General features: G+C 39.2%; 6 protein-coding genes, 1 long non-coding RNA gene and 2 pseudogenes across 8 annotated transcripts in view; 4 read left to right on the top strand and 5 right to left on the bottom strand.

Moving 5' to 3' along the window:
- The window catches only part of LOC140947514 (WD repeat-containing protein 19-like), a 52,738-nt gene extending 51,600 nt beyond the window's left edge, over positions 1–1,138 (bottom strand). The window contains exon 1 of the mRNA XM_073396634.1: positions 1,037–1,138. Within this exon, the coding sequence (XP_073252735.1) occupies positions 1,037–1,042 (6 nt within the window). The 5' untranslated portion in view covers positions 1,043–1,138. The remainder of the gene's footprint in view (positions 1–1,036) is intronic.
- Positions 1,139–12,091: 10,953 nt separating this feature from the next.
- LOC140947760 (small COPII coat GTPase SAR1B-like) lies at positions 12,092–23,033 on the bottom strand. Of its 2 annotated transcripts, XM_073396941.1 has the most exons (8): positions 22,913–23,033; positions 22,297–22,352; positions 21,045–21,164; positions 20,472–20,537; positions 19,438–19,541; positions 17,215–17,346; positions 16,870–16,954; positions 12,092–14,872 (listed from the first exon to the last, which is right to left on the bottom strand). In XM_073396941.1, the coding sequence occupies exons 2-8, from the start codon at positions 22,337–22,339 to the stop codon at positions 14,844–14,846; spliced, it is 579 nt and encodes a 192-aa protein (XP_073253042.1). In that variant the 5' UTR covers positions 22,340–22,352; positions 22,913–23,033; the 3' UTR covers positions 12,092–14,843. The 2 variants fall into 2 exon arrangements, with proteins under 2 accessions (XP_073253042.1, XP_073253043.1); XM_073396942.1 differs by lacking the exon at positions 22,297–22,352 and having other exon boundaries at positions 22,913–23,027.
- A 3,597-nt stretch (positions 23,034–26,630) lies between these two features.
- Positions 26,631–28,952, top strand: LOC140948432 (uncharacterized). The gene is made up of 2 exons (XR_012167042.1): positions 26,631–27,029; positions 28,501–28,952. It is a non-coding gene; the product is annotated as an uncharacterized lncRNA (long non-coding RNA).
- Positions 28,953–30,170: 1,218 nt separating this feature from the next.
- LOC140948414 (QRFP-like peptide receptor) lies at positions 30,171–32,046 on the top strand. The gene has a single exon (XM_073397649.1). The coding sequence runs from the start codon at positions 30,450–30,452 to the stop codon at positions 31,632–31,634; it is 1,185 nt and encodes a 394-aa protein (XP_073253750.1). The 5' UTR covers positions 30,171–30,449; the 3' UTR covers positions 31,635–32,046.
- Positions 32,047–34,534: 2,488 nt separating this feature from the next.
- On the bottom strand, positions 34,535–36,203 carry LOC140947576 (neuropeptide FF receptor 2-like). The gene has a single exon (XM_073396717.1). It carries the CDS (start codon positions 36,145–36,147, stop codon positions 35,059–35,061), a length of 1,089 nt encoding a protein of 362 aa, XP_073252818.1. The 5' UTR covers positions 36,148–36,203; the 3' UTR covers positions 34,535–35,058.
- A 5,669-nt stretch (positions 36,204–41,872) lies between these two features.
- LOC140949030 (pyroglutamylated RF-amide peptide receptor-like) lies at positions 41,873–43,045 on the bottom strand. Its single transcript, XM_073398283.1, has one exon. It carries the CDS (start codon positions 43,043–43,045, stop codon positions 41,873–41,875), a length of 1,173 nt encoding a protein of 390 aa, XP_073254384.1.
- A 485-nt stretch (positions 43,046–43,530) lies between these two features.
- LOC140949029 (octopamine receptor beta-2R-like) lies at positions 43,531–46,706 on the bottom strand (annotated as a pseudogene).
- A 1,854-nt stretch (positions 46,707–48,560) lies between these two features.
- LOC140949028 (uncharacterized) lies at positions 48,561–49,652 on the top strand (annotated as a pseudogene).
- Positions 49,653–60,509: 10,857 nt separating this feature from the next.
- LOC140948793 (octopamine receptor beta-2R-like) lies at positions 60,510–61,478 on the top strand. The gene has a single exon (XM_073398059.1). It carries the CDS (start codon positions 60,552–60,554, stop codon positions 61,422–61,424), a length of 873 nt encoding a protein of 290 aa, XP_073254160.1. The 5' UTR covers positions 60,510–60,551; the 3' UTR covers positions 61,425–61,478.
- Positions 61,479–71,664: the final 10,186 nt, after the last annotated feature.

The raw sequence follows: 71,664 nt of genomic DNA, 5'->3' as shown, positions 1-71,664 counted from the left end.
TGAGAATCTAATATCGAATAATTTCCGTAGAATGGCTGTTCTGAAAAAAATATGATTTGTAAACTTAAGCTTCACTAAGGATTCTCCTGAAAAAATTTGAGGGCGTTACATGCACTAGAAGACCTAGAACCACTTTTTAAAATTTTCTTTACATTTGTCTGTAAGAAAGTCTCGGGAAAATTAAAGACAAACATACGGAAAATCTAAAGCAAGCCTCTGGAGAAATTTAAGCACAGGTATGCCCCCCAAATTTTTTAGGACAATCCTTTGCTTTGTAGCTTTAGTTTACAACTGATGTTTTTTTTCAGAACAGCCGTTTTACGGAAATTATTCGACATTAGATTCTCATACAAACACTGCAATTTTTCACGCATTTGCCTACTCATCAAGATGGCATCGAAAACTGTGACAAGGTCTATACTGCAATTATCTGCTGACCACAATGCAAGGTGACCGCTCTTATATCTGCCTCGCATGGCTCACTCTCTCACTGGATTGCACATTGTGCATTCCCACATGTAAACATGCACACTGTAGAGAAAGATCATAATCATTATTGCTCTCCAACAGCTATATCATTATTAATATTGTTGCAAGAACGTAAATTTAAAAGGGTAAAATTTTTTATCTTTTAAGTCAGTTATTTACACAAATCCGATCTCAGCTGCAATGTTCTTTGTAAGTTACAAATCGGAGTCTGACAGGTATTAGTTGCAGCTCCGTAGAAATGTTAATAGGAATTTTTTGGCTTAAGTTCGTGTATTAACTATTAATTTTTGAGCGACAGTGTGTTTTACACTTTATTACCGCAAACAGCATTTTATTTTTTAGATCAAATTTACTCCTAAGAGCCTAAACTGAAACAACAACCGCTCGCTGGTTAATTCGGTTAAATAACCTCACTCGTGCATGTGTTTATTTACCATGGATACGGCTATCAAACTGGTGCTTTTCTCAGATAAACGACACTCATAAAAGCTGTGCTGATTAAATTTAACTGAATCAGAAACACAAAATAGAATTAAGTGCAAATTACCTTCATTTTTCCCCTCCTGGACACAAAAGACAGTGTGTGTTTGCTTCTTCACGAATGAAAACGATAAAGATACCCCGCCATTTTGAATAGCAACTGTTTGACAGCGGAAGTCATTTTAAAGAAATATTACGTCACGTAAAGCACATGAAATATCACTTAAAATCAGCCTGGTCCCCACGGCCTAGGACAAGTGCCTCTTTATGTACGAAAGCGAGGCTAATGCGGGTCACTTCTCAATAAGAAGACAAACTTAACACACATGAGAAAACTGCTGCTGAGTTGCCGAAAAAAAGCAGATTTGAGGCGTTGATAGGTTTTGGAGGTCTCAAACTCCTTACTTACACGATTGAGAAATCATCGGTTTCACACAGCAAAAGGAAAATCAGCTCGTCATCACTAAGGAAAACAACGAGCTTAACCAGAAATTGACCGAAATAGTGGTCGGTATTAAAGTGAATCAATGAAAATGCGAAGATGGTTTCAAAATCCTTAAACAAGGTGCATAATACCCCGAAGCTAGCCTGGGACTCCGCAGTGGGGAAAGGGCGAAAAGCTGGGAACGGGAAAAAAAGTCACCGCTGGGCTCGCTTCGCTCGCCAATATCTTTCCTATTTGTCCCCGTTATTTTCTTTTTTCCCCACTGAGGAGCCTGGTCCCAGGCTACCCTGAAGCCATTTGAATGTTATTTTTAGTGATGGTTAAAACTTCTTTAAGCCATACCTTAATTGGAGTGTACGTACTTGTCGAAAGACTGCAAGTTAAACTGAGACCTTCTTTTTAGTTGACATTTTCTCTAACGGGGCGAATTAAAATGCAAAATCTTGTGTTTCTGAAAAAAATAAATAAATAAATAAACCGACGGGGCAGACGTTTTGCATAAATTCCTCGCACTGTAAGGAAGTTAAATCGGTTTAAACGAAGATGATTAAAACGGTATAAGTTTATTTATACATAAGCTTTCATCTAGCTTACATTACGGCTCTTGATTATTTAAACTTATCAAAATATTCAGTCACTTAAAGAAAGACGTACGTACATTTCACTAGACAAGAACTCGTTTCATACCGACGATATACTGAGCAGTTTAACTCCATTTTACAGATACTTATTAGAGTAAAAACAAAATACTAAAAAGAAAGATAATTAAAGGAAATAAAATATTTTTATTTTAACAAATTTTACCCTTTTCAAATTTAAAAAGTTGACTTCTTCTTTTGGCTTCGTCCCTTTTTTCGTTTGATAAAAAGTTTCTTGGCGAGGCCGAGTGGTTAGAGCGCTGGACTTGCAATTCGGTGGCCCTGAGGTCAAGTCCAACCCTTAATTAACGCTAGCTGGATTTGTTCACGGTAATCCCGAGTTCAAATCCCCGGGATTCTTAACCCTGTTAAGTTCAATTTGAATTATTTGTTTCAGGCATTTGCTCGGCCCCACTAGCATTAGTGCTATAAATACTACCGAGGGTAAATAACGGAATTATTATTATTATTATTATTATTATTATTATTATTATTATTATTATTATTATTATTATTATTATTATTATTATTATTATATTAGTAGTAGTAGTAGCAGTAGTAGTAGTAGTAGTAGTAGTAGTAGTAGTAGTAGTAGTAGTAGTAGTAGTAGTAGTATCATCAGCTTTTCTTACAATTTTGTTGTTTGCAACAGATATCCCATTGACTTACTGGTAAAGTTTAAGCTTTGAAATCTAACTTATTTTAAGATTTCTAATCGTTTTCTAGCGACTCAGCAGAAAATTTCCTATGTTACCAGTTGTTTTTGTTTTTGCAAAGAAGTTGACCCGTACCAGCCCCGCGATCATGCTCGTCCCAGGGCCGTTGGGGAATACGTGACTTGCCTATTCTCGAACTATAAATTCCGTCGTCCGAATCTTCTTCCTGTTCTTTACCCTTAGCCGAAATTTAGACTTCTAAAAAAGGCGTGTGTTGCATTAAACAGAAGGAAATATAGAAATGAAAGGCAATCGCAATACGGCGCTGGTTTTGTCGAAACACGCAACACCTTCTGGGTTTAACTGGGTGAACAAACAATGCCCGGATATTGACGCCACGACCGAACAGAAGAGGATTTATAACTGGGCGTGCCTTAAATGCTACTGGAGGTAGATGAAGGTTGGATGAAGGTGAATGAAGGCTATTTGGGGTAGTTGACGGTGAATGAAGGTAAATGAAGGTTAATGGGGGTAGATGCAATATGAAGCGAACGCAAGTAAATGAAGACTAATGGAGAAGATGAAGGGGAACGAAGGTGAATGAAGGCTATTGGACATGTATTGGAGGTAGATAAAGGTTAAGTAAGGTAAATGAAGGCTAGTAGAGATAGATGAAGGTGGAAGAAGGTGAATGAGGGCTAATGGGGGTAGATGCATGAAGTGCGATGGCTGTTGGCTTTACTTGTGGTAGAGGATGTTTGTGGAAAAACGGTTCCTGAGGGTGTAGCTCTGGTCAGCGGTTTCCTTTAAAAACCCAGCTCGGAGCCATTCCTGTAATTAACAGCTAGACTGGCTGCATCTAGCCTCCCCCGCAGACTTTCTTAGGGAAACCTTTAAGAACGTCTGCGTTGGAGGCAAGGCTGCTCCCGATGTTCTCTTCTCATGGTATGTGGCCGCGACGGCCCTGGTGTTAAGTGCAAGGTCTGTGCTCACGTGAATAGCGCATGAATACATAATTGCACCATAAGCGTTTTCCAAGGTGCTGATACTGCATTCTCGCTGCCTGCTGACAAAGGATAAATCAACAAAGAGGAGGAATTTTCCAAATGACATGCATCAAGGTGTTTTCTTGTTTTGAAAACACGTACACGTACTGTATCAAATGAGAAACTTTTCGATCCGCCCTGCTGCCGGAAATCTATTTACCAAGTGACATGAAAGCAAAGCCTGATCTCAGTTTAGAGTGGGACGAGCCTTGGTAAAATACAGGTGATTGCACAGTTTATAAATCTTTGTATGTTAAGTTAATACAAGTTACACTACAGTTTTTTTTTATATTTTACTTTGTCATGATAACTTTATTATTTATTTATTATTTATTTTATTTATATATCACTGTTGCATCTCAAGGCTCTTTGGTAGGCAGTACACAGACGTAGTTATATTTTTCTTTTCGTTCCTTTCGAAAACATCGGCGTGCGCGCGAGCGAAGCGATACCCCCGCGGTTTTATTTTTTATCACGCGCGCTTGGCGGACTTTGAAGAGAAAATAGAGGGTCTGTGAACAGGCTAGACCTTCGGGTACCGGATATCGATTTCGATTGATAAATAATAAGAGTTCCTACTGTTATGACTGTTCATTTCACGTTGAGTGTTGTCTCGCATTATCTTTGCCTTCGAATACAGCCGCTCCTCATCGTTCGCCAGAAAGCCTGTATACAGGCCTGTGTACAGGATTTCCACTGAAGGCAAAATGTTTCGAAATACTGCAACATATCAAAAAAAAATCAAGGAGAGGGGGGGGGGGCTGTCCATCAACCTCCCCTCTTGTACCCCGGTAGGGGTATGACTTTGCGTGTACGTCCGAGGGTTAACTGTTGCCTGAAGATATACCCCACTTGTATTCAGGTCTACGTCCAGTAGCTCTTTTCGAACAGTTTCGTTCCTTTACTTCCCCTTTCTTTTCGGCATGCGGGCGATCAACTTAACCAAGGCGTGCTGAAAGGAGAAAGAACAAAAATGTTTTATTCAGAGATTCTAATACCATTTACACTGTTTTATAATTGTTGGTCTCAGCCTGCCATCTACTTTGATTTCTTATGATATATCCTAAAGGATGTTTCACATCTATAATGCAGTCACTTAAATATCTCTGGAATAACACTTATGTATGCCATGCAGAGAAAACCCTCAGGCAACTTTCGATTTTGTTACTTCCGCATCACGCAAAACCACAAGCGATCAATATAATGCGATGAGTTCGCACATTTAAATGTGCTGCACAGTTCATATTTGTTGTGGGCAAATATACCCTTCCTTTACCCTTTGCTTTCCTTTGCTTCTTCAGTCTTTGGTCTTCTTACATTTGATCTGGTGTCCGATATAACCAACTGAATCTAAATGGGCAGTGGAGGAGCCTTCAAGACAGAGAGGTTAGAGGTCTGGTAAATATAAAAAAATATACCCTATCTGATTACACTACTTAGCTTCTTAGGAGATTAGAGTGAGTTTCAAAGAATGGAATTGAGATGTAGTGGAATTAGAATTCAAGCGTTAAAACGAAACTGTCGGTAAAACGAAAGATGTTCTTCACTCCACTTAGAGTAATATGAAGCACCTCCATTGTATCGAAAACATTTTCACAGCTCTTTTCCTGACTTTTATTGATGTTTCCGGGCTGTTCCACCCGAGGTTAGTGGAGCATGGTGTGATCTAAAACGAGCATGTTCTGATCTAAAACGATTCCTATTTTCGGAAATCAGTATCCCTCGTTATTCAGTGCTTTCTCTTAATTACTCTCCGAATTCTGAAAAATTCTCCGAAGATGCTTTATGACTACGACGACTCCTTCCAATACACAATACATTACAAAACTTTCTTTCACAGTGTCGCTTCGTTGTTGTATTTGTGGTGACAGCTTGGTATAACATTATGACTTTCCAAGAATGTTTATCCCAGGGTTGACTTTAATGCTGGTTTTTTGACATGACATTCAGTTATAAACTGCATATACAACGTATAAAGTGTTACAAAACATTTTACGAGCTAGAAAAGTCTATCGGGGCATCTAGTGTGCACAAACACTTTGACCTCACCGATGTTTCAAAGCCCCCCGAACACACACAAGCACACACAAAATTTCAGCACCCCCTCAACATCTTCATACCCCCTTCTCTATATTAACTGACCTTTCCAAGCCTAATAACGTTTAAAATAAGTACAAGTTTGTTTTCGACTATTGATAAGATCTTTCACAACCACCACTTCATTTCAACAGACTGGAACTACTATCCCTTCGTAACCAAATTAGCACTCCCACAACTACCTCACTGCAACACCTAAAATCACTTTTACTTACAAAAAAAAAAAATTTTGTTACTTCATATTAAATTCTACGAGAAACCAGTTTCAGTGATTAACAAACTACAGCCTTTATCCTACCAATTTATGTCCAATATAGCTCCACGCCTTCCACTTTACGCATCTCAACCAAACCCTAAAATATACAACGCTACTGCACTACTCAAACATCCCTAATACACATAAAAAAAACTTCACACACGCATAGTATATCGACGCCAAAAAATATACGCTCCCACAGCGTCTTGTTTTAGATAATAAGAACCTATTTCAAATTTTAGGCTAGAGAGAGAGACTAACTGGCAAATTTTATCCAAACAGGTCTTAAAAAACAGGTCCTTTATCGTGGGGCTTTACTGTATATGTTATGGTTTTACTATCTCTGACAATAGGCCACTTCCGAGTTCCGAAAACCATTACTTTCAAAATGAGGCGAAGTGCACAACCTTTCTTGTGAAAATGAGTTCTATTTTCACGAGAATGAAAAATTATTTTCATATTAAAGGCTGAGCCGGTCGAGCAGTTAATCTCGTTTTGCAACAGAGGCCCGGGGAACTCAAAAATGGCCTATTAAAGAGTGTCGTTAGAGCCAATATGGGGTCATTACATCTCAAGTGCTAGCTAACAATCATTATTTGTTTTAAAATTCGGTTACTATGCACATTCCTTTCTTATTCATTCTACTAAAATAAATTAGTAAAATCCAACTAGTGGTCTATTATCAATGCTGCGTTCTGATTGGTTGAGCTACTAGTAGGCTATATGTTATAGCCCACTAGTAACGAAAAGTGCCGGCTGTGAAAAACAATACAATGGCGGCTAAATCGCGAGTTGCTAGCTAAAGTTGTTTTGTCTCGATATTTTTTACCAACTAGATGGATTTTACTAAAACAATTATTCCTCTTGTCCTAAGAGTGGCCTCCGAGTTAATAGCCCATTCGGCCTTCGGCCTCATGGGCTATTGACTCACAGCCCATTCGGGCTCGAGGAATAATTGTTAAGTACCTTTTGTTCGTATTGGTGTATTGTATCCGATTGTGTCAAAGGAATGAAATGGGGCTGGCTTGCTAGGCCATGAGACAATGAAAGACACCTTTAGCTTGTATATGTATCCGGGTTTTTTTTTTTCGATGTAAGACCCTGTTTACATGCATGGAGTGGGGGACCCCGGTCTAGTGGGCTAGGTTTCTTTTGTTTTGTTTCCCCCAGAGCGCGAAAACAAAAGAAACCAACCCCACTAGACCGGGGTCCCCCACTCCATGTAAACAGGCCCTAAGTCACGAGATATGCCGGCGGAAAATTGGCCTTTTTTGATTAACAGCACGTATTTATTATGCGCGTTATAAATGGGCTGTGTCACGAAAGTTATCAAAATTCAACCGTCGGAACTAACACCAAGACGTAAAAAAGGTGAAACGTAAAAAAAAATTTCAAAACATTGCTCTATAACAGGAAATAAAAAGGGGGGAAGGATGGGCAAACATGAAGAAGATTGAAACAGAAACATTGTTAGCCTTACAATGAGTTTTTCAAAGTTTATTCTCGTTGTTTGTAACGTTAGATGTAATAACTGGGAGACATAGTTGTTTGGTAGGAAGCTGTACTTTTGTCACTCACGAGTAATTTCTGCAGTTCTGTAGCGAATAACGACCGCTAATTCGCATTATAAACAAAGTGAAATAGTTAGCCGTGGCACAGCCTCTTTAATAAGCGGAATTTGAACGAAACACACAAATTAAATAGGTCTATTCTTAATTATAATAATTATATTATTTTAAGCAGGTGAACGGAGCAACAGAGTCCTGAGAAGATTTATAATGAACTGCAAAGAAGGGCTTCAGAGCTCCCAAATTTGCATTACTGCCATTCAGTCAGGTGACTATCTTCAAGCCAAAGAGTATTATGAACGCTCCTTAGAAATGAACCTCAAAAAGTTCGACCCTGAGCACATTGACGTAGCACACGCGTCCTATGGCTTAGGCCTTGTACAAAGTGCCTTGGGTGATTATCAACTGGCCAGGAAGAACCTCGAACATGCGTTATTTCTCTACCTTAAAAAGTTTGGAACTAAGCACGTCACCGTCGCACGTACTAATCACTATTTAGGCCTTTTACAAAGCGCCCTGGGTGACCATCGACAGGCTAGGGAGTATCTTGAGCTTGCCCTAACCGCTCGTTTAGAAGTGCATGGGCCAGAACACTTCGACGTAGCGAGTACTTACCACTTCTTAGGCGTTGTAAACAGGGACATGGGTGATCTTCGGAAGGCTAAGCAGAATTTTGAACGTGCTTTGACAATTTTGGAGCAAAAGCTGGATTCATACCATGCTCAAGTAGGTCGTACTTTCTACTGCTTGGGTGTGGTGGAAAGCCAGATGGGTGAACACAAACAAGCCAAAGAGCACCTCGAAAGCGCCTTGTCTATTCGACTGAAAATACTTGGACCTCAGCACCTAGATGTCGCGTGTACTAAGTGCAGGTTAGGTGTTGTTCAGTATTATTTAGGTGACACGCTGCAAGCAAAAGATAATTTAGAGCGTGCTTTGGCAATTCAGTTGAAAAGTGGGCCTGACCATCTACATGTTGCAAGCACTCGCTCCTGTTTGGGTGTCCTACACAGTAACTTGGGGGACCACCAGCAAGCCAGTGAGCACCTTCAACGGTCTCTTTCCATTTATCTTAAAAGGAATGGGCCAGAGCACATTTCAGTCGCCCGAATAAATTTATTATTGGGTCTTGCAAAGTACCGATCAAGTGACCTTCAGAAGGCCAAGGAGCATCTCCAGCATTCCTTATCCATTAGCCTTAAGAAACTTGGACCAAATCATGTTGACATCGGTCGTACCTATCATCTATTGGGTCTTGTTTATAGAGCGTTAGGTTGCCATCAGCATGCCAAGCAGCAATACGAAAATGCTTTTCCCATTTTTTTGAAACATTTGTTTCGCCCCCCTGATTATATTCATGACGCGCGCAAGCACCATGGCTTGGGTATTATTAACGTTGCTTTTGGTGACCACTGGCAGGGCAAGCAACATCTTGAACAAGCTCTACGTATATATCTGAAAAAGCTTGGTCCGGAGTATGTCGAAGTTGCTCGCACTTATCACTGCTTGGGGCTTGTAGATAACGCCTTGGGTCAACATTGCCAGGCTAAGAGTCACCTAGAGCTTGCCCTATCAACTCGTCTGAAAAGACTTGGACCTGAACACATTGACGTCGCGAGTACTTATCATTTTCTGGGTGTGGTACACAGGAACCTGGGTGCAGAAAATCAAGCCAAACAGCATTTAGAAAGAGGACTTTCCATTTATCTGAAACAGTTGGGTCCTGACCACGTTCACGTTGCTCGTAGTTACCATTGCCTAGGCATATTAGAAACCCACCTAGGTGACGGGCAAAATGCCAAAGATCATTTTGAGCGTGCCTTATTAATTAGAAAGAAAATGTTGGGTCCTGACAACCTTGATGTTGCATGCACTTACTGTGGATTAGGACTTGCACAAATTTCGTTGTATAATTTTCAGCAAGCAAAGGAAAGTCTTGGACAAGCGTTATCAATTAGGCGGCGAAAGCTTGGTCCAAATGACCTTGATGTTGCACGGACTTATTCTGCAGTGGGTCTTGCGTTAAGTGCAACAGCTAAAGATCAACTAGCCAAGGAATACCTTCGACGCTCCTTATCCATTCGACTAAAAAATCTTGGACCTCAGCACTTAGATGTTGCCTCTAGCTATTGCGACTTAGGTCTTGCTGAAATTGCCGCGGGTGACCATATGCAAGCTACGGAGCACTACCAGCAAGCCTTATCTATTCAACTGAAAATACTTGGACCTGACCACCAAGATGCGGCGCGTACTAACTATGGCATGGGCCTTGCTCAGAGTGCTTTGGGGGCTCTTCAGCAGGCCAAAGACTACCTTGAAAGTGCTTTGTCTGTTCAACTGAAAAAATGCGGATCTTATCACTTGGATGTTGCCGCTACTTGCTCTGCCTTGGGGCTTTTACACTATCGCCTGGATGACCATCAGCAAGCAAAAACACATTTTGAACGTGTCTTGTCAATTCAAATAAAACAATTCGGCACTGATCACCTAGCAGTTTCAGGAACGTACGGCTTCTTAGGTCTTTTAGAGAGCCTCTTAGGCGAACACCAGCAGGCAAAGGAACATCTTCATAGTGCACTAGCTATTGCAAAGAAAAATGTTGGCTCGTATAGTCTTTTACTAGCACGGAACTACTACTTCTCTGGCCTTGTACTGCATCGTCTGGGTGATCTCCAGAAAGCCTCCGATTATCTCAAAATTGCCTTAGCCATTCGCCTCAAAAGGCTTGGAAGAGATCATGCGGAGGTAGCACGCACCTACAGTACTCTCGGTCTTGTGGAGCGAGCCTTGGGTAATCAGCAACAATCTAAGATGCATTATGAATATGCCCAATCTATTGAAAAGAGAAAGCGAGGGGCAAATCATATCAATATGGCAAGTGATGTCGCTCTCGTAAAAGCACGTCGCTGCGATGATCACCGCTGATAGTGTTAGTCATGCCCGTTGGTAAATCGTCTTTGATATCAACAGGGTTCCGTTGTTTGTTATTCTGCGAGAGCTTTGTGGTTTTCTTCGACCCACCCATTCCCCAAACCTTTCCGGCTATTCTTCCATTATTGCTTCATCTTCGAATTTTCCTTTCTTAGTCTGTTCTCTCCGTCTTTTCTCCTCTCATGAGTTTCCAAGTGATATCACGGAAGCGGAGTTCTTTAACAACTGATGGTTTCCAAATGATCTGGAACACGATTGTTGACTAGTCTGCAACACGTCGCAGGTTGAATGATTTCGGGATTTTCAGAAATTTGAAAGAATTTTTAGAGATTTTATGAATATTCAGTTTCATGGCTTTTTGTTTCTCTCGCACACCAAAACCGTTAAACTTGAAACTTCATCACAAGTGATTCTGAAGCCTTTGTTTTCAAAGTCTTGGGCATCAATCAGCGGTTTTTTCCTCAAGCTCGAGCATTGACTTTTCACCACAGACCACTTAGTCTATTTCAATATTACAGTAGTTTAAGACATTTTTAGGAGTTTGTTGGATTTTTAGAGGTGAAAGAGGAGATTTTGAAAGAATTTTTGGAAAAATCCCGGAGACTTTGAGGCCATTTTTCACGATGCTTCCAGCTAAGCCTATCGCAGAGATATGCTTAGTGCCATTTTCGCAAGTCAAAAGTCGCACGTTTGCGAACGCTTACAAAAATAGAGGCATTTGACTCAAGGCCCATGCAAACGGACGCAACATTGTTAGCCAACAACTCCCAACATTGTTGGATGTTACACGTTACGTCCGTTTGCACCGCACGCAACAACTCCTAAAATTGTTGGCCCCGAAATGCTGGGAGTTGTTGCTTCTGTTGCACGTAGCGTAAAGTATCTTGGGTCGTCTAAATACGTCCGCAGGACGGAAACAGTTGGGGGGGGGGGGAGGTAATTAAGTTTCACGTAGCATAAATTACTCTATTTTATTTTCCGAAAAAGAACATGGTCCACTGCCGTTGTTGTTCGGTGCTGCAAATGGAGTAACTATCCAGCACTGGAAAAGATTTATTGCATGTTGATCTTTCGGATTCGCGCTTTTTGGCCGCCTGAATTATAGGGACTTAAAACAATTATCTCACAAGGAACCGGGCCCAGTTCTTATAATATAGCCACACTCTTGAGGGGAGAAAAACGGGACCGTATTGTTTCATCAGCCGTAGGATTACCACAAGGATTAACAACCTTTTTCCCAAAACAAACTGTTGCGAAGGTTACGTAACAGCCGACCGACGGTCACAATTCGAGCATGGCCTACTTACTGACCGAGTTGAGCATGTCAATCTCTTCTCAAAACTATTATCATTATTTACAAATTACCTCTCTTTTGTCGAACTTCCTCAGTGATGTTTTGCTTTGCAAGACTGTGAATTGCAAACCCACCATAACAAAGCTGTATTCTTAACAAACCACACTAAAAGAATTATATGATCAAGCCAAGAACTTTCACACTATTATTTATTTCAGTTCTTTAATACTGTACATATAAAATAATTATTTCATGTTAATAATGTCAATGTACAAGTACAATCTTGCAAGAGGGCAGACTTGAGAAAATTCAGCTTGCCCTAAGCAAAGCCCGCCCTCTCACAATAATTTAAATGGGCAAGTCAGGTGAACACAAGTAATACTATTCCAGTTCCAAGACCACAGTAAACCAAGAAGTCAACTCTCTTGAACACACTAACAAGGACACTGGTGAGTCTCACTTAGAAGCGATTTCCATTTTGTAGAGAGCAGGCACTAACTCTAGGCGGCCGCTACTGGCAGGTGTCTGTTGTGGTGTCCATAAAGAGAGCTGTTTCCTAACAAGAATGGCACAATCCACTGGGTATAATCTCTGAAAGTCGCTTTCATGTTATCTATTTTCCCAAAACTTAGAGTCGATCTAAGGGACGGCAAAGGTCACGATTTATAAGAAATTCTCCTAAAAAGAATGATAAGTAGAATAGATGACTACTTTGGCTAATTCTAATCTCATTATTTCCGAGTGCCAACATATTTTATCCGTCCCAGAGGTATAAATCTCGTACAGGGTGCAGTCGCTACTAAAAATTGCGACAAGAAAAACTTCTTGTTAGTTGCACTAGATCACGATTGAACATTGTTTGATCATACTGTGAAATGTGGAACTGGAAAGGGATGAGAAGCATCAGTTACATGTACCCCACCTGTCTGGAGAATCTCTATAATTACAGTCTACTATGCAATGGAAAAAAAATAATTATTGCAAAATGAACATCAATATTGGTGAACTCTGACTAATTTAAAAAGTAGAACAAGCTAAATTAAGTTGATTGTGAAAAATAAGTGAAATAAAAACATTTTCAATTTTTCAGCCAGTTACAGGTTCACCTTCTGCAACATTAATAGCTTAGCAGTGTGAAGGACAACACAAACATTTGAATGGCCACTACAAAGAGATTTTAAAGACGTTTCCGGGTACTAGTCCTTTGTCAGAGTAATTCAAGGAACTGTGGGTTGTATTTTGGGTACACTATAGTATTGATGAAACACGGTAAGTTGAAAAAGCAAGAATAAGTTCGTTGAACGAAAACTGTGTATTTGTTCATACATACAAGCATGTAACAACCAACTGGTTCTTGAATCAATCTGCTGAAGAGTAGGTTCAAAGCTTTTGAATCTTATTGTAGTGACAAATGTTTTGTCATCTTAGTTTATGAAACCACGTTTTTGTGTTTCCCTTCATTACTAATGCAGCACCACCTAATTCATTCAGCACAATAAAGCACAACGTCGAAGGAGGATGAACAGGCCCATGTGAGCAACAAGAAGCTATAATGTTCTTCTTGTTCAGTTTTTGTTAAAAATATAGCCAAAACACCTAATGATTTCATGCTGAAGCCATTTAAATGCCTAGATTTATGCAAATACTATTTTGTTAACCTCACCAACCACTTCCCCCCAAAAATGTAAGACCACATCAAGGCAAGGTTATGAATAAGCCAACGTTTTCCATAACAGTTTCACCTTTAATAACTTGTGTTATCAATATTATGGTTTGTGGAGTCCAGAAGCAGGAATTGGTAAATTTTGATCAGTACAAGTGTTTAGGATTTGTAAGTTCTTTGCCCTAGTTGTGTCCTTCAAGGAGCTAGACTATCTGGAGTTTGGCACTGTACATACTACTACCGTATTTATTCGATTAACCGCCCTGGGCGCTTAATAAATTTTTGGACCTTGAGAGAAGGTGCTCATTCGAGGTGGGCGCTTATTTTCGAGGCTGGGCGCTTATTAAATTTTCAACATTTTCAGCAAGTGTAGTATGTTTATTTTGCAACAAAACAATAAATTGTAAAAACAAAACGCGACGATGTAACAAAGCAAGGTTTCTGTAAAATACTCTGAAGAAAACTGCGTCTTCCGGGAAGTCTCTAATTAGTACTTATTCAATTTTTGGGGGTGTGAGGGGAAAGGGGGTGGGGTGAGGGTGGGTGCTTATTTGAGGCTGGGTGCTTATTAACTTTTGCTGCCTTTAGGATGGGCGCTTATTCGAGGTGGGCACTAATTCGAGGTTGGGCGCTTATTCGCATAAATACGGTATTCCGTGAAGCAAAACAGTAAGCTGCAAGAAAGTGGTTTCATTCATCCAGCACCTCTAACATACCAATTTTTACAAGAATTCTCAGAAACTTTACCACGGCTCCCAAATCCTTCCCTTGAGTGCTTACGATAAATGGAGGTGGCCAAGTACAAAAAAAGAAAACAAAAATGAACTAAATTACACTTAGTTTCCTAAATTAATATGAATCTATGTGTTCAATTACCATTTCTGACTAGAGCTAACTTGTAAAGGACTCTTGATGCCATTTCTACGCTAAAATCCCAAACAATGTCAAACTAAGTGGTTAAACATTATTTTGAGTGTAGAATGTGAGATATTACACATTGCACAAAATAACCTTTAACTCTTGACGCAAACTGAAATCACAATAGTCTCGAGATGGCATCAATCATTGAATCAATCATAAAAGAAAATACTGATCAGTCTGATAAATTGTTTGGTGGCCTTTGCTGAGGAGATGAACTTTCTTTCCTTGTTCATACTGTTAATACAATGTTCTCTTCTTGACTCAAGATCCTCCATGTTTGTTTCTCCTCACAGTGTACTTGCTGAGTGAATTAACATTTTTCTGTTGCTTACATGTAAGTCAAAGTCTCACAAGTAAGATTATATGTATTGAGCCAGCCACCTGAAACCTGGGTGATCAAAGAAAGACATCGTTACAAATGTTCTTCTGAAATAAATACTTAACAATTATTCCATGAGTGAACATTGCATATGAGTTGGCTATAACTCAAATCCAACAAGCGCGAATGGAATAATTGTTTTATTAAATTTTTTTAAACTCAAAACGTCTGGTTATTACGACTGAATTTTAGTAAATTTCATTTCAAATATTACAAAACGACCATTGTAACTTCTGGTAAACCAAGGGAAAATCACATGACATGTGCGCCGTTTGTGAACTTAGTTGAATGAAAAATCTGAAAGGGAAGGATGCTCTGCTTAAATTATTCTCGAAAAGTACTGTTTTTGCTTTCCCTCGCTGTGACTGTGGAATTTGATGCTGGATAAGTCGACCTGATTGCTCTTCAATTTCGTTTTCTTCCTCCGCTGAATCAGGGCTGCACAAAGACCCAGCTTCACTAACCAATTTATTGTTGTTGTTCAATGGAAAGCCGCTCATTGCAGGATTCACTTGAGGCCCGTTATAGACTTGTGAAAGTGTTAAGAGGAGTAAAAACTCTTCAAACATGCAAAAAACCTGCTATGCCTGCATGGACTTGCAAGCCACTCTCAAAAGTTTTTAGGTAAACTTTGTTGTTGTTGTTACATAATCAGCTCAACGCAGAGAAGAATTAAGGGTGGGTAGAAAACGAAGACCTAAGACCCAAAAACGAAGACCCACCTCAAAATCACTTATAAATATCTAGAAACGGGTATCTCGACCTTAGATGTGTAAGAAACAACGATATCTTCAGTTATACAAAATTTCGACCAGGGTCTTCGTTTTCTACCCACCCAAAAAATTAAGCTTAAGCTCTCATAATTTCTTTAAATTTGTAAGGAAAGCTCATGAAATCTGCTTTTTTCTGCCGCTTTGTCTGAGAGAGATTTTGTTGATTTCCATATAAGGTCAAGCTAAGGTATATGAGCTGATAATCGAGATTGAGTGAACCAATCAAAATGCTAGAAATGCATTATCTGAGGTTGAAAATTTAATAAAATGTAATGTTCTACCCCTGAAGAAGTTACATTGTATGGTATGCTGTGCATATAAGAACATTACTTCTAGGAAGTGATAACCTGCCCAGAGCGGTCACAACATACATTGTAAGATCTACACATGTGTATTAATTGTTATGCGTCTTACATGTTTGGTAGGGTTTAACTAAGGCCCTGTTTATACATTGTATAGAGAAAAGTTGTCCCTGGAAGCATTTGCACACTATTATGAAAAAAAAGATGACCCTTTGCCCAAGCCAAGAACCAAAACAGCACTCATGCATGGTTTGATTGTTTGGCCTTTAACAAGTTGACCTGGCTAGGCAAACCAAAGTGTTTATACAGTGTAGGGAGAAAAGTATGCCCGGCCAGGAGGGTGACCCCATTAGGTAGGTCACCCTTTTTGCCAAGCCAACTTTTTGTTCCTCATTTAAATGGGTTCCAAGTTTTGCGAGGAAATGCAGGAAAAGTCGGCTCACCCAGGATAGCTTGGGTAGCAGGGAGATGAGTGACCCTTCTTCCTGGGACAAGTTTTCTCCATTATAAATGGGGCCTCAGGCTATAACTACACCATGATGGACAGGTTTTTTGGTTGCAAGAAAAGCTATCCAGTACCATGCCCAAGCAGTTGGCTGAGACAGTAAAGTGCACTTAATCCCAATCCCGCTTTTTCCTACTTCCGTCTACTTGCGTCCCAGCCCTCGCTGCTACTCATTTACTCTCCCATAGTCCAAATACCTGTCCTCACTTGGACAATTGTAGTGTAGCTTACATATGTAGCTGCATTGCAAAAATAATAATTGAAATCACTGTTATTGCATGTACAGTGTACACTGTATGCCCTATCCAGTATGGTTTTTGAGTCGGCACATGAGCATGTAGCCTTAGACAATGTTCAAGCAGAGCAATTCATACATTGTAGTGTATGCATAATTATTTACATAGTGTATTTCATGAGAAAACTAACCTTCACCATATCCTTGCCGTTTTAACACACTACACATGTACAGTTCCATTGGTCGAGCTTGGAGATCTTTGGCGGCGATGTTTCCCTGCAAGAACATATACGAGTTAAATTTAACCAACAATTATACTCTAAAATATTCTGAAGATCATAATCCTATACGGCCTTACCATTTTGATTCTTTTTCCCCACTAGTTTGGAAATAAAGTGGCATGTGACATTTACAAAAAGAACTCATTTAAAATAATTATGAAAGATACACATGTCCAGTCATTTTATTTTAGAAACAAACTACTGTACTTAAATTAAAATTCAGTGTTTTTAGATGATTGAACATACATGTATTACCTTTCCTGTTGTAAGACCATATAGGCCAAAGTATTGTCTAATATAATCCTCGCTGGCTGCTCCTGGGATGTCGATTTTGTTACCAAGAAGAAGTACAGGACAACTTGCCAACTGCTCATCTGCCAACAAGCTCTGTACAGTTTCAAAGTATAATTCAGTTTCAGAACACTGTTTTGTAATATGGGTCGACATCTTCGGACTTCATGTAACCCGGTCTGGTTGTCAGCAATTTTGTATTAGTCTATCTGTATGGCAGCATGACTGCGTGCAAGTATGTATGTCTGCACATCTGTGCATCAGCATGTTTGCAGTCTACCTGTCCACATGTCAGGGTGTAAGCCTGTCTGCTAATCAGCATGTTTGCCTTTTAGCATGTCTAAATGTCAGCTTTTTTTACCATATTGAAAATTATACATTGTACTAATAATACAGTATTTATTTGGCTATGAGCCAAGCAATTTTTACACAAATTAAAGCTAAAGTTCAGTGAAGTTTGAGCCCAAGAGGGGGTCTCTGCTTATAGCCAAGAGTTTTTGACCCCAAAATTTTCTTAGTGCATTGAAATGCTAGTACTAAATGGGGATGTATTCACTTATAAGCCGAGCAACTAGCAGCAAATGATCCAATCGATCACAAAAATACAAATCAGAATGTTAAGTTAACTAAGCACAGAAATTCAGTGCCAAATTGTCAAAATAATTATCTGACAAAAACAGGTCTCACAAACTACAGCTGTAAATCTCACATTAGTAAGCCTTTTACAACCAGGGAAGGTGTCAAATGAAAGATGTCAAGAAATGACTTGTGTAAACAATTCGCCATGTTTGGTCAAACATGTGCTCTGAAACATTTGCCTGGTTACTAAGCACAGACAAACGTAATGCGAGCTGATGTGGCTGTTTTGATACTATTTTAATATTTGATTTATTTTATTTTTGTGTCACCAGTTAGTGCTATGCTCTAGAGATTCTTGACACGTTAATAAAAGTCGTTACCACTAAATGATTTATGTGATCATTTCAAGCATAATACAATGAAGACATGAGGAAAAATTGGTAGCTGCGAAAAACCAAAACGACAATTGCACATTTTCCTAGAGAAAGTCACATTTTTTTTCCAAAATGTCATGTTTTACAGTAGCTGAAGTCTTGTAACAACAGGGTCTCGGCTTATAGCTGAATAAATACAGTATTAACAATAACAAAAATAATAATAATATTAATAATAATAATAATAACAACAACATTAATATTAACATGGCTCAAAATTAAAAAAAAAAAATGCTCAGGTCACCTTTTGGCAACCGACTGGAGAAATAATTATAGTCGTCAGTTTTCAGTTTTTCAGTTGCAGCTCACAGTATGGCGCAATTCATCGGATTTGATTGTTTGAAAATATCGTGGACAGAAGTCTTTGTGTGTGCAATTTGGCACATTTCTTACGACAAAAGCAAAGCAAGATAAGATGAAAAATTATGTTTACTTAACTTTTACTCTTTAAATTTAAATCTAAATCATAGAGAAATCTGAATGCCAAATTAGCTACTAAACCAGAATTGCAACCAACAAATGCACGGTTCACTCCATGTGATTTGTGCTAAGCAAATTACGGGTGTATGTTGGCTATACGGCCCAACATCTCGAACAATGCATTGCTGAACATATAGCATGAAAACTTGGCTATCTGTAAACACCTTGTGGAAACTCGTGGGCAATTACAGTGCAAATAACCCCAAAGAAAGCCAAGTCTACACCTTCAAAAGCACCAAACCAAGTTTGAATGCCTGATATATGAGATGCTCTTCACAAAGAAATCAATCCAAGCTTGAACACTAGCCTGCTTCCACTTAAGCAAAACTCTTTGTCTGAACTAACATTCTTGACAATAAAATTTATTTATATTAGCCTGCATTGTTTAGTTAGTGTTTATATTTTCCAACAGACACATTCTTTTACTTCATGACTTGCAGTTGAATGTTGTAAAATTTTTATCTTTTTACAGTTTATTAACGTTTTAATATGAAGAACATCTGAATGCACTATTTTTTATCTAAGTATTTGAACAAAAACATAAAATTAAAATAATGTAAACTTGAAGCCAAAGAAAAAAGCTTACAAACATATGTTGTAGTATGCAAAATTTCCCCATTCTAATTATTATCTAATAATTATTAAAAGCTAAACAGAAAAGAAGATGGCTATATGATCAGAATATCTGACCTACCTCAAGTTCAGCTTTAGATTCAGCAAGTCTCTCTCCATCAGCACAATCAATGATGAAAACTATTCCATTAACAGCTGGGAAGTAGTCTTTCCAAATCCGACGAGCTACAATGAAAACGAAAGTCATTTAATTACATGTACATTTACTTACACTACAATGTACCTATGCACAACATGTACTAAAATGATAGTGATCCAGTGACTCTGGATTAATGTAAAATTATTGCACATAGAATAACAGTGTTGTATAACTAAGAGATTTTTTTGAAAACTGAATGGAATAGTGATTTTGTCACAAATAGTTATGGTGAGTCCTGGGATTCAAAGTCCCAACTCAGAAAAACAAGGAGTCCTAAACTGAAAATGCTTGGACCTTTATGTAACCAGGCAGTTTATCTGGAGACAGACACCAAAACTCTTTATTACACTTTACTGAAATTAATACATAGTCTTTCTATATATTAAAAGCACAAAAATGACTAAAGTAAATATGTGTATGTATCTTTAACCAACAAACAGCATTCTTTGCATCCTATGGGACACATGCTACGTCAAAGAATAATTATTTTGCATCTTTGGAGATTTTTATACATCAGGGACGCAGGATACAGAGGTAAAAAAAAATCACTGCCGGAAACACAGGACTACTGCACTACAAGTACATGTATGTTTTCATATGGACACTAACATAATTCCCCTTCCAACATAAAGAGTACAAAGTACAATGACAAAATTGAAAGGCAAAGTCTAAAGGTGGTCTACATGTACATGTCACACCCTTGCAAACCACCAAACAAAGGAAAATAAAAATTTAATTTAAAACAAGGATAAATAGAACCACAGCATACATGTATTCAATCATGGCTTACAAGTTTGAAAATGTGATATCATATTCAAAGCTGTTCAACACAACTGCCACACAAAAACAACTTACTTTGTAAAAGCTAAATTTTATGGCACTGGAGATTGACTGACCTTCCATAATACATTCTAAAAAAACAAAGGTCAATTCTAAAATTATAAAATTGGTCATACCTTGTTTATGGCCTCCTAAGTCGAATGTTGTGAAAGTCATGCCACCCATTGACAGCTCCTGTGATGCTGCAGATTCAACCAAAATTAGAAAAATTCAAGTTTACTGCGTACACACTTTGCCTTTAATTTGCACAAAAATAGGGTTACCATGCACACAATTGTAGTAGGCCCGGTTCATATGTTGCACTTCTGCCATGACAAACTCAATTGTAATTAATTGATCACAGAAACACTCCTTCAATTCAGATGAAATATGTTACTTTATAGAGTCAGCTGTAAATGAAACAAAAAATATACATGTATATTTCCGGCATTTACTGAATCTAGTTCAACACAGTACAAGCAAGACATCTGTCAGAATCATTACTGTGTCAGAGTTGTGAAGCATGAAACACCTTGTCGAACTCAATTGCCTGCCAAACCAAATTCAAAACTTTGATTCAGAGGTTGTGCTTCTGCTATGCTATTGCAAAACTTGATTCAAGAATTTAAAAGTTTGGTACCTCTGAAGCACTGCGTATGAACTGAGCCTTATTGGTCAAAAACTGCATGAGTGACAAAAAGGCAACATACTTGGATGAAGTGTTGGAACATGTTGTGCCATACGATCATCCTTCAGCATGTGAAGTAAAGTTGTTTTACCAGCATTGTCTAATCCTAAAAATACTAGTTTTCCACTCTTTTTCATTAAACCTGTAGACAAACACATTATACAGATAAATATCACAGTTTTTCATTCCAGAAGTATATTAGAGTACTGTATAAACCAGAAAGTCAGGAAGTGTCCCATATTTAAGAATCAAAACACAAGTTAGCACTGTGATCACATTCACAAGACAGTTAAGATTAGCATTATCAAGGTTCAACTGCAGTTTTCATTAGATTGTTCCAATACAACATACGACCATGAGTTTATTTTTCGCAATTTTAATATCACAGCCCCGTAGGCAAAACAGATGCTGTGTATTTTAGTCTGAAAAGAAGGATACATGTAAATGTACAACGTGTAGGATAAATAACTTTAAAGCCCACAAGAAGACTTGTGTCTTCATAAAAATAGGCATTTCTTTAGAGAAAAGGGATGTATGCTGTTATAATGTACATCTACACAGGAGTTTGTCTTGTTAAATTTGTGTTACTCCATTACCTCATACAGCTGTAAGACACAATTTGTGCTAAGTTTACACAGGAATAGTAAACTTTGCATGTCCTTGGTTAACTCAAGCTCTGGAGATTGGTTCATTCACCAAATATTTCATGTTGCTTGAGTTGGCAATATGCCTTACATTGTGACTATAACAGGTGACACGGAATTTTGGCAATGTTGTATCCATGAATGTGAATTATAGTAAGACACATACCTATTACATCTATGTACCCAAATGCACTACTGATTTGTATGTTTTTGTTTTGTTTTGTTCTGTTTTTTTTTTTTTGTTTTTTGTTTTTGCAAAGTCCTTTTGGGACAAGCCTGAGTTATTCAAAAGTACAGTTAACTAAGAATTAGGACTTGTATCTATAATGCTTGAAGTCATGCTAATATTTTTATCATGGTTATACATGTCCTAGATTTGTTACAAACTGTATGGCAACATGTTACATGGGTCTAACTCAATTCTTTTAACAAAACTACAGGTACATGACAATAACTCAAACAAGATGGACCATAAAATCTAATTCGCCATACAGTCTGAATTAACTGTGCTCTAAAGTTGTTAATTATCTACAAGTGCATTACATGTATGGTATCTCAGCTTCAAGCTTACATAATAAAGCATAACCAACTTTGACAGTATGTTGTATACACTTATCTACCAGGACTTACCTAAATAGTTTAACATTCCCGTAAACCAATCCCAGACAAACATTTTTGCTATAAACCTACAAACATTGACAAGAACAATGTTGATACCGAATAAAATTTATCTTAACAACAAGTGGTTTCAATGTAGCGAGCTTACAGGTTAAATCTCACTTGATTAAAGTCACTTTCAACGTTTTCCTTCATTTTGATAACCATTTTGGTAATGTAAAACGAAAATATCGTCCAAGAGAAGTGTATAACCAACGCAAACCAAACGAATAAAATAGCATAATAATGTCATCCAGCATTTTATTAGCAGTGGAATTGATGACGTTCTTTAAAATTACGTTACAAAATTTCAATCTATTCTAAGAAAGAGTCCAGCTGTACAATACGGATGTGCCAACGTGGACAGGTTTACAAAGTGATATTTTACAAGTAGAATTCTACTGCAACGCTAAACCACTGTATTAAAAGCCGGCACATTTTTCATTGAGACACGTAATAGTTTCAAAACCGACTGCGACTAGCCGGTAAATTATAACACACAGAGACATTTTCACGTCAGATAATAACGGCAGTTGCATGCAAAACATTACCAAAGGGGAGATCATGGCTGTAACACCTTTATACGTACCTAAAACTTTGAAAATCCTAGTTTAAAGTCCTCACAATATTGGAATTTTGTAAGGATCAGTTCCACAAAATTTTACACGCGTACGGCTTTCCGGCACTGTTTCCCGTATGTTGGAGCTATTGCGCAACTGCGCCACGTAATGGCCTCGATTTGGTGCTACGTTATTGACTTCCGGTCTTGTGCGCGGAATAATAGCTTAGGGTTCAAACAGGACCCTATGTGGTTTAGCCATGTCCAGATTGGTCAAATTCAGGGGCTTCATTCTAATAATTTTCCCACAAGCATCCTCGTCATTTTCATTCGAGAGCTCCCCAACTCCCGGGCTGAAAGGACAGATCAGTGACATACACTGAATACTAATTAGGAGATAACAGTTAACTGATTATTACGGCGAGAAGATTGGAACGAAAAATATTATTTTAAAAGAAAATGACAAAGAGTATTTTGCCGATACTGCGTTCGTGCTTACGAGGCAAACCTTTTTACACTGGAAAAATGACTGAAAATGAACACAACTACAAGGGTCCTACGCCGATCTGCCTCGTTCCCAGGCGTCTCAAGTGTTTGGTAGACAACGCAACTGCGAACGACCCGGAGTATCGCGCAATTGGCCATGTCAATCAGCGCAAAGGACGCTGAAAGATCCCGCTCCACTCGCTCTCGATTACCGTGACGAATCAGTCTGGTACCTAGAAGCCAGAATGCTCTGGGTATTCTGGGTACGAGAATGGTGACGAATCCGCCTGAACGCGCCTGCAGGGGTACCAGGTAAGCCTGTCCAGATTGTGCTCTTGCAGTTTTTGATTCTCGTTTCGTTTACATTTGACAAGTTGACAACATTCAGAACACTGGCTAAGCTCCCCGTCGCAATCACCAACATTTGACCCTTCACAGGATTTTAATGCTAAAGGTGAAAGCACGCGCACGACACGCTTTCACTTTAAAATATAAGAATTCATTTTAACACGCTTTAGCAAGCTTCCAATCTTGCCTCATTAGCAATTTCTTTTGTTTCAGAGGACATACTTGAGACAATTAAGCGTGAGCAAGTTGAACAAAAGAGCGTGTTAAAGTTTTCAAACAAAAGCTCCGTGCGAAAAAGCACAACACGCTTTCAGTGTGCGCAAAACCACGCAAGGCGTGTTATCTATAAGCTAAATAAATTTCCTTTACAAAAAGGAACGGTAAATGATTATGAACGGCACCCTTTTTTGGTAACTATCGAGAGTCTCAATTGGTATATTTGATTTACTTCGACCAGTTATCAATACTGATTAAATCCGCTGAAAACTCAAGCCATTTTTATCATCTTAGCAGTTTTAGTAATCAAGTGTGTTCAGCGTGTCTTACCCAAATTGCACGCTAAGCGTGCTGTAATTCGCAGACTTACCGCGACATATGGCACGCTACAAAAAACAAAAGGTCTAGCGTGTCAAATTTTACCAAAACAAAGGCGAGTGTGTCCGTCTTTGTTTTTTCAATTTAATAGGCGCATATCCGTGATCTACGGCAAGCTAAGCGTGTCGTGCAAGCGTGTCGTGAGTGTGCTTTCACCTTTAGCATCAAATTCCTTTGGAGGGTCACAATTATTTTAAGGAGCTGTGTCACGACCTGCGCATGTGCGAGATTTGCGCAGTCCAAGCTGAAACAACGAGAAGTCACGTTTTACTCTAGTTGCTTCCTACTCTTTCTATCCGCTCTCTTGATGGTCAACTGTTTAAATCTAAGTTTCACGCTATTTTTCCTGACCAACGTTTGCAATCTGCGAAGAACGAAAAATAAAGCAAGATATTTAGGCAGCAACTTTTTGGCATTTTAGTGAGCAACTTTTCAGTTAAGAGCACAATGGGCCCTTTGCAGCTAACCATTCACGTGGTACAAACTCGCCATGCTGGAGAGCAAAAGTCGCACTGGGACAAGACAAACTAAAGGCATTAGGTAAATGGTAATTTCCTTTGTTTAATTTGTCTTGTCCCAGAGCGACGTTTGCTCTGCAGCACGGCGGTTTTGTACCAAGTGAATGGCTAGCTGTAAAGGGACAATTTATCGGGACCGGCCTAATACGAGGTGGCTACTAGATAATGATAGGCTAAGAAAAGGGTCACATACCACTAGTTAAGCCGTTCATCATGTCAACTAATTTTTACCACGAGGCTCTAGTGCCATCGCTCTATCAATAATGTGATCCTAGCCTGCGTAGCAGGCGTCGAAAGGGGTAAGGGATCGGTGGTAAGAAAAAAGGGAGAAAGGAAGGGGGATTGGGGAGAGAGATTAAGGGGTGCCTGTTAATAAGAACCTCCTCATTTCTGTCGAGACTGGCGTCCGCAAATTCTTCATTGGCTGAGCCGTAATAAGTAACGTATTGACCTGCATAAGTGAGAAACAACCATGATGTAGGCATCAAGGAAATGTGTTCTACTAGCATGAGCTTTGGAAGATCAAAATTTAGCAACGTCACGTTGAAACCCGAACTATGTAATAGCTTGTTTAGCCGGGTAGAGATGCTCAGGAGGTTTTGTTCACTGGATTTGTCCAAACACTAAGCGGAGATTTGAGACGATTTTTGCCAAGCACCTGAAATGCCGATATTCACCGGATTATTATTCGGCGGAGAATTTTAGAAGCTGGGGCCCGTTTCTCGAAAGTCCCGTTAACTTTTCGAGCCCGAAATTTAATATTCAAATCGAAATAAAAAGAATAAGAGCGCGGGTCCTGGCTAGCAAACTACTGCATTTTGTTTCGTTAACTGATACTTTTATCTTGTTAGATGCAAAACTATTGAAACCTCGATCTTTAATGGAAACCTAGACAGCTTACCGGGCCCGTTAATTATCGGGACTTTCGAGAAACGGGCCCCTGGACACCCGACTTTTCCGTAAAATCATATACCGCCTGGAAGGAACCTCTAATATGGTTTGTAAAGAGAGAGTTGATAGTCAAGCTTCGGTAAAAGCTACTCAATTTGTGCTTTTTGTCATTTTGTCATAATTCCTTTCATACATTATTCGCGGCTCAGGCTGGCGACTGTTTTGTTCTTTGCAACCACTATGCTTGATTGAAAACCAAAGGTTTTGTTTATTCAAACGAAACCAAGAGCCATAATCTCATGATGGCTCTTGCACGAGACTGATTATTGTTTGTTGTGTTTGCTGAACACAACAATAAGAAGGTTTTATTTTGCTCGATTATGATATCATTTGAAAAAAGCGTTTCGATTTGACCGGTATAAACAAAGTAATTGTAACATTTGGAGAATGCTGAGAAGCGCTTCCTACTTGTGATTGGTCACGTATTGATAGTTGACGTTATCGAATTATTTACAGCAGATGTTCACTTCCCTTTTCCTCGCTTTTCTCCCTCCCCCTCCCCTCCACTTTTTGCGCCTGCCACGCAGGCTATGTGAGCCTCGCGTACCTTTCGCTGATGGATTTCTGAATGACCAAGTTGAGTTTAGTTCTCAGTCTTTCACGGTCAGCGGCGGTCAGCGACGGCTATCTTATTGCCATTGAAGTGCGCAAGGAACAAACCTGGGACTGGGCCGATAGGAACTAAATTGATTCAACCGCAAGTGATGCTTTAGTAATTCTGTTATGTTAGGGTATACCCAACCTCGTCCCCAGGGCTTTTTACTGGCTTTGGAGGTGGGACGAAAAAAGGCCAGGGAAAAGCGCCCTGGAGACGAGGTTAGATAGCTGCACTGGTTCGCTTTAAAGTGAGCCCCTACCGACGGTTTTTAACTTGATTAAATGCCACGAACATTTCGGAATGGATTTTATCTTTAATTATTTTTGGATAAGTGGAGATACCAAGATTTTTGAGCCTACAATATAACTGCAGCAAGAGGGTTAAACAAACTAATGACACTCTTGAATTAAAACATAATCGCTGTTAACTTTGACTGCATATCACAAATATTTTAATCACCACGTAAGGGCTGTAAACGCTTTTGGTGGTGGCAATGAACAAAATGGGTTTGCTTCGTTTGGCGATCCTGCTCTGTATAGCAGCCTGTCTGACTACGGAGTCTGTAGCTTTGGTTGGCATTGGTGAACATGGTGGAAAAGCAGGAAAAGTTCATCACGTTCACGGCTTAAAGTCAAGACGTCTTTTGAGCAAGGTATTTTTGATCAGTTCAACAGCTTTCTTACCTTGTAGCTAGCGCCCATAACAATGGCATTATTTAGTAACATATTTAGTAACATGACTTTTAGGCGTAGCATTCATTTACTCTGCTGACGAAAAGAAAGACTTTGTACAGTGCATCATTAGCCTTCAGCTTCGGTAAGGATTCAGTCTAAAAATGAATAACTCGTTCTGAACCGATCCGAGTATGCTAAATAAGATGTTTACAGTATTTGAGACAGCGGTAGACTCGGCTTTGACTTAAAATATTTCGTTCAATTCCAGTTAATTCCGTTTACATTATACTAACTTTCCAACAGTGTACTCATGAAAACACAAAGCCTCTTCCTTGCATTGAAGAAAACTGTTTATTTCAGTGTATTGCATTATCTGGAGGCCAATTCAGCTTTCAATGTGCAGATCCCCCCCTTCCTCCGTGGCAATACTTTTAAGAGTCTTTTAAGATCCCTTTTTTAATGTTTAGTGGAAGACTTGATTTAATTGAGTTTGCAACCATTTCGTTTTACCCTGTCTTTAAGGACTCGGATGAGTAAACTATTATGTTTTCACATCGTTTTGTTTGAGTAATTTTTAAACAAGGTGTGAATTTCATTCGAAACGTTGGTGCAGTGAAGTCAAACAAAAGCAATCGGTTCCTTGCAAACTTCCAGAGGAGGTATTTTTGCCCCCCCCCCCCCCCCCTCCCAACCTTGTATTCTCTCCAGGGGTAATCCTCTGTATTAGCCATATTGGGTATGTACCTGTAGTCCAAAAGGATATGGGTTCGAGTCATTTGAAGGTAATCTGAATTTTCTTAATCCGGGAAATTTTTTATTGCGGAGTGCGGGATCCTGGGCTTTGAAATCCGTAATGTAGCGCAAGGAATCCGGAATCCCGCTGTACCTTAACGATAAGTTCCACTGACAAGACAGGAGCCCATAACCGGGCTCCTGACAAGATCAAATCCAGAATCCAGTACTTGAAAAATCCGGAAGCTACAGCGCGGAATTCATTATCCAAGACTCTCTTGGATTACCCCAGACCTAGTTAACCGATAAAAATCGATATCGGAAATCACTCGATATCATCGTTATTAATCGATTTAATCCGCCGAATTAATATCGAATGATATCGGAAATCGATAGAAATCGAAGTCACAGAAAAAAAAAATTATCGATTATTATCGATTTGCAAATTCGATAACAAACAATAGGAATCGATAGTAATCGATAAAAAATCATTATCGATTTCTTTCGGAAAATCATCGATATTAATCGAGGTCACAACTTTTTTCCTTTATCGATTTCCATCGATGATATCGCAAATCGATATTAAACATCGATTACTATCGATTGATATCGATTATCGGCTTATCGATTAAGTACGTCTGGATTACCTTACGTGAACGAGAGAATAAAAGGACCAAATATTCATCAACGATTTGCCTGTTTCCTTTTGCATTTTAGCTTGGGAGCCAGCTCAGTCTTCACGAGCGAGTCCTGACTAAACCTTGTGTAGGTCCGCAAGCCCTGATGTGCAAAAGAAAGATAAAGCGAAGAATGCCAAAAAGAGGAAGAAGTGTAGGAGGGAAGAAAAAAATCTCCTAAACGACTTCGACCTGATGCGTTTGGCTCCTTCTAGAAACGTCTGGCACTCAACGAAAAACTTATAAAGGGTCTTGACCTACGCTTTAAATGAATAACTTCTTACTAACATTTTATGGAATAGGTAATTCAGCTGTTTTGTCAGGGTTTGCTTGATCGTTTTTACGTTTTCGTTTTATGTAAAATTTGAAGTACCAGTGTTCAGTTAGGACGGAAGACAGTATTGTGTTCCATGAGATGGAAGATCTGCTCACACGTGGAAAACTCATAAGCTATACTGAACATAGAATAAATGAGGTTTTGTGTCTTGCAAATATGTGGGGATATTATGTCAGTAAACATTTTTCCGTTCAGTTTATACATCTCACTTAGCAGAAAGCAGAGTTCGCACCCCAATCATGTTTTCCACTTGACGTTTATACGAAATTAAAAGACTACAAAAATCACCATCGGCTAAGAGGATGAAAAAACCAACGCTAAATTTCACCCAAAAGCAGTAGTTCCCCTAGCATTTTTTTCTCCTCTATACCCTTCACTTTAGCTGCATCAACGAAAGATTTGGTTCAGCAGAGTGGATAAAATACGCGACAGGAAAAATACAAAAAGCGTTAGGTGTGAAATAATGGCTTTCTTAGGGCATGCTTGGTTCAATACTGCCCTTCAACTGGACTTTTTCTTTTTGTCACTGCTGCAAGAATGTGCTGGTCACGGTGTGCAATTCATTTTATTTCCCGTTCCTTGGCATTTTTCCTTTCCATACTTAAAGACTTTGCTGTTTCGCGCGTTCTTTTCCCTTGTTGTTGTGAACACGAGGATAATGTCCCTTTTCCGGCAAAGGTTTTGCTGTTCGTTGATCTTATAGAGGTGTTTGAAATTTTTAGGATCTACAGCTAAGATATGTGAACTAGGAAATTCAAAATGCTTTTCTCGTGGTGCTCCAGGTTGTGAGGAGGCTTGTTTAATTTTTTTAGGCATTTGGTCTCTTAGGTTTATAATAAAAGACGAGTTCTTAATGCATCCCAGGTGCTCCTACCAGATATGATGTTTCTTATTTAGAGTGATCGAAAGACGATTTCGTTGAGGTCCATAAACAGATCCGATATTAACTGTGAAATTTCTCATAGGGCGCACGTTTTATAAACATTTCAGGGGCCACACCTGGCTGTGAAATTAAGCAATAAATAAAAATTGATTATTCATAAGGGGTCCTTCAATAAACTAAGGAAGTCTTTTATTTGAAATGCAACAATTTCATTATTAGTTTGTTTATATAGTCCATAAAGCAATTACCGGCAGGAAAAGGAATAACTTGCAGTAAGTACAGGGTGAATGTTATCAAACACTCCAGAAGTTCGGTTGTCTTGTCGAAGTTGTCAAAATATCTTCATTTTTAATATTATTGTTGACAATAACATGATGTCATATGTATAGACTGACAAAGTTAATTGCACGTGCGAGTCGATCATTTGTGATCTACCTTTATAACAGAGAAATCGGTAGTCTTATAATTTCCTTACAGTTGATAAGGCGAACAAAACGGAAACATGGTGAGGTTGTAGTTGCCATCTGTTGTTGACCATGTACTCATACAACAGCGAAACTCATAAAACATCTTGACATGAGAGTTTTTGAAAGGACTGACCTTGGAAATATTATACCCTGAGAGATATCATGAGCAAACGGTTCAATGTTCATAAATATCAGATTTCGAATTCTATTGGAAAATTGAGATTATTTTATCGAGACAACCCCGTCTATCAAATTTATTTTCAGATGTGCTGGCAAGGTGGAAACGTATAGAATATTCTAATATGGAGGAGAGTTACAATATAAGTAACCATACGTATGAATTTATGGCCAGGCAAGGATGCTCACCGCATGTGGTAACAAGGGAAGAAAAAGTTGGTAAAGTTTCAGCTTATATCGTTCTGCTTCTGACTGCTTTGTTAGGGAATATAATCGTGATTTCTGTGGTCTTTAAATCCAAGCGCGTACAACGAAACGTTAACTTTCTGATCTTGAACATGGCAGCATCTGATTTATTCGTGCCGGTTTTCGTGTGTCCTAGGAAAATAGTCGCAATCTTGATGGATACCGAATCGAAATGGCTCTTGACTGGTTTGGCGGGGCAGATTTCATGTAAGGCGATCTTTTTTGCGCAAGATGTAGCAACGGCCGTTTCCATTCAAACACTCGTTCTGATAGCATTGGAGAGATTAATGGCTGTTGTGTTTCCCCTTCGCATCAGCATGTTAACATCTAGAATGCGAGTTGTACTGATCGTTTTGACGTGGATTGTCGGTTCTGCAGTGCACGCGCCATATTTTTACATCTTCAAACTGGCGGAAACGGGAATGGAAGCGCACTGTGTACTAAGCTGGGCACCGGCGTTTGCGGAACCCAGGAGCAGCAAAATTTACGCTACTTTCCTGTGTGTGTTTCTTATCCTTATCCCATTTTCATTACTATCAGTGATATACTCTATCATAGTCTGGACCCTAGTGCGAGAGAGAAATGCATTAAAGCACGCCGTTCGTGGCGGGCTTATCCGCGACAGGATGAACCGAAACGTGCTGAAAATGGCACTTACAATCGTCGCAGTATTTGCCATTTGCTGGGCTCCATTCAATATTTACATGTTTGTTCTGATATTCGTGTGGAACTGGAAAGTACCCTTCTGCAATACGAGCAATTTTCAATTTACAGCTGTCTTTCTCGCATACGCAAACACCGCCATTAACCCATTAGTGTATTTTGTATTCGTGGAACACTACCGGCGCATTCTGCGAAAAACGCTTTCTGTCTCGAAGTTGTATACAAGCGTTCGTGGCGCTGGAAACAGGTTAACAGCACGTCGAGAAACGTTTGAGCTGACAACGATTTCTTTGAACAGACTGCACAAAACAACATCTAATACAACCGGAATCCAAGTGACCTCCAAACGATCAAGGTGCGAAAGTCAAGCTACTATCGCCGAGGAAGTGTTCGATCACTAGCCATTTCTAGTAGTAAAACAGGGGCACCCAACGAGAATGTAGTTCAAAACCACTTAAACATAGCATTGTTGAACATATTCTAGTATTTAAAAGGGTAGATATAGGCATAGTTTTATCCCCTAAAAATTTTTCATCTGTTCGGATTTCCTAGCTGAAAGTCTAGTGATCCGAAAATTATAGGGATCAAAACTTACCTTTTCGAAAATTTCAGCCAGAAAAAAAGGCTCCCGAAAATTCTAGGTGAGCAATTATACCATTTTAGGGGGGTGGGGGGTCGAAAATCCTAGGAGAGGCAGGCAAGCAAGAAATTTAACAACAAATATTCCGAAAATTCTAGATCTCAAATCGTCTTCCGAACAGATATTTTAAAAATTGTCGTTGGGTGCCCCTGGTAAAATGATGGGCGGACGTTCACAGCAGTACTAATAGGGAAATAATGCCACCGTCCGCTATCTGGGTCCACTGTTCGCTTATTGTCCTTTTTTTTATTATGGACCTTAAGATGCACTAGGGAGTTTTAGCAACGACGGCGGCGACTATCTCTTGTCAATAGCAATAGGTTTAGCGAGCAAAACAACAATTTTGCACGTCACTGCGGCGATCATGACGTGAAAGTCCTTATGCGACGTGTTCTGAAGGACGGGAACACACGACGACGGATCACGTTCTAAACTTGCTTGCGATCGCCAAGAATTCCACTCCAGGAAAATCACCTGCGTTTCACATTTTAAGCTACTACTTACTTACTATTACTTAGGCCATTCCGCTGTAAACTTACAGTTCGTGTCTTAGAGCTGAACCCTCAGCTGTTTCTTTGAGCTTTAAAATCCCTGCTCATTTCAAACAAGGTGAAATTAAATACTTATGCAGTGGGGTAATTTATGCATATATCAGTGTTTCAATATAACAACAGCTTCGTCCCAAACGGTGAAAGAGAGTCCTCGGGAAGAACCCAGATCCAAACGTCTAAGATCATTGGTAGTGTAAGTAATTTTGAAAAATGAATTAAAATGGAAAAAAACGCTTTCGGGCTATATACTCCATCTCTGTCCGTTTTATGTTGCAGCCGGAGAATATTACAGTCAAGTTAGCTGTGCTAGTCTTTATAAAGTACAGTATAAAAAAAAGAAACAAATTACATTACATTTCAAGCTCCCCTGATCGGCATGACGGTGGAGACGTTTTACGCGGACAACTGCACAAAACTCTGCATTAACGTATTCCGGGCAGCGAACACTTTCAACGAGTTCAATTCGACGCTTTCGTTCATTTTTACGTTCTAAAAACAATAAACAACGCAAAGCAAAAATGCTATTTTTGTTTCTTTACTCAGTTGCTATATCGTTTCACAGTAGTTATGTTAACTTTGCAGGATCGCCATTCGGTGATGGTAAAAACCTAAGATACACCGAAATCATGTCACGTACAGTTTTCCCGTAGTAGCTTAAAATTCAAATCCATTATGCTCTGTAGCGGCTTTAATGATTCATTTTAAAGCCAGTAACGACAATAACTAAAAAAACCTACACGCTGCAATTGTTCTAAGGATGAATAAGACTATCAGCAGTTTCCCAATTACGTTTGAACCTCTCCACATCGGCCCCCTTAGGGAAAGAAGAAAGTGTCCGTTGTAGAGAGGTGACCGTCAGTGGAGGTTCGACTGTACTTATCTGCCGGATAATGATTTAGATAGTAGTGATTTTGTTAGCGCTAATTATAAAGAATAACTGGTTGGTCTCCGGAACAGAGATAGCCATCATGATAAATCTATGATGATGCGGCAACGTACAAGTTGGGGTACAAAAGGAGACGATCTTCAGAGGATTCTAAGGTTAACGATTCTCAGGGGATAGAATCGGATTTATCATGTTACAAAAGTACGTAGTTTACTTTAATGTGAAGTTGGCAAAGACTTTATTGTTCCGGTTCCCAGGTAACCTCTGATGAGGTTTTGTCCAAATAGAAGCGTTTGATATATTAAACACTATGTTTTTTTTCTTTGAAACGGAGAGATCATCTGATAATCGAAATGATGAAATGGATATCAGTAAAGGTTAAGAGTTTTCTATAATCAAATCTATATGTGAAATTATAATGTTTTTACTACAGTGAATAGGACGCCCAGTAGAAGCAAAATGTCAAACATTGTCAATGTTCGCTTATCAATCTTAGTAATCAGTCTTTATTGCTATTAGCACAAGATTGAATTATCGATTAAAATCTGTCATCCCAGATTGTTTTAATGTATTCATGACCTTACTGAAACTCAAATATTTGCCTGGAATGAAAAAGGAAATTAATTTTTTTTTGTGAAAAGTGATCTTCGGAAACAGCCAATAGCCTGTAATGTCAGAGCGATAACTTTAACGCGAATTTACTTCCCCTCGATTTATTTTTTTCGTTCAATTTTCCAACCAAGACGCCATTAGTGTTTTAAGTTTTCCTAAGACAGAACGGACAAACTTCGGCCTGTTGAAAATTCACCTGCTAAGATGTACCGTTCACACCAATGCACGCTTACCGTGTGAAAACTGAAATTAAGACACCCCGCCTTTAAACAATTCAACCCTCAAAGTCGAGGTCGAATTTTTTACCTGACCGTCCATATTTTTGGGCGTCAAAGGCATGGGTTCATGGGTGCGTGATAACTTAGCCCGAATACTCCAGTTTGGATTTGGATAAAGTAACGCTCTTCTCTTAAGCACATGGTGAAACCCCTGGCAAAAGTTGAAATTCATCTTACATTTTTCGGTCCGTATGAACAGAGTGAAGGTATTGAACGGTTACGCGCAAACAATTAAGATGTTTATTCAAAATTTGAAACCAGTGACCGCACAATGATTTTGACTGCATATTTGTATCTCCGCCCCGTGTATCAAGGTTTACATATTTACTCAAACTTTGCCTTTCATTATTTAATCATCGTCAAGCAAAACAACGTACCACGTTCGATTATATTATTTACAAAGAAGAAGCAAACAAAGTATTCCAAATAATTCATAAGCTGTCAAATGGAATGAAAGTGGTTATAGAGAAAGTGTCACCTGAACAAAACGCTTACGCAACTGTGAAACAGCCTCAAAATGCTTCTGTCATTTACGTGGATGTTTGCCTTGTATATTTGCAAAACGTACGCACCTTAAAGCTACAACTCTTTTTCGCATCATTTACGGGCGGTGCTATACTTTTACGATTTACTAGCTCTTGCTTATGGAGCATCTATTAAATCTTTTTCTTTTTCTTGAAAAATATATTTGTGGAGGTAAACTGAAAAGGTATGAACATTCCGATGCAAACAATTATACCATCAATGTATTTCCTACAAAGAAGCATTGTCTATTTTGTACCTTGCTTTAAATGTATTTATGTGATCTGTGTCTTATTGGAAAGTTTGTATTCTCTCTCCGATTTTGGAGGTGATACGCTAGGCAAGGGAAGAAAGTGTGACATTTTGCCCATCTTCCTTTGAGCTCCATGTTTGGAGATTCCATGAGTGGCTACGCATGGAACCAAAACATCCACAATCACACTTGTTCGAGCAGCACTCAAAAAAGCTCTTGAAGCCTTTGCGGTAATTGCCACTAAAGGTAAAGCAAATGCATGGGTTTATGGCGCAGTTTGCGTAGGCCATGAATAGAGCAAAAAAGCCGAAGGCTCTAAAACCACAACTTGGTGCAGGGTTTTTGTCCCACACAAAGAATGTTAAAAAAGCTTGGACGTTAAAAGGTGCCCAGCATAAAGCAAACCCTAAAACAATGGCAATGACCATCTTGAGAACGTTTCTGTCCCTTCTCACTCGCTTTTCCTGTTCCTTAGCGTTCACTGATTCTCCACCTGGCATCTTTTGAGACCTAAGGCTACAAATGATGATGGAGTAAAGTATTGCCATGAGAGTGAATGGGATGACAGCCAGAATAATAAACATGGCGATGTAGTAATTTTTCAGTGATGATGACATTCCAAAGGCGTCGTTCCACAGCAACTCGCAGGACAGTTTTCCTTGAATCTTCACCAGTTTACGGGCAAAAAAGTAGGGACAATGGATGGCCATGGCAACGGTCCAGGTAGAGAAAATGAAGTATGGGCAAAGCTTTGAGCTGACGACTGGAGGCCTAAAGGGAAAAACCACAGCTCCAAATCGATCTACGGCTATCAAAACCAGGCTTTGGATCGAAACGGCAGTAGAAACATCCTGCAAAAAGAAGCACAGTTTGCAAAGTGCTAAGCCCGTGGGTCCATCTATGAGCCAATAACCAGCGTACAGTTCTGTGAGGATGCGTGGGAATGCGAAAATTGGAAGCAGGAGGTCAGACATAGCCATGTTTACAATGAGATAGTTAATTGTTCTGCGCATCGATTTCGTCTTGAAGACTATGGCTCCGATGAGGCAGTTCCCTGTGAGCGCAACGAATATTATCACGCCGTACGCGAAGGTTTTAGCGATTCGTATGACATCAGGATTCCCAGGACAGTTCAGAAACGGCAGGGTCCTGTTGTCAGTAAGGTTTGACATACTGACCAAAAAAGAGTGTTGCTTTCAATAGCGTTGGCCAATTTAAGTTGTAGTTTGAATGACCACAGAGATGAGCATAAGGGAAATCAGCTCTTGACATGTCAATGTGTTTATTTAACTAAGCCAATATTAGTTCTATCGATTCCTTACAAATTGGATTTGTAATTAAGATTGTGTATTAATGCAAAATTTATGAACGGTTTCCACTTTGAAGACTTCTTCTTAAATAATCTGCCTTTCAATTTTTGTCTACTGATTTGAGGGTTCGTCCCTTTTTTGGAAACAAAAAATATAGAAGGACATTTATATATAGCTTCTTTGTATGAGGTTGGAGACCTCGTATTTTTGTAATCACAGCACACGCATATTTTAAATTGTTTGCTCTTATGTAACCATTCCTTCGAAAAATATGACAAAAAAATCAGTTTTGTTTATCAAGTGAACAAAAAGCTTAAAATAGTGCGAAAACTACGCAAACGTTCCAAACTGAATGGGCAGTTTACAGTTTTATGCTAGTGCGCGAACTCAAAAATGTTGTTGACACTTTGTGTTTGGGTTTCTGGCGAGTTCATTTGTTGTCCTTAATTTGTTAGTCCCCTTAATCTAGTCTTTTAGAAATGTAACATAATCTTTTTTGATTCAAAGGCAAGTTATCAAGTCTGACAATCGACGTTCTGTTGCACTTTGCTTTTTTAATGTTGTCGAAATTCGTAATAATTTAGTGCTGTAATTTGTAATACTTGTCACGATTTTTAGTAAACAGGCCGTCCTATTTGTTATAACACTGGGTTGTGTAATTTCAAATAGTTTAAGCTTCGCAACTTGAAATAAATTTCTCGAAATTTGAAATAAACTGTAAAAGTAAGAGATGATCATTGTTATAGGAAAAGCAGAAAAATAAACGGTCAATTAAAAGAAGAGACCTTATCAGCAAAACGTATATATAATGTCAAGATATTCTCGTTTGAAAGGACGCAAAGTTCCACTCATTGGCTGAGACAGAAAAGATTCGATACTGAGATGGACATTAAATTAAAACACTACCGAATTTTAACAATCACCACATGTACTTCCATAGCGTGTTTGGGTCGGCATTTTAATATCTGACAAGTGCACGTGGCACCTTTTCGTCCCCAGCGATGATGAAGAGCTTGTGCATGAGTTAACATCGCACAGAACATATTTTACAAAACAGATACTGGAAAGTCTTTGGTAAGGTAATTTTTGAAGATGGTCAAAAGGGATTACTGAAGGCAACACAGTACAGGAGAGGGAGAAATAGTTTATGTAAATGGCATAGGTAAGACCAAGAGAGAATGATCTTGGTAAGACAAAGCGTTATTACAAATCACAACTCTTTGATTACAAATTACCACAGAACATACGCCAAACCCTTCGGACAACGCGCGCTCGGGTGAATTAAGCAATGGGCCTCTTAAAATTTGTAAGGGGGTTCTCTAGTCTAAAGGAGATTTAACTTTTCGACTTGAAACTTTGCATACGGTAAATACTTCTTACAAAATGTTCTTATCCATTGTCATTAATGAGCTATCTTAGTGACCTGACTTGTCACGCCCATTATTTGGCATTTGGTTGGGTCCAATTTTACGACATTTTACAAATGCTAGTTGTGATTTATTTTGTTTTCTTTCAATGACTATTACCACAAGGTTTATGGAATTACGGAGGTTTTTCAAAATTATTTGTTTTGAGTGAACTATAACGTTTCCAGTTGAGAGTGAGACTGGGTCGAGGAGTAAACGTTTGATAATGTCATAAGAAAACATATTTTGCAATTCCCCGTTTAATTTGACTTCTTTGACTTTACCTTAACAATACTATGGAGAAATAAACGGGAGCCCCAACAGTCATTTTCATGGCGTAATCTGAAAATAATACATTTTGCATATCCATCGGTAAATTCTCGTGGTATATAAAACTGATTACTCTGAAATGGATTAGGGTTTATAATAACGACTTGGGCTTTTAATTAGTTCAACACCTTAAGGTTTGTTTAGAGTATTCCGCATACACCTTCTCACTTGCTGTTTCACTCGCGTGTCCTGTGTCATGCAAATCAGCTAAGAAATGGTATCTACTGCGCATGTGTATCAGCTTACTGGGTCCCTTTAAATCACTCTAGAACAGAACCCTGCTTTTCTGACCTGCCCTGGGAATCCTGATGTCATACGAATCGCTAAAACTTTTGCGCACGGCGTGATAATAGTCGTTGCGCTCATAGGGAACTGCTTCATCGGAGCCATAGTCTTCGAGACGAAATCGATGGGCAGAACAGTTGACTATCTCATTGATGTCAACATGGCTATGTCTGACCTCCTGTTTCCAATTTTCACAATCCCACGCATCCTCACACACCTGTACGCTGTCTACTGGCTCATAGATGGACCCTCGGGCTTAGCACTTTGTAAACTGTGCTACTTTTTGCAAGAGTGTTTCTACTGCTGTTTCGATCTAAGGTACTTGCTTCTTTTTGTGGTTGAGATTCTTGTGGCTCATGTGGTCCTCATGGTTCTTTTCATCCTCGGAGACCCAGGCGCGGTCAGTTGGGTAGGGATAAACGGCGGTGAAAGTTTTCAAGAACGGGCGAGATAGCGCCTGGGATGCTACTCTTAAAGAACCAGTTACACGACTCACTCGAAAGCTTGTCTTTGATTGAGCCCAATTGGAGGCCAGCATCTATCGAACTGCTTTCATAATGTTCTTCTCTTCTTCGTTGCACCTGATCCAGGATGTCCCTTGGCAGTTGTTGGGCTTCTCTCTACGTATGGACCACAGCTCTCAAGCCTTTCGAAATGATACCATGATCCACGATCAGCTCTTTCTCGCAGGGAAATATGGTTTTACTATGTGGGTACACTCTTGAGCTTGCCATTCATGAGAAATATAACGAGCCACCCAGTTTGGGATGACAGCATCAGGTTAAGTGTGTCTTTGGAGTTCAGACACACTTTTGGGTGAGATTGGGGTGAAAGACAATATGTCAATCAAATAATCACTTTCAGTACCCGACTTCTTTTTTTCGTTGGCAAGCAACAATGTGTCTGCCACTTACAATTCGGTTCCTTTCTTGTAAGTGAACTTCAAATTTTACCTCAGCAGCTGCAACAGCATTCGTTGAAGGCAAGCAGGTTCGATGTGAAGAGGCTTGTTCACGATTGCAGTGAGAGGTTTCTGATCAGTTTCAATAATGTCTTACCTCCCTTCTAGATCTGTGCATATCGGGTTTTAGCTTCCGTATGTGCTGTTTATGAGGCATATGCCACATCCAACAGCCTTTGCAAGATAAAGAAATAAGGACTGGGGGTTAGAAATGTACAACTTTAGGGGCTCAAACGCTTTTTGATAAGGTGCTTCCCAGCTCCAGTGGATATATCTCCGTAGCATTTCACGCAGGGGGGCACTCTTCTCGCTTAGATTGCTGATGAACTTGGGTAGGTCATTGACAATACCAAGGCCTGTTAGGGGCAGGCATATCTTTAATAATAGTAACTTTGCCGTTATAAGGTTTGAGGCCAGTCGTTTTTTGTGAAAAAATGTTCAACTTATGACACAACGAAATCCGCATTCCCTTGGACACAATTTGTAGCATTTCTCTCGTGCTCTTTGCAGGAATTCTCTTTTAAATCCTGCACCGTTCTCGTGTGTTCATTCACCCCATACCAAGAGGTCATCCACAATGATTGCACAGGCTACCCAGCAGACAGGTTTTCCACCGCATACCAAAAGACCTCAGAGCCAGAGGTAATTCCAAAGGGCATTAGGAAAAACCCGACCTTACAAACGGGATGTTCAAATGTCAGAGTCAAGCCTCACCTTGTAAGCCACAGGGATTTTACCAAAGTCAACGTCCAATAAATCTTTGCACTCGTCAAGTATTGCTGCGCGGAATGCATCGACATTGTCAACTTCATGATCCCCGCTGTGCAACAGTGAGATTTAGGCTTATGGAATCCATAAGGCCAAAAACAACGGTGGAACGTACCTGTCGACGACGAAAAATACCAGATCACTGTTCACAGACTTCAGTGGCAGTCGAGGATTACAGTTCCTAGTAAATGTGAGTCCACCTAAGCAACGAGTGGCACCGCTGTTTATTGATCGGTTTCCTCCTCACGTATAATTCTCTTGAATAAATCTACTGTGATTACATTGCATTTTTAAGCTCAACTTCTTTGCCATGAATTTCCATTGTGCAATGAATCGAAATTCGTACTTGTGATTTGACTTTGGAGAATCAGTAACTGCGTCAGCAACAAACAAATTATCATGTCCAATTAGGAAAACAGACTTGTGAAACTTTGATAGTCGGTATGTACAAATCTGGCTGTTCCTATTTGAAAGAGCGGAGTGAATTTGCAGTTGTAAGACATCAAACACACGATCTACCTCCTTTCGTACTTCCCCACACTACTTGTTGCAGCTCAGTGAATACTGTACCCCAAAATGCAATGAAATTCGTGCTTGTGATTTGACTTTGGAGAATCAGTAACTGCGTCAACAACAAACAAATTATCATGTCCAATTAGGAAGACAGACTTGTGAAACTTTGATAGTCGGCACGTACAAATCTGGCTGTTCCTATTTGAAAGAGCAGAGTGAATTTGCAGTTGTAAGACATCAAACACACGATCTACCTTCTTTCGTACTTCCCCACACTACTTGTTGCAGCTCAGTGAACACTGTACCCCAAAATGCATTTAAAAACTGACGCTTTTGATAGATATTCTACTTTAAGTCAGACTGAATTTTTTTTTTTCATGATATAAGTACCATGTGCCACTTTGCTGCCCATCTCATCTGCCAAGAGAGGCAAATGCTTTGAGAAGTTTAAGTCCATTCTGAAGGGTATGTTTAGATATTTTGTGGACGACAGCGTAGTAAGCAAACACCTTGATCGACGATGATAACTTCCTTTAGGTGATCTTTTGGTTGCCGTTTTTTCTTGAGTTTCCTGTTTCTTCCCTGGTTTTTACTGGTTCCCATGGCTTCCATGTTTATTGCAGTTTCTGTGGTTTTCGCGGTTCTTGCTTATACAGTAGTTTCAATGGTTCTTGTGGTTACTGAGGTTTCCCTGCTTCACACGTGGTTCCCCAGGTTCTCCCGTGGTTGGTTGTCGTCTTCCAGTGGTTCTTCTTGGTCCCGTGGTTCTCGTGGTTCCCGTGGCTGGTGTGTGTTTTTTTGTTTTCTGTTGTTCTTGTTGTTTCTGTGGTTCTTGATGTTGTTGTGGTTTCCGTTGTTGGTGTGGTTACAATCAGATGTAGCTTCTCAGCAGTTGATCAATCAGACTCTGAAGATGACTATTGCACGATTTGTCGAAACGTCAATTACTGTGAAAAACAACCCTTTTCAAGACCACACTCACTTGGACGATCATTTTCCACCTACACTTGACACAGACATATACTTTCATCTTTCCCAGTATTCTGGTAGCTTTAAAGTAACTTTATCCTGCTCTAAAAGCATTTCATGACAGATCTTACTTATGTACAAAAACCTTCACTGCTTTTAGAAAAGCAATTACTGGCTAGAAAATATCTTCCAATATATTCTGAGAGCACAGAAGAAGAGATATTTTGAGGGAACTTAAATAAAATGATGAAAGACAGGCAGTTGCTTTTGAACAATATTGTTGTGTTGTCCAGATGTGTCTCAGTGAAGGACCAAGAATCTGATGTAGAAGTTACATTTCGTATATACTTTTGCTTCAGAGAACTCGCAACTCTATATCTTGATGTTGCAGATTACCTTGGTGCCTTTTCTTTCGCTTCAAAGTGGTGCCCTTAATCTCAGCGGGCTGGTGCTTGTTTCTTGAGATCTTTAATCTATAACAGGACGGTGGGCCCAGGCATTGGCCAATCAGCTTTTTCAGACCGTTTTTATAATTTTCGCTGAACATGAAATAAATGATTGGATTTATGGATGGATTAGCAAAAGCCAAATAAAAGGTATATTTTCCGAAAATCACTAAAAGACAAGGTGGCTCTAGTTTCTTGTCAACCCAAGCATACACTACCACGAATATGTAAATCAGGCAAGGAAACCAGCAGAAACCGTAAGCAAATAAGACCGTAAGCATCATGCGAAGGACTTTTCTGTTACGAATTTGCCAACGCTTTTGTCCCATGGATCCTAAACTGTCACTAGCATCGCATGGAACGCAGGTGCGCCTGATTCGTAGAAGCATTGACGAGTAAAGGGTAACTATTACTACAAATGGAATGAAAACCAAAAGTGTAGTTCGGATTGTAAGTTCGATTTTCAGGGCTTCAAAGTCATTTTTTACAAGCGGTTTCCAACTTTGATGGCAGTAAGGACGTCCGTTTTCGACGAAGAAGTTGAAAGTGTAAAAATATGTTGAGTACATAACACAAGCTATCAGCCAAGTAGATATAATCATTGCTTTGCATCGTCTACGAGGAGTAGTATCTGCTGGCAGCGGTGTAGAAATCGCGGTGTAGCGTTCGATGGCAATATACAAGAGGCTTAGCAAAGACACGGCTACTGATACGTCTAGTAAAAAGTAAACGGTTTTGCATGAGACGGCACCCAAGGTTCCTGCAATCAACCAGGCATCTTTATAGTAGAATATCTCCACAAAACGTTTAGGAATGACAAGAGTGGAGGACAAGAAATCAGAAACAGCAAAGTTGGTGATCAAAAAATTCACGCTGGTTCTCATTCGCCGCTCTCTGTAAACCACAGAGACTACCAAGGCGTTGCCAATAAGAGATGTTAGAAAGATAAGCGCACAGACCATAGTTTCAGCAACCTGGGTTGTGGTTCCATTGGGAACAACACATGCGATGTGAGTGAGATTATTGCCGTGATCAGTTTTTGATAAAATTGTTTCGTTCATGGCTGAATTGGGGTCTGTCATTAGTTCCGAATACATGCAGGTTCTCCATATGGGAAAAGCCATCAATACTTTCGGCTTAAGTAATTACCTTTTGTAATTACTGATTACTGATGCATTTTTTTAGCCAATGAGAGAGTCAGTTTTATATGAAAACTATTAATTAAAACTGATCACTTGTTTTTTGTCATTTAACTGTCAAGCCGTGAGTTTTTAATTTATTAGCTTTTCTTCTGTTTTCTTTGTTAAAAAATAAAGCCAATGACATTTTTTAAGGCCGATTTTTTATTTCAATCTTTAGAACAGTTCCTGCATTTGTATGAAAAAGATAATCTCAGATCGACAAATAAAAAGGGGAAACCTTTATTTGTATCTTAAAAAAATACAGTTCGTTTATTGCACTTTGATAACATGAACTCTTCGCTTTTGTATTACAATCCATTTCGAATTTACCTACACATCACAATCGAGTCAAACAAATAGGTCACAGGGAAATCTAAATGATTTTTCTAATCGGTCGATTGCATTTGTTCAAAGCTAACCTCGATTCCTTGAAACTCTATTTGAATGTCAGATTTCAATTCAAATCGATCTCTACCGTTTCGAAAAGGTGCCTCTTTCCCATCAAACTATTAGTAAATTGAAAAGCTGTTAAGGGTTCACCCAAAATTATCGCATGTATCAATATTGTTTTAGTATCAACATTGGTTTTAGGCCTGTTCAATGATGCCATAGTGTTTCTCTCTGCCTTATTGTTTGCTATAAAACACAAGCTCAATTTATTCAAACATCACTACTGAACAGTCTTTTTTTATATATAACTTAGCAGTTATTTTTTTAATGTGGCTTCGCCGCAGGTGGAATTCGAAATGAAACTACTTCTTGTGATTTGTGTACGAGGAGAAAATGGGTCGCAGTTTGTTTTCCTTTTAACGGATGTCTTAGTGTTTAACGTGCCATTTGCGTTTTTGATTGGCAAACTTGAACATTACTGACGCTCGATGCACGCAAACGTTTCTATTTCAACCGTGCATGGTATGAAAAGAAGTTGTTCATGTGTTCTTTCTCGCACAGAAACTTTTCATATTTTTTGGAACTGGAATTCAAATTAGCAAAGGCATTTAACTAAACCAGATAGGGTTTGCGGAAACCCGGGGAACCGCTTAATTCTATTTCTGGTCGATTTTGAGCCGAGAGTTTGTACAAATTCATTTGGACTTTTTACGAAATTATTAAAAGGGACGGTTAAATCATAGCGTGTGACAGTGGAAATTTTACAGAACAAGAGTTTGCACCGGAGTAGGAATACATCATTCAAACGTCAAGGAGGGAGGGGAGGTCGTTCCGACCCCCTTAAAATTTTGCTTCGTGAAAGTGCTTTAGAAATAGCAAATATTTTATAGAATAACGAAGATGAACTATACAAGATAAGTGATGTAAACGTGTACGGATAAAGCGTCGCTGTAGACCTGTGTCGTCATACTCACTCCGACCGAAATCTTCAGCGCCATTGATTGGAGCAAACAGACAGAAAAGCAACGACGATAATAGATGATATTGGAGGAACCGTTCCATCCCTAAAAATTTTTTATTGGCACTTTAATGATACTAATGATAATGATAAATATATTTAGAAGAGTATGAATTACAATAACAATAAGAATAAGAATTATTATAACAATAATATTGGTCGCCTTTTTTTATTCTTTGATGTGAGCGCGCGGCAAAAGGGAAAGATGACAGTAAGGCTTCCTCTTTCTACAAAAAACCCATTCAAAAGTATTCGTGGAGATTTGACGCCTACGGTAATAAGTCTATTGTTTCTTTTTGAAAAGAAGTAAAAAAGAGCATCTTTGAATTACAGCTGCCAGTCGGCTGGTTTTGGGCTCTCGGAGTAACCTAACACTCAGAAGCGTGTTATAATTTTTTGGCATGTTAATAAAGAGTGTCACGGTCGCAATAGGTTTTGATTTCTTCTTAAATCCGCTACACCTAGGTAAGAAGCCGTACCTGGTTGTTTGGACAATAACTCAATCACTAATGTACAATTTGGTGTAATTTGTAGTAAAACCAGTATCGGGTAATACTGAAAAGAACCTTTTTATCATTTAAACACCCTAAAACACATTTCAGCCTAAAACACATTTGCGAAAGTTCGCTTTTACCTTTCTTCACAACCGAGCTTGCGTAATTCTAATTTAACATCCTGCTTCAAAAAATGCGTAAACCAAAGGGTTTGCTGCTGAATTTAAACCAAAAATAAGGTCAGAATTTCTGGACCTTTTTTGTATAACTTGCAAGAAAATGTAAAACAGAGAGCTAAATAGTCTATTATTATCGCATGACATACCAAGAATAACGCTACTAATGCAATTATAAAGTATGCTGCTCCGTGCTTCTTACGTTTGAAGATAGGTGCAGTTTTCTTGGAAAAGCAGTTGTAACCTTCATGAATCTCTAGCGATCTAACTGCGTTTCGGAAGGTGGAATCTCCGTTTGCTGTGGCGCGTGCGACAACTAGAATGCGGGCAACAGCATGGGAAACTAACACACAAGCAGATATATCAAAAATCGAGACTCCGGTTATTCGTGAGATTTTCCAAACTTTGTATGAGTTCGTAGCGTGCATTCCTACCACAACAGTCAGCGAAATGATCAAAGGAATTACCCACGACATACAAATGACTATTCCAGGGCTTCTTGAAGTCATGCTGTTAGGATATCTGAAGGAATGAACAATGTTTATTTAGCGATCCCAGGTTAAAATGCCCAAGTTTGTATCGGAGGAGTGAAGGAAAAACCAATGTAAGGTCACATAGACGCTCTTATTGCATACAGCTAAGATGCTACAAAGATGTCCCATGGGAAATATCGCAACTCCCAACACAAAGTCAGCAACAACTAACGACAAACAAACCAGTTGGCCGTGGAGTGTAGCCTGCGATTTTTGACGATGAAAAGTACCAAAAAGCCATTCCCAGTTGCTGTTATAACAGAAAACAACCAATATACTTGGTCCACTTTACCTCCGATCAACGCATTTAGACGACTTTGAGCTGCGCATGCTCACTGGGTTGTGTAAATGGCAATAGCTGTTGTTCACACATACATCTAAGTCATTAAAGTTTCCGTCGCAAGTGCGGAGATAGACTGCTAGCTCAATTATCGATCTAATTTCTTTTTCAGTACAAATACTAAGAAATGTTTCCCGTGAAAAACTACTCCAAAAGATCATCGTAATCACGTCATTCGTGTTTTGGCCAAATGAATCATGAGAAATAGTCAGCTGTTCAAAGAAAGAGTTCAGTGTAAATTTTTATCGTCAAGATTACTATCAAGTAGTTAATGTTTTCGTTTGAAGATAAAAAAAGATGTTTGGAAGGCATTACTAATATTTTCTTTGAAGGACACTACTACATTTATAAATTCTAATCGCACCCTTTCATGTACGTGATCACCTGTGGTTGCATATATTTTAAAACACCAAAAAATATGGAAAATTAGGGGTAAGTTCATTTGTTTGCTATTTCATCCATTCTTCGGAAGAATTGTTTAACTTTTAGCCTGCACCGCAGATTAAAAGTGGAAACAATGGAGACCTTCCGGCAGACAGCAAACTTCCCGTGTATGCACTTGCATTATGAATAATTTCAAAAATGAGTATTTCGTCGGTGCATTTCGCCATTGTTGGAATCAATGAAATAATATCCCAGCTATGCAGATAATCATTGAGGCATAGAAATTACCAATACCCGTTTTGAAAGAGCGGACAATTTTAACACAATATATCTTGGGCCCTCTCAAATTAAGCTTGGTAAGATATGTTTTCGCGTGATGGTATCATTGAACCAATCGATGGATACAGCAGGTTAGTAGTCTTCTCACTCAATATGTACATCTAAACTCTAAGTAGGAACGCATTTGACTCGAACTAAAAATCAAACTTGAACTTGACCTGGAACAGGAACTCAGATTCAGCCAATAAATAATAAGTAAATGAAAAATGAAACTATAGTTTTAAACATTACATTAATTGCACTTTGATCATAGTTGGGAGGGAATTGCATAGACTATCACATTGTGTAGATAGCAATCACGGCAAGCAATTCAGGGTTATAGCTGGCTTTCCACTCAACAACATCAATTTTGAACAAGCTGTAAAACTACGTAAGGAACGTTTTGGCCAACCCAGTAAGATAATATTAAAGTGCCCATATGCAAGAACAAGCTCTCTTAGATATTGCAAGCCCCATCAATCGATTAACGAGTTTGCAGCTGTTTTATGACCCGATAAAAAGTCGTGTCAGAGGTCTTGAATCGCTCGGAAGATCACACGAAAGCTATGGGGATCTCCTAGCTCCTATTATCCTAGGAGAACTACCCCATGAGTTGAGAAAGAACTTAGCTCGCAAACATGACAGCCCTGAGTGGAAATTCCAGGAACTGAGAGAAGCTATCGTAAAGAAAATTCGAATCCTTGAAGCAGGTATCCAACTTAATGGCACCCTTCATGGATTCACCCCTACAATTACCAGTTCCTTCCTCACTCAAATACAAGGAAGTCGTCTTTATCCTGGGAAATCTAACAAGCCAGAACCCAAACGGAAATGCACTTACTGCAAGGGACCCCACTCCTCGTACAATTGTAACGTGATTACTGACTGTCAGCAAAGGTGGTCTATAATTAGGAAGGAAAGACTTTGTTACAACTGCTTGGGAAACCTTTTACATCCAGGTACCGTTGTCATAAATTTAAGGGAAAACATCACACCAGTCTCTGCTCAGGGAACTCACCAAGAGGGACTGCCACAGCTCCCACTGCTCCTACGGCTCCCACTAACACTCCTCAAGACACGAGTGAACCATCAATATCATCTGTTCACGCTAACCTTTCACCTATCACAGACCCCACACTTGCAGCCAGTTTCCTGATCAGTGGTGGTCAAATTTCACTATTGAAAACAGCCATATCAATAGTCAATACAGAGCACATTTACTGTGAGGCAAATATTCTCCTGTATGAAGGGGCAAAGCGCTCATTTATCACTTATGCCTTGGCCAATCAACTCGGCGTACCACTACTGAAGAGTGGATCAAATTCTCTCTCAGCCTTTGGTGCTCATACATCAGCCGGCAGACAGTTACCAGTTGCCGTTATCAACGTTGTAACCATTCATGGGGAGAAAATTCCACTACGTGTCCTCGCAGTAGACAAGATAGCCACGCCTCTTAAAACCAATTTCCGTCATCAGAGCTAAGACATACCCTACCTTAGGGGATTGAAACTAGCTCACCACATCACCTCGGATGAGAAATTTGATATTTATTTCTTAATTGGAGCAGACCACTACTGGGACACAGTTGAAGACACCATAATCGGCGGACCGGGACCAACTGCTGTCGCCTCAATGCTTGGCTACCTGCTATCTGGACCATTGCATTGCTCAACCCTCGGACACTGCTGTTAATCGAACTACACACACTGTCATCCACCAAGAAAGAAGAATTTGATCTAGGACAGTGCTGGTCCTTGGAGTCCATGGGTATCCTTCCAGGAGCAGAGAAGGATGATCATGCTGTTTTCCTCGAGAATTACCTAAACATCTCGATTACAAGAAACTCTGATGGAAGCTACATAGCAAAATTCCCTTGGAAGGAAGATGCGCCTCCACTTCCTTCGAATTATTCAAGCTGCACAAGGCGCACAAGAGCCATGGTCCGTCGCCTTGCTGACACACCCCATCTCCTTGAAACCTACGATGACATCCACAAGGAGATGGAAAGGTGAAGTTTTATAGAGATGGTTGATGAAGTCAACTCTACTGATAGGGCGCACTATATTCCCCACCACCCTGTGAGGAAACAATCAAGTACCACGCCTGTCAGAGTTGTCTATGACTGTGGCTTTAGTTCAACGCCAAATGACCCTAGCTTAAAATGATTGTCTTTTGGTTGGCCCACCGTTTCTTAATGATATGTTTTCTATCATCCTGCGATTCCGGTCATACACCCATGGTCTATCACCGGACATTGAAAAGACCTTTTTACATGTTGGCCTGAATGAAAGCCAATGAAGGAGCTGGAGATTTCACCAGATTCCTCTGGCTACCAGACCCAACAGACCCCGAGAGCAAGTTTGAAGTATATCGATTAAAGACTGTCCTATTTGGATCAACCAGCTCTCCCTTCATGCTAAATGCCACCTCACATTGTCATCTGAGAAACCACAGCTCGCCTATCGCTAAAGACATAACAGAACAATGTCCAGGTTGACAACATTATATCAGGCTGCGATCACCAGCCCGAAACCGTCCAGTATTATTCAGAGGCAAGATCCATCATGACTACTGCATGTTTCAACGTACGTTCATGGGCATCGAACAACCAGTTGCTTCGTGAAAGGGCGGCAAAGGATGACGCGGCTGACACAAGCAATGTTGTTAACATTCTCGGCCTTAAGTGGAATTTACTCACTGATACCCTCAGCCTGAAAACCCACAAAATCTATCAGCCATCTAGCCGACCTATCACCAAACGTACTGTACTGCAAATTGCGTTAAGGACGTATGACCCACTTGCACTTTTGTCTCCTGTCACTATCAAAGCCAGACTACTGATGCAAGAACTATAGCAGCAACAATTTGAGTGGAATGAACCAATTCCACCCGAACTTAGAACCAAATGGAACAGTAGTGCAGAAGAAATTCACGATGCGGGCACGATCATCATCCCCAGACATTACTTCTCAGACTCTCAGGCGAATGCCTCCCCAATCTATCTACATGTATTTGGGGATAGCAGCCCCAAGGTATAGGAGCCTTCGCTCATGTTTCAAATGATCATCAGTCCTCTGTAGTCAAGGCAAAGTCTCGTGTGGCCCCCTAACAGTAGTTAACTTACCATAGCTGGAGCTTCTAGCAGCGTTAGCTGGTGCAAGACTAGCCAACTTCTTGTCCAGAGCCCTTACGCCGAGGTATCCCAACTTAAAGGTCAAGCTATGGTCCTATAGTGAAATAGTTCTTCACTGGCTGCGCATTAACAAACAGCTGAAACCATTCATTGGAAACCACACTAGAGAGATCAAGAGTCTATTTCCATTATCAGTATGGAACCATTGCCCAACCAACGAGAACCCTGCTGATTTACTCATTCGAGGGATCAACACTGCACAGCCACACTCTGCAGCTATATGGACACATGGTCCCCATTGGTTGCCATTTGAATCACAGTGTTCATCTTGGAAACCCTCACAGGTCTTACACATGAACTCTTCTGCCCCAGTTGATTCTGAAACAACTGCCGATGAGTCTAGAGAAAGAACTAGAAAAATCGAGAGACCCGCACAACAGGCCCATTTTCTGCCAAAGAACTACAAGTAGCTCACCACAAGTGGACCAATGACTGTCAAAGAGTGACCTACGCAGCAGAAACCATTCACCTTCTCTCCCACTCCAGCACTAGCCTTCCCCTAGTGCGACAGCTACGTCTACGTCTACGTCCTGGAGTGTGATGGTTTAATTCGTTTTGGGGAGAGGAGTTGTGTATTCTTTGCTTATTTTTGCATTCTATTCTTTTGGGCCTAGAGAGAGACGTCATTACATCACATTGCAATTGTATCAAAATTTCTGGTCTCAGCAAACTGTGGTCCTGCAATAGAAAAATACAAAGAAACAATTGCATTGACATGTATGGCTTTCCTGTGCATGATTACCCTCAGAAGCAAAACGGTAGCCCGCACTCTTTTCTTCCATCGTTCGAAAAGGCAAATGTCCTTCTCTCTCGAGAAAGACTTTTGTGATCCAACAAATTTGCTACCATGGCAATGTGACGTCACACTCGTCCTCTCTGTTAGCCCCCGGTTACATGCTTGGATACCCCTTATCAACGGCTCGCTGAATGGAAAGCCATCTAAGCGTTCATTCACAGCACAAAGCTTTGATTGTGATCGGCCGAAGCTTTCATAGGTTACTTAACACATCTTTACGTCTTGAACGATTGAACAGCTCGCCATCCAACGAGCCTTTGTGATATGTAAGTGGTATCCAAACACTTGACCAAATTCTGCAAAGGGCCTATTTTAAATGCACTGTCTTGGATACCGCAATGGTCGACCTCCACCATGTTTACTTTATGTCTAAAGTGGCCAGTGGAGAAAAACCCTGGTATTTAAGTCGGTTTTCAATATAATATCTCTATATATAATTCTCAGGCATGTTAAGGCATGGGTCACCTGTTAATTTGCATAATTTGGCGAAGTGGCATTTGAAACGGATTGTTTTGATCAGTCGTCATGAAACTTGGCAAACAGTTTTAGCTCGGTGGCTTTAAAAATATGTGACATATTCATTGTTGAAATATTTGTCATGTGACCTGCAAATGATCGTTAATTAACTTTCAAAGTGTTCAAATTAAAACGGGGGAAAGGAAATGAAAGAGCAGCAAATATTCTTAGGCACCAGTGTTTTTCTCATGGCCTGGATAATATGAAATAGCCCTGCATGTATGCCTTAGGGAGCAAGGATTAAGAAATAAAGAGAAACAGGTCACGTTACTCCTAAAAGACTTTAATAACTCTTAATAAAAATGCTTTAATCCACCTTGCAAGGCTCCTTGACAATCCAGACAGTTTTGCTGGCAATTTGATGACAGGTATTTTTAGGCTGAAATTTAACAACCTCTCCCCCTATGAGAAAACAGGTTTTCTGACGTCATGGTCTAAGGAATGTCACTTGATGCTTGAGGGGAATTTTCCAAAACTATTTGAGTGAGATATGTTTTATCATAACTTTGTGGAACCCTTTACTTGGATCCTTCTGCGTCATTAAAAAGCATTCTCTCTGGGGGGTCTTTTCAGCCTTTCAACCCATGCCTTAACTTGCCTTAGTTCTAGCTTGCGTTTGACATTGGTATTCAGGTGCTATATTGTTGTACATGTATACCTTGAATATTTCTATTTCAAAGACCTTAATTCGGCGTATGGAAAGTCCGTCCCATCCCAGCTCTTAATGTAGGACGACCAAGCTAGAGTCATAGTTTGCACGTTCAGAAAAACTTTCTTCCGTTCCAATATATTCTGCAGCTCAATTGTTAAGATGCATAATATCACATTCAGTTCGTGGTGAGGAAGAAAAAAAAGGCTAATAAGCTTTCATGATGCATTCAGCCTAACAAGCAATTAAATTTGAAAAAAATTCTATTAAGTAGCCAATTTGTCAAAACTTCGTGTTAGAAACAGTCCGGAAATTTGCTAATCGAGTAATTAATGTTCATTTTTTCATTTTAACGTCGAATAAATCATTACATTCAATTTCCCATTTAAAATGTTGCACGAAAGACAATGACAACCTAATGGTGAATGTTGTGAAACGCCTTCTATTATGTAAAGAATGTAAGATTTTTGAACCCAAAAGTAAAGGAAAACATAATAAAAGACTTAAGAAAGGAAGACGCATTTTGAAAGAATAACATTTACCAGCTGGAAGATACGTGGGCGAAATATGTTTTTTTAAGTCAGCTTTGTTTTCGATAATAAGAAAGAGCCAGGGGCCGATCTTTTAAACCACTATACTTAAGCTTGTTGAACTAAGACTGGATTCACTTGTAGGTCAGTATAAAAAACTAAATACACCTATCCTAGACAAAAATAAATCAGTGTTAGTAAAAACAGTGTGTACCTTAAGAACCAAGCATGAGTTTACGCTAAAACAATTTCAACGAGGAAGTATTTGGCAAAATTCGTCCTATTTATCTTCAAACTGTGAATACGATTTTTGATGCATGTGGTCTTGTCAGCTTAAAGTTCCTGAATGTTGTGTCCGCGAGTCTTGAAAAACGCGTTGAATATTTATAAGTATTCAATGAAGAAGAATGAATAATTATTAGATATGGTCTATTATACATTCGTCCGTGCTAGAGGGTCTGGACGGGGGAGTCCAAATGTCAGTTGTCAGTTACAATTTTGGCCATTTGTCAGTTGTCAGTTAAATTTTAGGCGATTTGTCAGTTGTCAGTTAAAATTTTGGCCATTTGTCAGTTGTCAGTTAACCCCATTCAGACCCCCTTATTTTCCTGCTCACGAAACGTGATTAATTATGATACCCGGAGCAAGTATGTCTTGAAGAAATTTGTATAGCGTCTTTACCAGTCACCAAAAACTATTTGTTCAGAATCATTATCATAATTAACTTTGTCCCGTGAGATGATTTTGCCATTAGGTAGTTTTAGAAGAAACATCAAGGTTTACCTCACCCGTAGTACATTCAGATTCATTTTAGTGACATTCATACGTGCAAATGGACGCAACATTGTTGGATGCTTGCCTAGTCCCTGTACGGCGTCTTTCCGGGCCCTCTCGGTCAATGCATTTCGGTGACGTATCCGAGACGAACGGCCGGGAGACGTACAATCTCGGAGTACGCAGCGGTGAGCATTTTTGCATTTTTGAAAAGTTCCCACGTTCAACTGAAATAATCTATAAATAACTTTGCGCGTGAATATCCTTCGCTCAAAGATCGGCACTAACCTGGTTTCTGTTATCAAAGAACAAAAATATTACTTTGAATCGGAAAGAATACTACTGTATAACGTGCAAGTAATTTCTCTTTTAGTTCATTTTCAAATGAACCATTAAAATGATATTCCTTATTGATAAAAAGATTTGAAACAGTAGTTTGTTGACATTCTACCAAACTTAGAGACCAAATTCAACAGCCTGTCCGATTAGTTTGATAAGCTTCCAAATCCAAAAATTAAATTACATAAAATATTTCGAAGTGAAATGATAACGAGAAATTTATAGGAGCAAGCGAAAGTAGAGAAACGAAAGGTAGCTTTTCATATCCAAGAATGAATATAAACTTATTTCTTTAGCTCACCTTCCGATTCTTGATCAAATAATATTTTTGCGACGCTGTTTTGCTTAGCCTACAAATAGTTTTTGAGATGAAATAAAGTTCAAATTAGTTTAATGAGATAAATGAAAAAGAAAGGCCAAAGGACTTTCAACAATGAAAACGTGCACAGAATAAAAATGCTCGGTTTAACTCTGTATCCTCTGTACTCTCCATGGCTGCTTGACATCTTTCATCAGCGCAGAAAAGTTATTGACAGCTCGCCCGCTTCCAAAACCTCCGCCCCAAGTGAGACAAAATGTCTCACTTCTCCGAGTTTGTCTAGGCCTCAAAAACTTTCTCGGACCACGTGACCCGAAACGCATCGGCCGCGCATAATAATGAGTCCTAGGGACTAGGCAAGTTGGATGCTACATATTGCGTCCGTTTGCACACCCCGTTACATGTTATTGGATGTTGTCAGCCTTTGGGATATGTGAATTTCACAAATGTTATTTTTAGACCAAGAAAGAAATTAATCAGAATTTGTTTTCTGGAGAGGTCCGCAAACTTTTACTTAACGTGCCTGGGGAGAATTCAACTGTCGTGGTTACAATATACTACATTGTCTGCTTTGATGCAGCCACGAGTGGACTTGTTGAACTTTTTAAACGTTTCATTAAAATGTGCAGACGTTTCACGCATTAGACTTCCGCTTGACTGCAACCTATCAAAATAACGGATTCATTTAGGTTTCTGGGAAACTGCCCACCTATCTCTCCCCTAAGCCAACATTATCACTTACTTCTTACTTAGGGCAAAATGTTGGCCTAGGAGAGGGGTAGGTGGGCGGTTTCCCAAAAACCTAAACTGATCCAAAATAACTTAAGTGAAATTCACAAATAAGTTCCGTCCCATTATTCTCTCTTGATAAAATACAGATCCTGATAAGGACAACTGTCTGGTTTTATTTTTATCTTTGACTGTTACAAATTCAAGTTCTGTTTCCCTTTTTTTCTCTTAAACTGTCCGCAATTTTAAAATTTCTAACAGAATACATCACAACAAGGGGGAGAATGAGACGAATTTGCAATGGTTGCTAGCGCCAGGCAATAACATCCAGGTGATTTTCCAAACAGTTTCAGTGGAAGAAGCTAAAATCCTGTTCTAAAATTTAAACTGATTAACCTTGTGTTATTTATATCTTAGCCGAAGCAAAAGACTCTTCTGAAGCAAGTGTCTGCTTGGTACGGTCTTTCCTATTCGCCATTTTCACATCTCCCATCTTCCCATAACACACGCTGTTCACCCTCCCCCAAAATATGTTGCATTAACCGCATTTACACCCCAGGAGAAATGAAAAACAAAGGCTATGCAAAATTTTGGTAGACAAACATGTTGTACCGTGGGAGATGTGCAAATGGTGAATAGAAGGCTTGAGTTTTACCTGTTATGTTAGTCTACCCAATCCTTTTCATAAGGAAGATCATTTAAGCTTCGATAAAACTGGCAACAAAAACATGCGCCTTCTTTTGCAACATTGCTTCAAAACGAGTTGAAAGGCGATGTTGTGCGTATTACCACTTACGTTCAAACCTGTTAACAACCTTATTTGGTGCAAGACTGCTTGATGTAGGTGGTTAAACGCACATCATCGCTACTCGTTTTGAAGCAATGTTGCAAGATAAGTTGCATGTTTATTTGTTGACCGTTTTGAGTACCTTTAGTTCCGTTCGTCTGATAAGGAAAGTTCTGAGCAGTGTTTGCTGTTTGGCATTTAATTCTAAATCTTAAGTTATTAATCTCTTTAAATTTAGGGCTTCGGAAAGTAAATGAATTTATAAAGACAAAAAAAAGTTGAACTGAACAGAAGACAATTGAATGTGATGCACTGTCGACGAAAAGACTATTAGCTACTATTGTTCATTTAATTTGGTAATGTTCGCAAACTAGTTGAAATGCTCATTATCAAAAGCATAGTTAGTAGTCAAAGCTAGCAGGGAAGACTGCCATAACAACGTTGTCCAAAATTAAATCTCCTGTTAATGTCTGCAATGAGGCGACACTGGAGCAAAACAGCGGTCTAAAGCAAGCTTATTCAGTCAATAAATTTTGGCCGCAAAATAGCAGTTTTTGCGTAGTTTTATTACAACTGCAACAATCGACGAAAACACCACGCCACCAACTACAATTTAAAATATCAAGGGTCACTTAATGTAATCCGAAAAGCACACAACTATTGTAGCACAAGGGTTTGGATGGGGCTAACTGACAACTGACAAATGGCCAAAATTTTAACTGACAACTGACAAATAGCCTAAAATTTAAATGACAACTGACATTTGCCTTGGGTTTTACTGACAACTGACAAAGGACCTTATTGTCCTTTATTTTGTTCCAAACACGTTTTTAAGACCTTTTTTTAAACATTGTTCCACTCTTTTCATCAGAAAATGTCATCTAATGCGTTTATATCGGTTATCTTGGCTTAAGTATCGTCTATCGTTAATGATTTACTGTAAAGCCAGGAGCCTATCACCCTGTAAAACTCATGCGTGTTGTAAATGACCTATGCCTGTGATCTCAAATTGACGCTCCTCTGAGAACGCGCCAGCACACTCGATAGCTGTTAATGAGGGCGTTGTAAAAGCAGTTGTAAGTTTCACGAGATGATTCTAATACAGTCTTTCTTGGTTTTTCACAAGATCTACTTCTCAATGTTCTGAAGGTACTAGAAATACGTGTATTGCAGAACCTCGCGAAGCGCGGGGGGGAGCCCATAAGGGGTGGGAGGACAGGAGAGAAATGAAGTAAATCATGTAACTGGGGAGGGTGGATCTAATATTGGAAGCTGAGATGTACTTAATCTCCTGTGGATTAAATTTGAACCTAGTGCTCTGGCTTTAAAAAGGATCTTCTGAGATTTAAATGGGTTTGCTGTTGTTAGCAAAGGCGGCATAGGTCCCATCTCCCCATGTTCACTCCATTTGACCCTCCTACATGCGTGTAATTATGGTCAAAAGGAAATGGGGGTGATAGTGGATAACTGCCGGCTAATATTCAGTTGCATTTGCTTAATAAAAACTCACCCTTAAGTGCAATAATTATTTGTGAAATGTGTCAGTAGAAGTGAGTGGATGGCAATTCTAGGAGATAATGCTCAACAGCTAAATGCTGCTAATTGGAGAAAAAATTATTGTTCGGCGAACTACAGCTATAACAGTGTTTGCACTTTTTTGGTACATAATCACACTCGACAACTATTGTTTGTAAGAGTAAAGTGCAAACATAATCACTGAAGTAGAAAATTACAAGTAGCAATGTCATTAAGGATGCAGTTCATGAGAATTACTAAAGTGATTATGATTTATGATTATTGTATGTGTGGGCATTCACCCTAAAGAACTGAATCCATGTAAAAAGTACCAATTTTTTACCAGTTAGGCAAGTGTTCATAGTTATTCGTGTACATGCATAAAAAACAAATCCCTATGCAAGAGTGAATTTGTATGAAATGTCCACAAACAAGTTATATTGAAGGTGATCAGTTTCTCCATTGGTCGCAATTCTAAACATGCATGAGCTTGTTGAGACAGTGCCAGAGCCATAGATTTTTAATTTCCCAGACTGAGACGAGGCAAATGAACACTTTCCCTGTATTACATGCATCTATCATGAATGTTAAGCTAACTGCAGGATGGATTGATCTTATGGGAACCCCTACATAAATATCTGCTTGCATGTCGTTTAATTTCTTGAAACAATCTTCATCTGCCAATGGAACAAATGAATATGTCACCTCTGTCTGGCTTCTTTGAAAGAGTGAAATTTTATGCGTGACCTGTTAAATTTTCCCTAACAGCGAAAGGAATTAACGTTCCTGGTATGGCAACCATGTCACACACTAACATTCTGAGGATATCCGAAATACTGATGTTATTTTCGAATAATATAGGAACAAAAATATAGGGGGCCAGCAATAACAAATTTTTGTCATGTTTGACTTAAAAGACACAGCTGAGTTTATGTATAAGACTGCTATACATATATTTTACTTGTGAAGGAAATTGAATGAAAATTGTAAGCTTAAACGAAAAATTCTCCCCAGTAAGGATTTTGTCTACAAAATGTAACGCTTCCCTACATGTCACACATTATCGGTGTTGTAAACTGTTCATTGTATTTAATAAAGCTTACTGTAAAACGGTGAAAAGGCTGATCGGCTGTCCTCAGTCCGTTGCAAAGATACTCCTCGTGTCGATTTTACAGATGGTGTAATTCTTGCTTCCTATCGTTGTATCGAAGAAGATAATTTTGACTGTGAACTTGCCTCTCCTTGCGAATTCTATTGACCGAATACTGAAACGTTGGCAGTCGGTGTTCCCTCTCTTCGTCGGCTTCTTCTGCAGTGTAACTGTAGTATTTTGTTGCTAACTCTTTACGTATTCGTGGTCGCTGTATAACCTCTGGCTCTAGTTGACAGTGTTTGCCTTCGCTGTGCCGTTACTTGCGCTGAGTTTAAAGTCGACGTCCTCGCTCTTGCGGAGTTTTGTTTGTAAGTCTTTCCCAGCGAGGATTTCCAGCCACTTGTTGAATCCACCGTTGTTGAGTTTGCTGTTCTCTTTTATTTACCTGAGATATTGGGTGATTTACCGACCGTAAACATTGTTATAATTCACAGATGAAAAAAAAACCGTCTTCATGAAACCGTCTTCGGTTGCCTGGAAACCCATAATGCGCTCGTACGTCACTAACTGAATGACGTCAAGGCGGACACCAACCAAACTCGATAGATTTTAATATAGCCATTTATAGCCAAGAGGAAATCACGCTGGCCTTGCGATGCTTGTGTGATGTACACGCGCTTTCCGCGCGACGAGATTATAAACCTCGCGGCTCGGCGCTCCGCGCCTCGCTTCGCGAGGAATAAATTTTGATTGGCTTAATGGTTGGAAATGTTGGAGTCTGGCTAGGAAAATCGTTTGCATGGAGGAGAGTAAAATAAGACTGAGAAATAGAAGGCACTTGAAATGCGGTCCATAGCAAAGCTGATAAAAATAAGGTACTCTTGTATCAGTTTTCGAATTTAATGTAGAATTTACATCATATATGGCTTTTTAGCTAAATATCTAATCATGAATAAACAAATAAGCCTTTCATGGTTCATTATCAACAATTATTAACTGACAACTGACGTTTGGACTCCCCCATCCAGACCCTCAAATGACCTTTAGAAAGGAAAAGAGCCCATCATCTACTAGTAGTTTTTAGTGGTTTGAACATGGCGTAATTGTTCATTTAGTCATTTTGATAGATCAACCCCTAGTTTAACTTCAGGAAGTTCATACAATTTCGGCCCTCTTCAGGAGTATTGTGAAATACATAGAGAATACTTCATGGGAAGTGCTGGCGTACGGTATTTACGCACGACTTGTTGACGTATCAGAAATCTTACTCGTTCGCTGCGCTCACTCGTTCGATTTCTGATACAAAAACAACGAGTGCGTAAATACCGTACAAAGCACTTTCAATGTGGTATTGTGTTTATTATATACATACTGAGACGGCAGCCTTTTTATTTTAATTTTTTCAAAAATGCTAAAATTTGCCGCTATTAACTCACTGCAAAATGACAACGAAAACGAAGCATTAGCTTTTTGGTAAAAACGTTTGTTAAAAACATAAATGACGGTAAGGATATGAGGTAATCCAAGAACGATAAGTAATCTTAACTGTTTGTTCTCAATGCAAAATTGAAAATGAGTAAATTTAAGTAAAATGGCCGGTTTCAATATAAGCTTAAGCTTAAATGAAAGGCAAAGTAGCTCCGACAAAAAGCACAACAAAAGCTTACCTCTCGTTCTGTTTCCCCTTTCCGCTGTTGTTTCGCCGGCTCTCTACCGCTTTCTTTATCGACAGTGAAACAAACGAAACTATTCCACTCCATTTCCGAAATATTTTTCACTTTTTTAGCGAGAAAAACTCTTTGAGTAAAACTTTTCTCGTTGAATGTGTGCGAAGCGGCGCTGCAAGCTGCAATAAAAGGCGGGAAGTTTGGCGCGAAACTCACACACCTCTGTGCTTCTGATTGGACATATCATTTTTCTCACGAGTGAAAACCATCGTTCGCTCCTCTGATTGGCTAGAACTAATTTGCGTACGAAAATTTACGACATAGCTTTTTGGTGAGTATTTCTCAGTATGTATATAGTAAAATATATCATTTCATGATGTACACAGTCACGGAAAAGAAGAAAATTTACAATTACTGTCCAATGTTGCAGGTAAAAAGCAGTGATGGCATAAGAATTACGCTATTTATACTACTACATGAGAAATTTCTGCAATTTGATTGGCTTAGAGCAGTGGTATTTCGGCTTAATTTGAAACACCTACATGTGAAAATTACAAACCTTTTGAGGTAGTAGTATAAACAAATAATAGCATGATTTGTACCTGATATTTGGCATAAATACCACTTGTGATATTTTAAAATTGTCTCAAATTTCACTCGCCTAACGGCTTGTGAAATTTCGTATAACAATTTCGAAATATCACTCTTGCTATTTATGCCAAATATCACTACAAATCATGCTATTACCTATACAAATTAATAGCGTCTTATTATTTTTGATAGTTACGCATCACGAGTCTCCAAATCATACATAGACTACCTTTCGTGGCATTAGGACTAATTCACAATGGAAGATTGGTTTTACTACATTGGGTGGATTCTTTCCATCGCAACAGCTGTGGGAAACGGTTTTATAGTTTTGCTAATCGCCAAAAGGACACGGCTACGCTCTTCATCTAACTGGCTTGTTCTTTCATTGGCCTTGGCTGATTTTGGGGTGGGCGTCAGTCTTTTTCCTTCAGGATATCTATGCGGTAAGATCGCTTGTAACATGAGGGTTTACATGGCGTCCTTCTGGTTCTTCACTCACTCGTCGGTCACAAATCTTTGCACTTTGACTTGGGATCGTTACATCGCCATCGTCCACCCGTTCAAGTATATCACCTGCATGACTGCAAGGCGTCCTGGAATAGCTATCGCCCTCGCATGGTCCATTCCCTTGGCGATATCCTTGTCGCTTGCTTTAGGAATGTATGCTACATCCTCTCCTACTGCTTGGAAAATTCTCAGACTAATAGGAGTGTCTGCTTTTGACATATCAGCTTGTGTACTGCTTTTCTATCTTATTTCTCGCCTCCTCTTTGTGGCAAGGAGGAAGGCCCAAGAGATGTCTGTCATCCGGAGAAATGATGTCTTTATAGAACTACGAAATCCATCATCTGTTGAATGCATATCTTCCTGCAGACCCAAAAAATCGAAAACGAAGCTTTTTCTGACCACCATAGTAACTTTCTTTTTGGGTTGTCATGCAGTGATAAATTCTTTTGTTCTTTATATGACAGTTTCATCGGACATTTCTAATTTCAATTTATTCTCAGCGATTCTTGTTTTGATGTTGGTGATAAACTCGGCTGTGAATCCCTTGGTCTATGCGTTTTTGAAGCAAGACATCAAAAGGGAAGTGAAACTACTAGTAGGTGGAGTAAGAGAAAGGAATTAAACGCCAAAAGTAATGACAAGAGATTGTCTATTATGTCCGCGGAGATATATCTTCTTTTAGCATCCAAACTTACACCTTTTAGGCAGAATCAATTTATCTTAGTTATTACGAAGGTCGTGTTGAAAGTCATTCTTCATCAAGGTTATTAAGCATTGTCATCCGTTTTTTGCGTCAGACATTGAAGACATTGTACTGAAGGTAACTTTTATCATATTTATTTTTACCCATTTTACCTTTTTTTTTTCAACCAATGGTGATATGATTTGTGCAGAACATTCTCCTGAGCGAAGGGTATGCAAATAACCTTGAAAAAAAGAGCAAACAAAGGCGTGGAAAAAAAAAAAGAAAGAAAAAAGGTCACAGAAAGGTCAACTTTGCAAGTGAAACTATTGCCAACAACTCAGCAGATGTTTAATGAACTTTCATTTTGCAATTCTTTTTTGAAGACGGTTTCAAAGGCGGCCCTTAAAAAGGGGTCTTGGTCGCTTGGTCGCTTGGTCGCTTGGTCGCCAGATACTCTCATGCTCATCCAAAGTAAATATCAATGAATGTCTTTACTAAGCCAACATCCATTAACCATCGCAGCTGCAATTTGAAAGTTTCAAACCGATCATCGATAATGTTGACTTAACAATATTCGTTGCCAAACCGATTTCTTGGTGTTCATTGCTGAGTGTTTTCCTTTATTTTCTGTATTTTTAGTGTCTCTTTATAGAAAAATTTTTGAAACACCAACGACAGCGACGACACCAACTTCTCCGGATCTTGAAGCTGAATTAAGAAATGACAATCAGATCACGGCCTGTCCCCAAGTTCAATTTTTCTTGCATTTTTGAAAGCTTTTTAGTGATTTCTCTCCCATAATTTTTGGCGCACGTCTCGCCGGGCCAATTCCTAGTCTGTCGCCAACCCTTTTTAGCTGAACTCATCATTTTCTGTTAATTGTGCATCCCGCTGAGTATTTGGAATAGAAATTGTACTTATGTATGGTTGAATAGAAACCTCGACATAGTCGTTAACTTAAAATTAAACAGTGTAATAGTAAAGGACAGTAAATGGTGTCTCGATTGAAAAAAATATTTTTTTCGCGAGCTCTCTATAATGAATGCGTTAATTGTATGAATTTAATCTGTAGTTCATTATTAAATGTTGATTTCATGGAAAGTGTTTATTAAACAAAAAGCAGTGATAAAAGTCTTTTCACTGTTTTTAAGAAACGAAGCGGTGGTGAGGGAATTTTCTTTGTCTTTCTCGTCCGTCGCGTAAAATAAACTCCCCGAGAGCGCCTTGCTTTGATGCTTAACGTTTTTAAACTGGTACGGAGATCCCACTTTGTCCTACCCTTATGCTTTTTTTTTTATTTTCTAATTTTACACAATTTATATGTGAATCGATCTATAGAAATTTATTTAGTGCGACTAATTTATTTAGTGCGACTAACTTATCGTTTTAAGTTTCACATGATGGTTTAACTGTAGAACTACCGGGTATGTTTTTCTGACTTGAGCGAGTTAAAAAAATAAGTATGAGTTGAGTACATGAAATAGAGTTTGAGATGAATGTGTCGCGATCGTTATTGGCGTAAGGCGGATTGACTGGGATCATGGATGCTTCAAAAGGAGAATATTTACTTTTTATGTATAGCTAATGAATCTACTATTGAATGTTTAAAAATACCATGAAGACCAAAATATTTTACTGCTGTCGAGACCAAAGAGAGAAATACTCATTCAGGTAAAGATCTAACGTGTTTCAAGCATTCGACAGATTTAGTCGAACTGTTTCGTCAAGAATTTAGTTCTACTACTGTATAAGCAGAAAACACAGTCATCTTTTCAACAACCATTTTCCTAGTCTAGTTGCTCTTGAGACTTTGGATCTTCTTTTTAAGGTGTTTCGATATAGTTTTTCAGAGGCCATACCGATATTTTTCAATCGCTTTAAAAGTGATTTTATTCTTATCTGATAGCTATAGAATTTTCACTAATGATTGATTGTAGATTGAAATTTGTTAAAATGTAGGTTTTAGTAAAATCGATATTACTATGACAATAATAAACAAAAAACTTTAAAATTGATAAACGCCAAATTTTGCTCGATCTAGACCAGCTACTGAAAATCCAACACTAGGAACGTAAAGCTTGGTGTTAAGCAAATATCCTCCGTAAGAGGTAAAAAATTCTGTATGCTTGCATTCGACCAAAACGAAAATTTCAACATTCACTGTTTTGAAGTTATGCTAGTTTTTCCAAAATAATGCGCACTATACATACCTCCATGACTAGCACATTTTAGTTTGAATTTATCGTATCTTTTGAATGTAAAACATTGACAATACTCACACTGAAATGTACTATTCATGGATATATGTATTGTCCGCATCAATTTGGAAAAATTAGCATAACGTCAAAACAGTGAATCATGTAGCGCGGATTTTTGACCGGTTCGTATTTTTGGTTTGTCCTGAAATTTGAAGGTGTTGCAGTGAATCAATCTTAACGAAAGTTTCGGACATTATTATATAGATTATGAAGATCATGTGAAGAGATTTTAAAAAAATTCGTCGAGTCGTTTCAGAGATATACAAAAAAGCGCTAAAAGTCGAAATTTTGAATGAAGTTGCACTTAGACAGGTGGTGAGAAAACGTGTTAGTTTTTAGGATCGCAAGATCGAAAATAAACCAAAATTTCCTAGCATCGAAATATGATATTAAGCAGCATTGTGACACTACTTAAGAAAACTTTGAGTCATTTATAACGTTTTTATTAAACAATCTATCACAGCTATATATTTTCGGTTAGTCGAATTCAAACATACAGAATTTTTTACTTCTTACGGAGATCGTTTGCTAAACACCAAACTTTAAGTTCCTAGTGTTGGATTTTCAGTAGCTGGTCTAAATCACAAAAAATTCGGCTTTTATCAATTTTTTGTTTATTGTTGTCATAGTAAAATCGATTTTTACTTAAACTACATTTTCACAAATTTCAATCCATAGCCAATTACTGGTGAAAATTTTTTAGCGATCGGACAAGAAAAAAACCACTTTTAAGGCGATTGAAAAATATTGGTATGGCCTCTGAAGAACTGTATCGAAACACCTTAACCTGATATTCTTTTTTTTATTATTTCTGCAAAAAGCGCGTGCCACCCTTCTTTAAATTTATCAATGATCAGAGGATGCCCACAAAATCTGTTTATGTAACCATAATTATACAATTTTACGGCCCGAGATAAATATAAAGGGTGTTTGGAAAAGTGCAGGCGACAATCCTGAAACGTATTGTGGGTGGTTTTGAATTCATTCTTCTTCAATGAAATTAAAAAGAATGACAAAAGAGAGGCCATGGACACATCTTTGCGAGTGCTAAAGGAAAGCGACAAAAGTAGGTTCGACAGCTGCAGTGTCAGGAACAGTGTATTCTCATTCTCTCTTGATTGATCTTGATATCTTATAATATATAGATTTAGCCAGGGCTAAAAGCGAAGCTCTCGATAATATTTATAGTTTGCTCAAACAAAATATAAAATCGTGCAATGCTAAGGGGCGAAGGCAACGCTGGAGAACGGTGAAAAACAACAATAGGTCTAATTAGCAAAAAAAGTAACTTTGCACGTGCAGCACACTTTTTTTGTACATTTCTTTGCCGTTGTTTTGCACGACTACAACGTGAAACTTCCAGAAACTTCTAGGTTACACGTTTTATGGAGGAAATTTCGCACGTTTTCTTGTTCACCACTGCCGCTCATTTTCACCTTGTATTGGTGGCCGCTAGCATTTCTCATTTTGTTACCGCCGATACAAAATTTTCATGTTGTTCTTCCAACAAAAAAATGTCTCCATTGTTTTTTATGTCTCGCTCTAGATCTCTGTCGCCCTTTTTCTCATTGAGCTTCGCTGGCCTGCCAATTAATTGACATGACAATTAGTCTAACCTTTATACTTTGGAAAACACGGGTACAGAGATAATTTCCGCTTTCCGCTTTCGTCTTCATTGACTCCTTAGTTGTCTCTGCTTCACAAGACGCGGGTAGCTACGCGACTTCCTGTCAAAATAACGTCGAGTTGCATTTGGGTTGCCATACCTGTTGATTAAGCTATTTTACATTGGTATGCCTGTGGTGCGGATGGACGGTCGGTCGGTGTACGGTCACGTGATTACCAAATTTTCTCGGATAGGTAGCTTACCACATTTTCTCACCCATGGTGCTCCGCGCACGAGAGCTCCGCTATTACCTTTCGGGATTATCGCTTGAGCATTTTTTGCGACAACTTTTCTCGAAATAGCTGTATACATGTATAATTTACTACTAGTCAGGTCGCTTAGTGCAAAATATAGGCCGGATCGTTACAGACGCGACAAAAGTGTCAAATTTGGCACAGAGCTTCCTTAGCACCTACCGATTAATACTGGAGGGGGTGCCCGTCACAAATGGTCCTAATTACAGATAAAAGGGGGGGTTAACTTTCACCTATAATAGCAGATTGGGTGCCCTGTGGTGAGTACTCTTCTTGTTTGATTTGGATAAAAAACATCTGTTGCCAATTTTTAAGTTTTTAATTTGGTAATGTTTAGTTGTTGTTACACTATTCAAAATAGTTTTACATGTACATAATACTGACTAGTGCCCAGTCTCCACACAGTAAGTGTGGCCATGTTCATTGTGCGGACTGTGGGGCTATCAGTGTCACTGCTAAGACTTGCCAGTGATAATATCATTACATATCAAATTAAACAGATCACAAAGCCAGCTTTCAAAGATGTCATACAATAACATAAAACTCAAATGTATCACATCCTAAACGATAGAATCGTTAAAGTTTGACATGCCACATGAACGACCTCATGAACCGTAACTGACAACGCGCCCACTTTGTAATTGTGCAGCTAAGATTAGATTATAATTTGCTTCGTTGGTAACCCTGTCCTTGAGATAATGATTAAAACATGTCAACCTCGTCCTCAGGGGGAAAAGGAGAAGCAAGGGTGGCACAGTTGGTTAGTGCGCAGCCTTCGGGGCGAGAGGTCCCTAGTTCGAGCCCGGTGTTAACACCTCCTTATTTCAACTTCTCTTTTTTCTGTGTAGCTTTGACTAACTTTAAATACCCTTAAAACGGAGAATTAATGGAGAGAGTGGGGTAAAAGGAGCGTACCGTCGACCTCAAGTTTATCACTTATTATTACTGTCACGAGTTATTGACGTAAAATATGGTCGCTTTACATTTTTCTACCTTTTTATTAAGCCCTGGGGACGAGGTTGTAAAACATGCCTCTTCAGGAATTTTTAACACTCTTTATTTTTTGCACATTTGCATTTAAAAAGAAGTGTATGAGGTCCCTGTATGCCTATACACCTGTAAGCGGCTCATTCACTTCAGAGCCCTTGGATCAGAGTGTTAATGGTAGGTCTATACGATCTTTCAAAAAAAAAGGAAGGTCGTCGCGTGCGTTACAATTTACAAACAAACTAACTTCAGAAGAGCTGAAATTTACAGGAACAAGGCCTCTTTTAGCCAACCAATGATGCATCATTTATGAAAATGAATGTAATTTGTTTGATGCAATTAGGGGAATACCCCGTGGTTACGAAATCTTACGATCATGAATTCCTCAAGAGCAATTCAGTAACCAACTTTTCACAAAATAATGCTGTGGAAAATTACATAAAATACCAAAAAAGCAACGGTCAACAATAATTATGGCCTGGTCCCTTATAATAATGGAGTGGTCATGATAAAGAAGCCCATCAGCCCCAACTTTGACCACTCAATCAGATTTTTGACAGATTACATACTGCAAACTTTGCATTCACTTATGCCTATGTTGCCACACCAGGATCCTAGAAATCGGCTCCTGGTCACACCTAGTTTTTATTGCTGAATATCATTCTAAAGAGCTTTACGAAATATTTTGTTAGTTGGGGTGTTTTGAACATGATTGATATTTAGAGATGGTGACAAAAACGAACACAGAAAAGGTCACAAAACAAGACGCATGAAGCAACCGCAATCTAATATTCGTTTTACACCGATATAATGGCTTCTTTGGCTGCTATGCTGACGTTCTTGAAGATGGCTGGTAGTATCACAACTAGTCCCGGGTTAGGTATACCGTTTATTACCAGTTTCACGGTTCCTGAGACTTAGGGCCTGTTAACATAAAGGTGGGGGACCCCAGGTAGGTGAGGTAACCTGCTTAGGTGGGGTAAAAAACTAACCCTCCTTTACATGCAATCTTACAACCCCGCCATCCGCAGTTTCTCAAGATTATGTAAATGGTCGCTAACCATGTAAACAAGAAAAATGCTGGCAAACCACGTCTACGCTCAATTGCTGCTCTTGCTTCAATCTTCAGTGTTGTGGCTTTCTATTGTTACCTTTAATAATTATGTGAAGCCACCCAGCGCCAAAGTGAATTTTGCGCGAATTTGATGTATCTCGAATCCGACCCCGACTAGCCTGGGTTTCCTCACCTTGAAACGTTGACATGGCAAAATTTGACCTCAGCTGGGAGGGTTACCTGGTGTGGCAGACCGGGCTACCCACCTTGAAGGGTGACCCCACCTATCATGTAAACGTGATCAAATTAAAATGAGATATTATATGGACAGGCGGGTTACTCCACCTAAGTGGGTTACCATTCCTACCTGGGGTCCCCTTCCTCCATGTAAACAGGCCCTAAAAGTTAGCCCGGCTCCCTTTCTACAGTTTCAGCAGTTAAACTATTCACCATTTATCATTTGAGTCAATCTTGTACCACTTGAGTCTTCACTTTTACGACTTGATAAGCTGTTATTATTTTTGGACACGAGTGCTTCAGTGCCAAATGTAGAGGCTTCATGATAAACTGTGCTGTTTTTTGAAGCTTGGGCTAACTTGTTTCTTTTTTTCGTTTATGAGACCAGATTCTTTTTTGTTTGTTTTTGTTTGTAAAGCTTAGACAAACTGCGGAAATTGTAAATGATATGACTTCTGCCACGGTGCTTGCTTCTCTGTCAAAACATGTTCTTGCGTCCAGCAGATAACTGGATAAAGAGAGACTGAAAGGCATCCAGGCCTATGTTAAGCTGAAAAATTAATTACCTCCCTAGGAAAGAACTATTTTGGGTTCTGTCAATTCGTTATTTGCTCTTCATGAATAGCTGTCATAAATCCCTGATAATATGTGATACAAAAGACTCTTTGACAATTTCTTTTTTCTGAAATTTTGTTTGCTTTCTTCAGCTTAAAGTGACATGTAATGACCAGTAATACTTGATAAATAAGGCTTAAGCCACACAATAAGACCTCCTCTAATTGAAATACATTAGAAAAGGAGAAGAGACCCCAGAAGCTGAGTACTTGCAAGTTATGAAGCAAAGACGAGGCCATCTTAGAAATGACTTATGAAAATGTGGGCGGACGGTGGACTTCCTTTAAGGGCACAGTAACAATCAACTTAATTATACAATCAATAAACAAAAATGGATGAGAATGCCAGATGTTCGAGTGAAATTGTTGTTTACAACCCGAGAATAGAATTCAGAGTGATTTAAGGTATTAAATAACAATTTTCAATCAAAACACCACAGGGACCCCAGCAGGTGAAATTTAGAATAATTAAGAGCGCCTGTCCGTAAAAATCAAACATATCGCGGCAAGGGTGGAAAATTCGATTTCTTTCATATTTTAATGTTCGATAGGCTAGGGTATAACTAAAATCACTGTATGGTTTTTTTGGTGAAATATCCTTTTATTTCAGAGATAAATGCAAATAAGCAAAATCCGTTAAAATCGTCATTTGAGGCACTCAATTATTACTTGGGTTTGAAAGCCTCGTCACAGTCTTCTTTTACAACTTCTAAATATCTGTTAAAATGATTTGGGGAGATAGTGCTCTGTTCTTTCTATACAATATAATTTAATTTCGAAGGCATACAATTTTCTTCAGTAAAAGTAATGCGTGAAAAAACGTAATTTTCACCATGTGCGAAACCTTCAAATCGATTAAGCTGCTGGTGGTTGAATGTTAGAAGGATGGTCTACAGATTCCTGTAAAAATGTCTTTGGGCAAATGATTAATAGCGACGCGAGAGCTTTACAAAATCTGTTAAAAATCCAGGTATTTGACCTTCCGTGGTCAACTTTGAAGTTGCGAGTCGGACATAAATTAAGTCCCTTCTCTTGTCTAAACCCACATTAAGTTAAAATACGCAGATAGAAAGCCGTTTCGAAATGTTTTTACCTTATTATGAGCAGTAAAGAACCGGTCCAAAGATGATTTTAGCACCATTTTCCGGTCGTTCGTCGCTTGACCTCTGGTTTGTAACGTCTGCAATTTACACCTCACACCCGACACACCGCGTCAACTTTCGACGTCTTCAAAGGTCGAATACCAATCTTTGATCAGATTTAGGCGAATTTTATCACGATTGCATCTTCTTCGACGGCTTAGCCGTTTGTTAAACAATGCTTTACACTGCAAGAAAGTATATATCTGACCGGTGCTACAACGGCACAATAATGTCGACGCTGCTCGTCACGCAATACTGTCATGTGCATTTTCACGGGGGAGGAGTGGTGGTGCTTGAAAGTACATGTAGTACACCTGGAAACCCTTTATACACGACTAAAGAGTTTTTTTAAAGCCGATTTATTAACGAATACTACGCATTTGCACGATGACGTTACTTTACTACTACGACCAGAATCCTTTTCGTATTTTACTTTCATATATTTTTTTTAAATTTAGTAATCCCAGCAAGATCAAAAGTCCTGATTTGTACAAGAAAGCGAAACCCTGAGGATTCTGGTCGTAGCAGTAAAATGGTGTCATCGTGCCAATGGCCTTTTTCTTCTTTCTTGCTTGCTTCATATTTGCTAAAGTCTAGTTTCTACTGTAACCACTCTGGCACTCTACAATCTAGCGCTGTTGTTAGTTACGACATCATAATAAACATCGACAAAAAACTAAACCTGTTCGCACTGCGACAAAAAAAAGAGTTTGGCCTTTGCAAAAAATTGGAAAATTTTGTAATTACCAAAACTTGAAAGATGCCTAGAGCTTTTTGTCAGGCGACAAAATCCTTTGTTCCTTTTATTTTGACAGGTATCCTTCGTTGGGTCATCTTATTTCGCGAACGTTATAAATTAACGTTATTGGTTACACTAACAACTCGCGTGTCTCATTTGCGAACAGGGTTTCAAAAATGAAAAAGAAGCAAGAATCATTGTTGCAGGCAGTAATCAAAAGGGATATGCTGCTAGTTGCGACCTGTTGTACACGAATTTTTGTGAGCGTAATCAGTTCTTGTTTTGTATAAAAAGGTTATGAAAGTTTTCTGTACAGATTCTTCGAGACATGTGCCTTTTATTCGTTAAAACAGTGGTTGTTATAAACAAGAGTACCGAAGTCCCATTAAACACTTTACACAAATGTATAGTGATTGTGGCCCGGGAGGGTGGGGTAATCCCTTATATCTGCTATATAGGTGTGTGCGGCGCCAAAGAGTATGGTTTTTTATCTTTTTTGGTCTAAAAAAGGGTATCAATTTCGACCAGTTTGGTCTGGGTATGTTTTTTTAGAAGAAGCTACTTCTTCATAATTAGGCGATAAGACCATTTCCCTTTGGGTTTTAGGCCAACCGGGTAAGTTCCGTAACAGTACAGTTTTGTATCCTACTTAATCAAAGCGTATCAACATTGCCTTTAACATTGGTCTGACCTAGGGAACTGATTATAAGGCAGGTCTGAAATAGGGTATTGATTTAAGGATCAGGTCTGAAATAGGGTAGGAAAAATCTCAGATTTTGGTCTGAAATAGGGTAAAGGTTTCAGGAGGCGTGCCGCACAACCCCGCCCAGTTTTTCTAGAAGTACCCCCCCCCCCACCGGGGATTGCGTGAATAGCGCGCGCACTGCAAAAGATGGTGACGTAACAGCTCATGCAAACCCGACTTTTGGATGGGCTGATTTAGCAACAGAACGCGAACGTCAGTTGACGACGGGAAAGCGCGCGGAAAGGACTAAACGCGACTTTCGTTGCCAATGTGCCGCTCTGTTGTTTGATTTGCGCGCGCCGTCGTCAACTGACGCTCCCTTTCTGTTGCTAAATCAGCCTAGAGTTGTGTTTGCAAGAGAGTTTGTAGTAATGACGTCACGATCTTTCACGGTGCGCGCGCTATTTACGTGCTATCACTTTGCTCTTTATCTTCGAGATTATCCTCGTCATCAATAAGCAGACCGTCCCATTCCTCTTGT

The sequence above is a fragment of the Porites lutea genome, chromosome 9 (assembly GCF_958299795.1).
Source record: "Porites lutea chromosome 9, jaPorLute2.1, whole genome shotgun sequence".
Lineage (NCBI taxonomy): Eukaryota > Metazoa > Cnidaria > Anthozoa > Scleractinia > Poritidae > Porites > Porites lutea.
The sequence above is the reverse complement of the archived record's forward strand: the minus strand, read 5'-3'. Positions and strand labels throughout refer to the sequence as shown.

Excerpts from the sequence above, each read along its gene's own strand:
- LOC140947760 (XM_073396941.1), bottom strand. The coding sequence starts at position 22,339 with ATGTTTGTCTGGGATTGGTTTACGGGAATGTTAAACTATTTAG. Across the intron at positions 21,165-22,296 it reads GGGAATGTTAAACTATTTAG|GTTTAATGAAAAAGAGTGGA; the intron begins GTAAGTCCTGGT and ends GTTTGTCTACAG. Across the intron at positions 17,347-19,437 it reads AATCTAAAGCTGAACTTGAG|AGCTTGTTGGCAGATGAGCA; the intron begins GTAGGTCAGATA and ends GAAACTGTACAG.
- LOC140948414 (XM_073397649.1), top strand. The coding sequence starts at position 30,450 with ATGGAGGAGAGTTACAATATAAGTAACCATACGTATGAATTTATGGCC.
- LOC140947576 (XM_073396717.1), bottom strand. The coding sequence starts at position 36,147 with ATGTCAAACCTTACTGACAACAGGACCCTGCCGTTTCTGAACTGTCCT.
- LOC140949030 (XM_073398283.1), bottom strand. The coding sequence starts at position 43,045 with ATGACAGACCCCAATTCAGCCATGAACGAAACAATTTTATCAAAAACT.
- LOC140948793 (XM_073398059.1), top strand. The coding sequence starts at position 60,552 with ATGGAAGATTGGTTTTACTACATTGGGTGGATTCTTTCCATCGCAACA.